Source organism: Magnolia sinica, chromosome 3, assembly GCF_029962835.1.
Source record: "Magnolia sinica isolate HGM2019 chromosome 3, MsV1, whole genome shotgun sequence".
In the NCBI taxonomy this organism is placed as follows: Eukaryota; Viridiplantae; Streptophyta; class Magnoliopsida; order Magnoliales; family Magnoliaceae; genus Magnolia; species Magnolia sinica.
In genome coordinates, this window is record NC_080575.1 from 89,726,714 (window position 1) to 89,795,690 (window position 68,977).

General features: G+C 40.1%; 2 protein-coding genes and 1 non-coding gene across 3 annotated transcripts; 1 reads left to right on the forward strand and 2 right to left on the reverse strand.

Annotated features, from left to right (window-relative positions):
* Positions 1–7,961: 7,961 nt before the first annotated feature.
* On the forward strand, positions 7,962–24,293 carry LOC131240191 (stearoyl-[acyl-carrier-protein] 9-desaturase, chloroplastic). The gene is made up of 3 exons (XM_058238303.1): positions 7,962–8,187; positions 22,252–22,756; positions 23,551–24,293. Exons 1-3 carry the CDS (start codon positions 8,039–8,041, stop codon positions 24,109–24,111), a joined length of 1,215 nt encoding a protein of 404 aa, XP_058094286.1. The 5' UTR covers positions 7,962–8,038; the 3' UTR covers positions 24,112–24,293.
* A 21,013-nt stretch (positions 24,294–45,306) lies between these two features.
* On the reverse strand, positions 45,307–45,432 carry LOC131241894 (small nucleolar RNA snoR86). The gene has a single exon (XR_009169459.1). It is a non-coding gene; the product is annotated as a small nucleolar RNA snoR86 (small nucleolar RNA).
* A 13,824-nt stretch (positions 45,433–59,256) lies between these two features.
* On the reverse strand, positions 59,257–60,636 carry LOC131240192 (shewanella-like protein phosphatase 2). The gene has a single exon (XM_058238304.1). The coding sequence runs from the start codon at positions 60,559–60,561 to the stop codon at positions 59,374–59,376; it is 1,188 nt and encodes a 395-aa protein (XP_058094287.1). The 5' UTR covers positions 60,562–60,636; the 3' UTR covers positions 59,257–59,373.
* Positions 60,637–68,977: the final 8,341 nt, after the last annotated feature.

Consider the following 68,977-nt stretch of genomic DNA (forward strand, 5'->3'; position numbering starts at 1 on the left):
GATCGTGAAGTGAAGGGAATTGACCATGAAATGCATGGAAATGACTGTGAATCAACACGGAATCGACGGGAATGACCGTGAAATGCATGAAAATAACCGTGAAGTGAAGCGAATTGACTGTGAAGTGAAGGGAATTGACCGTGAAATGTATGGAATTGGCCGTGAAGTGAAGGGAATTGAACGTGAAATGAATGGAATTGATCGTGAAGTGAAGCGAATTGACCGTGAAAGTGAAGGGAATTGACTGTGAAATGCATGGAATTGAACATGAAATGAAATAAATGAAATTGACCACAAACTAATTGAAATTGGCCACGAAGTGAATGAAATGAATTTTTAACCATCGACCTGATAGAATCTTGGAAAATAAGTAGGCTGGTTAGCTAAAGTAGCATCTCCTACTCCCAAATCCTATATGGTACGTCCAGTCACTCATTCTAGTTTAAGAGATATGTTCATTAAATGAATAAAGAATGAAATGAATAAAAAGAGAGAAATTTTTTTTTATATGCTTATATATACGGATTTATATAAATATGTATTAGAGAAAAATGTAGGAGAGAAAAAGTTCTCCTTGTAAAAATAAATTTTTTTTTTAAAAAAAAGAGGTACAAAGGTGGAATAACGAGTTAGGGTTAACTTGGGGCCGACTGGGTCAATGGGACAGCGAGTCGGGTCGACTGGGTTAAGGTCAGGCTGGTTTTTTTTTTTTTTTTCCTCCGTTGTAATGCTATCGCTGTTTATGAGTCCCATTATGCTTTATGTGTTATATCCAAACTGTCCATCTATTTGGCAAACTAGTATTAAGGCTTGAGACGAAAACAAGTCAGATCTAGCTATCAAGTGGACCACACCGTAAAAGGCAGTGGAGGATTGAACCTCTACCATTGAAATCCTTTCATGGGTCACATAAGTTTTTGATCATTATGAAATTTGTTTTTCCTCTTCATCGAGGTCTTTGTGACCTTATGAATAGATGGGATGGAAAATATATGTTATGATAGGCCGTACAAAAATTTTAACGGTAAAAATCAAATTTCCCGCTGCTCGTTGTGGTGTGGTCCAGTTGATCTTTGGGTATGATTTTTTTTTTTTTTTTTTTGATAATGCTCCGAAATGATCTCGAAATATGGATGAACGCTGTGGATATAATAAATACATAACTGTGGGTCCAAGGTAACTTTGATATCTTTTGAACCGTTCGTACAACTCGGAGTTCGAGGAGCGTAAGCGCTCGTCTTCGAGCACCAGGCGATCCGCCTTAGGAAGGAAAGCAGGGGCATTTTCGACCTGAGAAATGGGGCCGTAAAGCTGGGGATTATTCTTGGAAGGTAAAAAGCAAGTGGGCTTAAAAAGGTTGCGGGCCATATATTGTTTGTATAGTTGGAAATTTCTCCATTTGCTAGGACGGTAGAGCCGGTACAACCGGACGCGACTTTCCGGTAATCCCAGCTACAAGGGAAGTTCCGTGGGGCCCACTACGATGTCCGTCCATCACTTAATCCCAGCTACAAGGGAAGTGCCGTGGGTCCCACTACCAGGACACGGTGGGCATTCATCGCCCACCATTGAAACCTTCGTGTGGGGTGACTGTAATTTCCATCCCCCAATCCAGACCGTTTCATGATGTTATTTCCACCGGGATGAATAAAGAACAAAAATATCATCCTGATATGGCCCATCTTAATTTGGATCTACCCCATTTTTAGGCTCATATCCTAACGTGGGCTGAAAAAACTGATGGACGGATTGGATGTCACCCACATCACGGTGGGCCCCACAGTTTCCGCTACAGGAAGCTCGCGCGTCCAGTAGAACCCGAACATGGTCGATCCATCTGCCGTCCATTTAGCAGAAGCTAACATATTGAGAAATCCTATCCGTTTAATCAGTGACCTTTAAGTAGAAAAAAATCAATGAAAATGATATCTCCTATCATCTAACTGGTGAATTTTTAAAAACAGGAAATCTATGAGAGGACCGACTAGATTCACAGTCCAGATCACTTCATAACCCTTCGTTTATGTACCGAAATGAGATGGTGGTCCACCACATTCCAATTCTACCGGTTGTACGAAACGAAGGACCAAACGAAGTTTCGCTGAAGGGTGGCGTCCATGCAAGATGGAACTGCCAGGTGGAATATCCGCCTCGGCAGCTTTCAACCGCACGATTGCAAAATGACAGAAATACCACGTCGAGATGTATTGAAATAAGATACGTTGGGAATCTAGCCGTTGGATTTGAATCGATTTCAATAATCCAAGCCGTTTATTTGATATGGTGCTACTTGTATGGGGATGTCCAAAAAAATTCACGTATTGGAATTTAACCTTTTGATTATATAAAATTTACGGTGATCATTCACGTTCAAATCACAAGAGCCCAATTATCAAATCGTTGAAATAATTTAATTAAGGGCTTGTATTTCTTGAGTTTCGACCATATAACGTGAGGATCGTCATTTAACGGTTTGGATGGTTGGAAATGACTCACAGTACGTCGGGATGTATTTGAGCAAGCATCCACAGATGACACGACGTCTGCAATCTCACATCACCTTTGTTTTCAGAGATCTTGCCGTCTCCAATAACCCGCATGTTGGACAATACAACTTCCGATTTTGCCCAACTTTGCAGTGGAAATTACACAGAGACGAAAAAAATGAGGTTTGTCTTTATTTCTCCCGAAATATCGTCTGAATGAACAGCGTCAAGTGATCCGGTGGGTTCATGTGGATGTAACCCTTTCCATGCACCTACTTGTACTGACTCCACAGAATCTGCATTACCTATCTGGACCGTCCGTTAGGTTCATTTCACTTTTCATCTACTACTATGTGAAAATCACAGCAATCTGATGGTTATAAACATCTGCAATGGAAACCATCTCAACTCTATTGGAAAGGAAATGATCACACAATATCGACTCTGCTGTAAGTTATGTTACAGATGGCCATCGTTGGCCCCACCATGATAGTGCACGCTACGTGGCATGAGATGTATCATGTTATGCATTATATTGTGTATGCTAAATTTTTTTTTACATATGCACACACACCCCCACACACCTCGCCAAAGTGGGATTTCATCACCTACGGGTACTTAAACCCTTGACCGGTGTTGACACTCCCAAGAGTCTACCACCAAAGCAAGAGTAAGTGTCACGCTCCGAAATTCGAGTACAGAGTGTGCGCCCTCAAACCTGAGTTTCGGCCCATGATACGTACATTGAGTGTACTAATTTCATTCAATTATATAATTATTTATCTACTTAGTAGCTTTACCATAGATATACATTCCATTCATAGTCAACAACATCTCAAAAAAAAATAAAAAATGATAATTTATTCTAATAATCAATCATAAACATAGCTAAGAACCGTCCCTTTCGAGTTCTTATGAGTGAAATAAGTATGTCCAACAATTTAAAAGAATTGATTAACAATTTAAGAAAAACGAATATAATTAAAGTAAAAATATCATGATTAGTCTAAAGCAGCAACTTCTTCCTCTGTTAAGTAGAGTCACGTGTCCTTTAAGTCATTTTCGGCTCAAGCATATATTCCTATTCTCGAGCCACCGGCTCACCCTCATTTACATCTGTACGGTTTTTCCATCAATAAAAAGGATAAGCTGCCTAGGCCTAATGAGAATTCCCGATATGGTTCTTTATATCAAATTATAATAGAATGTTCAATAATCATACACAAAAAAATACAAATGTAATACAATAATGCATCAAGTGGGAATCCGTCCACTTGTTTGAGTTGGAAACCGTCAACCCGCATCTGCCCCTTGGCAAGCTTCTACCATCTGGTAGGCATAGGCAAGACCCACATTAACTCCTTAAGTAGGCTTCCACTAGTATAATGGGCTTTTGGTAACGATTCTACCAAGATATACCATCCAGGGAGGTCCCCTAGAATCCAGCACGTGTTGTGCATATAATTGATAGATGCACCAAGTAATCATGAATCATGTATTGCATAAACTATTTATTACATTTGAATCAACATAGTTTAACATCTTAATCAAATCATATCATTAATAATACAAAAATCATAGTCCTTTAAATTAACTAAGAGTATATGACAATTAAATCATGACAATTAAATTATGTCAATTAAATCATGACAATTAGATCAGGATAATAATACAACTTATCAAACAATCTATCTATTTTAACTTGATGGATGAGAAACACATCGGGATCACTCACCTTGATGTGGTGGAGATGATTCCGTGAATCAACGGTTTGAATTAAATTAGGACTTCCTAAAATCACATAAATAAGAATTTTCTTTAATCTTACAATTACACATAATGAACAAAATGTATGATTTATTATTTATCATTTATTCAGATCGATGTTGCCCATCCAATAGTCTGATCAATCGAGAATCTGAGGCCTTGATATATCTTAGCCTTAGAAATCATATGGTAAACATGGATCTAATCTAATTAAACTAGGCGATCCCACGCTAATTTTTATAGGAAGAGATTTCGCTTAAGATTTATTATTTTCATCATATGTATCAATAGGCCGATGCGATGAACATGTGGTCAATCCAACTCATTCATTGCATGAATCTTAAAGAATAATTTTAAATTACGAGAAAATAAAATTAAATATCCATCATTAACCTGTATCAAAGGCGACTTAAAGTTTCCTCATTTCTCTCGTCTTTCCGTTAAGAAGCATTTTGAAAAAGGGTGGTTTTTTATAAATCTTCAGATCCAATTCTGGAAGTTTCATTAACAACCAAAGATATGGCATGGATTTGATGATATCGAGTGGTTATGATTCAACTCTTCCAAGTTCTCGCTCGTAACAACCCACCAACTAAAAAAAACATACGTAAAGACTACCTAAGAATGTATTTTGATTTAATTAGGGTCCAGAGATAATGGAAAACATTTCATATGTACGGTTGAGATTTAATGGATGAGTTTAACCAAATAGACAGTAATGATTAACTAATGAATGACTCAAATTAAACAACAGGAATATCTCCCAAAGATAAAGGAGAGTTTATCTTGAATAGGGAGGGAAAATAGGCAGATTCCGTTTCAAACTTTGTTTGTATTGGATAAAACTAAATTTTAGGGAATTGTTTCAAATGAATTCTTTCATGCATACATGTGCCTTTCAATTGATGACATTCACTAACATGTTATGAGAAATCCATTTCGCCTGTTCACTTTGCCTTTTCATGTTAGTATACGGGTCCAAAAATAAAGGATAAGTAATACTCGAGTGGCCCGCTTGATTATAAACCATGAGTAAGAAGAACTATTATTGAAACTTCTCTCCTTATTATTATTATTATTCTTATTTTATTTTAGTATATATTATATTTATTTATATTTTATTTTTTTTACCATTGTACTTTGCACATGTGTGTGCACATGTGTGGAGGATGGAAACATTAGGTGACGTATGTGTATGAAATAGTGGAGCCCTCTCCTATTACGAACGTTCTCCTCATTTTTCTTTCTCTGTTTTTTTAGATGTGGGGCCTACACCGATGTGGACCAAAATCCACTTAATTCATCAGTTTTGTTATATTATGTTGGGCCATTGGCCCGAATATAAGATAGATTTGAATTTTAAGTAAGCCACATACCATATGGTGTGGATGCACGTAGAGAGTGGTTTTCATTTTTTTTTTTAAACAAAAGTCTCTCTATACTTGGAGAGCCGAGAGAATGACCCCCTCACATCCTCATTTTTCATATAAAACTTTGGTCTTGCATATCTTTTAATTGTACCGTCCAAATAAGGTGAAATTTTAGTATGATCCTTCATTTTGTGTGATCTATAAACAGACTAAATTTGGAACTTGATCTCTTAAGGATGACCGAGATGCCTATTTAATGGCTCAGGCCTATTTGTAACTCAAAACAATGTTTAACGACATCCTATGTAAAAATTAACCGATAGTTTTGATGTATACGCTATGATCTCCTTAATGAATGGTTTATTTAGACATTTGGATGACCCAGTTGGCAGATCGGACTATGATGGATGACCAATTGATGGTCTAAATTTTAAATAAGTAGATGGTTAAAATGTTAATCATATTTATGGGTTATTGTATGATCATTTTTATAAATGGATACGCATAAAGTAGTTTTTGGATGCGAACTATGTTAGAAACGTATAATGTTAGATTTAAGCTATTGGGTTCACAGGTGTAAAATGTGTAGATCATGATTTTAATGGTAAATTAAGCATATTTATAATTGACAAATAAGATGAACGAATCAAATTGTTAATTTGATGTGTATACGAGTAGATACGAAAATCTAGTAGTTACTTTACTTTGATCAAGTGCACTAAATTCAAAGCGGTCGGTTAAATATCCTCATCTAGTGATAAATAATTGATTTAACGGTCGGTTTAATGAACGGGTGAGAATTCTAAGGTATTCAGGGGTTTATCCTATTAATCAATCGTTGAAAAATGCTCTTTATGGTTAGATTCAGGTTAAACCACATAAATATTAATGAATCTACAAGTATAGAGTTAAACATGTGTAATCATATATCTTTATGTATAAGTAAACTCGCACCTAAAATTTTGGGTTGTTACAATAAAGATCTAATGTATATGCTATTTAATTTATTCATTAGATGTATAACTCAACAATAGACAATTGCAATATGATTAAATCACATCATCACACACTGCTTTTAATGCAGCATTGTTCTCAACATCAGTAATGATGTGGAGCCATCCGACTAAGATTAGCTCCTGAAAGCGAAAGTAGCTAGACTCCCTACTAAGTGAGGTCATCATAGTTTGTGGGCCCTACTATGATGTATGTATTGTATCTATATTATTAATTTAGAGAGATTATTTTAAGGCATAAGACAAAGAATAAGTTGGATCCAAATCTTAAGTAGACCCAACTACCTTTAAAAACTTTCTGAAGGCTACAAAAGCTTTTCGTGGTAAGTTGATATTTGTCATTTCCCTTGTTCTATTTTTGTGTTAATTTATAAATAGGTTTGACCTTAAATAAACATCATAAAAGGCCCTCTATAGGTTTCAACAATTGGTATCACGGTCACATTGTTTTTTATGCTAGGGTTCACTTGAGCTTTGAATATAACTCATTCTTTTGCCCATGCCCTAAAATGATATCCCCAAATAGATGAAAGACATGGATATAACACATATATTATAGTGGGGCTTACATAACTCGGTGACATCACTTTGAGAGTGAATTTGCTATTGTTTAATCTATTACCTAAAGTAATCTAATGTAATAAAATATGGAATTTATATTTGTGACAAGCAAATAATATTGAATTAATTCTTACTCTTTCCTTTGAATACAGCCAAAGAGTAAATTTTTGGGCTACAGGGTGAGAAGGTGAACCTAACAGTAGATGAAATCGGTGCCATTCAATGGTTACAGTGGGCCCGCGGAGGTCATCTCTACCGTAACTCGTGTGGAGGAGAGAATGTCTCGACGGAACGTGATATGTACATGTCGCCAATGTATCGACGATAAATTCACAAGAGGTCTCAAGTACAACCGCCTGTATAGTAAGCTACATTCCACCCATAAGCTAACTTGTAATTTTCATTTATATACAAAATCCAATTCGTCCAATAGGTTTAAAACATCATCATGATCCTATTTTATAAAAAATAGAGCATATCCACTGATTCATTGGTCCACAGTTATTATTAATATCATCAATGGATATAAAATGGTTTCTATACTGTGGCCCCCAAAACGTGTATATAAGATAATTTTTTTCATTACGTGATATTATCTACGGGACCAACCTATTGAAAGGTTGGATTTAATATAAATTAATAGATTGTAATATATCCACTGAGTGGACTACATCTTTTTGGTTCAACTGGTTGGACTGAGACCTTCACGGTTGATCACAGGGAGGGTATTTTAGTATTTATAAGAAAAGCGAGGAGTTATTTCCCTGGCGTGAGTTCTTATTAGTTCAGACTCTCTTCTCCTCTCGCCCACTCTCTCCCTCTCTCTGAAAATCAAAGTGAAATGGCTCTGAAGCTGAGCCCTCTCCCGCTTCAATCTCAGAAGGTGCCATGTTTTGGTTTTCCTTCGACATCCAATCTCAGAACTTCTTCTTCTTCTTCTTCTCCTGCTTCCAGGGTTTTCATGGCTTCTACCCTTCGCTACAATTCCAAGTGAGCTCTCTCTCTGTATCGTCGTCCCTTTTCAAGATTATCTTAAATAGATCTCGATCCATTTTTCTCCCTACTGTAGTTTCCTGATTTGGGTTGTTTTCTTTTAGATTGATTGATGGTTGGTTGGATTTTGTGGGGTTTTCATGTTCTAGAGCTGTTTACTGATCTGGGTTTTTCTTTGAATTTTTAAAATTTTGCTTCAATGTGTTGGGATTTGGGTTTGATTTTTTGGGCTTATTCGTTGTTTGATGTGGTTCATTTCAGTAATCTTATTTTAATTTTAAGTTTTTTATTCTTAAGTTCATCTACACAGTTGGAATAGTTCTGATCAATACATGTGCCTGAACTTCAGCGGGGCGTAAGCAATTACTTCTCTCTCTCTCTCTCTGTTTTGATTTTTAGGGGGTGATTCAATTTACATGCGGGTGATTATATTTCAATATAAATGTATTGGGGTTTCTTTTCACGGAGGACGATGAGTGGTAGATGTTGGTTCTATTTGAATTTGTTGGAATTTTTGGGTTTTCTGGACTTGATTTTGGGTTGATTCAACCAGCAATTCTTTAATCGGGCATAGTCGATGTATGCGTAGATTTTCTGCTTTTCCTTTTTTTTTTTTTAATTATTTTTTTTAATTAAAAAAAAAATGTGTGTGGAATGCATCATGTGGGTTCTTTCTGTTTGCCAGGACGAGTGCTGCATGTACGGTGGCTTTTGTTATTTCTTTTTTAAATCTCAACTAACTGATAATTGTTTTGTATATCGTGGGTTCATGTTCTTGATCTTGGGTTGATTCAGTTGGTAATTCTCAACTATCTGAGAATTGGTTTGTATAGTGTGGGTCTATGTTTTTTTATTTTGGGATGATTTGGTTGGATTTTCTTTGAGTGATCTAATTATTGTAGTGCTCCTTCCGTATATGCATGTGGTTTTCATCCATTTGGAGGATGATTAGATTTTTGGTTGGTGACTTTCGTTTCTTGGAGTTAACTATCCAAGGTTGAAGGCCTTGATGTGTTATTTAGAGCAATTTATTTGTAAATTTTCTGCCTAATTTTGAATATTTTTGTAATGAATGTTGAGCCACTGTTATTCGCCAACTTGTTCTCTATAATTATCTTTTATAGGAAAATCAGTTGGGCGTTTTTATTTTCCATTTTCTGCATTTGAGTTAGCATTAGTCACAGCTGGTTTGATGTGATCCTCTATCAGTCAGCTGGTTTTGATGTGGCCCAAATTCAGGTTGATTTATTATTCATTATTTTTGTAGATGCTAATATCTTTGGTACTATTTTGTCTCTGTCTTTTCTTGTTTCTTCATTCAGTCTCCATATCCTATTTCAGTTTGTTTGGTGGCCAACCTTCAAGATTTATTTCATGTTTTCATTTTGATCAACTTATGTTTGGAGTCACTCGTTTGATCATATCTAACTTGGAAATGGATACTTTTGATTCTGAGATGGACATGAGGTGACCGAGATGAAGGGTGAGAAATCTGACATGTTTGCAATATATAATAAAAATATTGAAATATTTATTGGTAGAAGAAAATTTTCAAGGGAGGAGATCCTGTTCAAGTGGGCTTGCCTCTTAGGTTCCATACCATAGATGCGGGATGTGTGTATGATAATCAGAATGTTCACAGTGGCTGGATCTCCTAGACATGGATTGTTATGGGACAATTATTGATCGAATTGTAGTGAATTTTGTTGCCATTTTAAAAACCATTCATGGCTGTCCTTGATGAGTGGATGACTTGGTTTGGATCATCAAGCATCATACACATGCAGTGTGTTCAGTATGGTACTTGGATTTTGTCCTCCCAGGAGGGTTTGTCTCCCCCCTTCATATATTAAAAAGTTAAAATGTGTGGAAAGATGTATCCATGCAACTAGAAGTACACAAAATGCAAGAGGAAGAGGACAGGAGACATGTAGAATATCAGACAAAGATTTGGCTAGCTACAATTGAGTTCCACTAAAAAATCTTTAGGGCTAAAAGTTGGAAGCATGTGATGTTGTACAAACTATTCTTTGACTAAATTTACCCTTCCAAAGATAAATTCTTTGACTGAATTTCAAGCAAACTATTCTTTGACCAAATTTCCAACAAGCTTTCTTTGACTGAATTTCCAATGCGGAAGCGGAGTGGTTGGAGAGGCCTACTGAAGAAGAGGAGGTAAGGCCAAAGGAAGCAATTTTGACTTTGGAAGAGAGAGCTCCATGACCTTATCAAATTTGTAGGAGGATGCCCCATGCCTTGCTGGTTTCCCTTTGAGTTCTTCTATAAACTTTTTTGGGAAGAAACTAAAGGAGACTTAATGGGTTTTATTGCCTATTTTTATAACATGGAGTGGATTATGGATAATGTGGGGTCTCCTTGGAACCTGTCATCCCTAACAAGGATGGAGCTATTAGCCCAAGAGAATACTACTTTATTAGCCTTGAAAGTGGACCTTATAGAATTTGGCCAATGTGTTGTGCTTGTCTGTGTAGTCTGCTATCCTCCCTATTCTAGTCTCTAGGGGCTTTTATCAGCCTTAGACATCATCCTTCAGCGAACATGCTCCTACAACATTTTTTCCAAATCTTTCTTGTCGTTCTCAAAAGGATAACTCCTACTAATGTTTGGTTGCATAGAGTGCAAATAAACAAGATATTACCATTGATCTTAGCTTCCCAATTGTTAGAGGATGGGTCCGTGAAGGCAGTTTCAGCAATTTTACCTGTAATGTACCCCAACTCCATTCACCACTGATGCATACTCTTGTCGATTCAAGATTGTCTTGTTCAGTTTTACCAATCTTGTTGGTTGAGATCACTCAAGACAGTTGGCCTCATTCAGTTTTACCATCGTGATTTGCAACCTCGGATTCCCCATGCGAGGGATCCTGAACTTGTTCGATCATGCGTACCAGTTATGGGACTCAAGGATGATGAGTCCATGGTCATTTCAAAAAGTCAGATGTGCTTAGTAATCACACAGATCACTGAAGATGGACAATGCCACATCTGGGATGAGAATGCTCTTGGATTCAGGTCTGCTTGCATGCAGACAATAATCTTGTTATGCTAATATCAGAATCTGGCCAGAGATGCAGTCGGAGAACAGACAAAAAAGATAATCTTCCTTGAAGAAGTTGCAAGGGTGACGCAACTTGTTGTTGGTCCAGCAGGTCTGACAGATCCAACATAATGTTACTGTTCCTTCAGAGTGGGACAACTATGTCTGCAGACTGTGGGATCTCTGCAGAATGCAGATCCAGAGATGGTGGTGTTGGTGGGTTCAAATAACCCACCAGAGATGATGATGGCGGTGGCATGTCCTGAACATAGATGGGTGTTTGATGAATGACCAATTTGTATAATGCTAAAATGAATCCATCACGCGGAAACAATCTAATAGATTCGCGATTACAGCGAATGTAGATGGCAAAATCGATGGGTTTGCATGTAGTTGGCAGATATGTCTTCTAGTGAAAGTCATAGCTCCATGCAAAATAGGATTGGTGTAGGGTGAGGTCGAGCAGAAGCTGAATTGAATGGTCCGAAGAAGTACAGGCCAATCAGTGGTGGGGGTTACTGGGTTCTGATCTTGTCAAGCAGAATGGCAGTGACTAGTTAGCCACCGGTGGGTTCAGATGTCAAAAATGGTGGTGCAGTATGCACAGTTTAAAAATTGGTTTTGGTGTATTGTATTGTTCACCACCGTTTCCTTTTGTATTGCCTCATTTCGTGCCGATACGCACATATAGTCTGTGACCAATACTAGTACGTATCCGACAATAGTTACTGGTTTCAGATGATACTGTAAACCCTGGCAGCAATCCAATGATGGGTCAGCAGTGTCTACAATAAAGTTATGTAGTCAAGGAGAAGACTGACCCATCGATATCAATGCCCGATACTGTGTTATTTATGAGAAAGTTGGGAAAACCAGCCTTCTCTTCCATGTTGTACATTCTCTACCCTTTATTAGTAGGTAAAAACACAAGAATGCCCCTAATTATAGTAAACAAAAAGATGTGCATCCCAATAGGTGTCAAGAAGGTTCTCGGTTTGTCGCTAGCAAAGGCGAAAAGATTCAATTTTGGGAGGATGTGTGGCTCGATGCAGCTTCTTTCCCTCATGGTGTGATAATAAAGGAATGCTATTAGATTGTTGGGATGTGGGAGTATATAGTTGGTACATGCCTATTCGGAGGAACCTTTACAATGATGAAGCAGGGGCCTACCCTATGCTCTAGGCAAGCTTACAAGGTTGCACCAATGAGGATTAAAGGGTTTGGAACTGGTTTTCTAGTAGAGATTTCACTTCTAATTCCTTTGTGAATGCGTTCGCGGCGCGAACAGGGCCTCACCTCCACTACTTTCTTTTCTGTTGGTGCAGTTAGGGTATGATTAGAATAAGATGAGATATTGTATACAATTTGGAGTTGCCATTAGTCAAATAAAGTTTAGAATCTACGACCATCTAAAAATCATAGAATCACTTAAGGGTCGGAGAAGCGTGAGATTCCTCAACTCAAGTGATTCTTGCATCTGCGACTGTAAATTCGAAGTAAGGTCCTCAATGACAAAAAAGGAAGGGTTGGGCACTTTTTTGCCTGCACAATGTGTAGCCTCTACTTTAAGCCTTTAAGGGATTCTGTGGGTTTTGGTAAATTTTCAACATTACTACATCTGTCCGTGCTTCGCGGAACCCATAAGGGTTAGGGCAGGCAAAAATAAAAAAGGTACATAGTAATGCAGGGGCATTTTCACACTGGGCTTGAGTGGGGTTGCCTGTGGAATGCAGGGGAACACTCGGGGTGGGCGGACTGTGTGAGGCGGGCCCCACCCGTGTGAGGCGGTACCCATGTGATGTGGGCCCCACGAGGGGGGTTTAGGCGAGGTCCTAACCCATGCAATGTGGGGCCTGGGTTATAAGATAAAAGGATTAATTCGCCATGCTCTATCAGTTCGAGCTTTTAGAGCAAGCGGTTAATTCTCCTACATGACATAGCCTTGCTTAATAGATTTTAGGCAAATAAAGCAAAGAAAAAAAGTAGATAAGAGAGAATACTGCAAAATAAATTCGAAGAATATGTGAGAAAGTGTTGCAGATGTACTTGGAATGCATGATGCAAAATGCAACATGAATCGAGATGTGAGAAGAAAAAGGAGAAACCAGACAACTTTTTTTTTAATAAAATAGAGGGTCGAATATCTTCGATTTCAACTCCACTCTTGGCTTAAATGGCTTCTTTAACAAGCTATTTTCTTTATATGTTCTCCTAGGAAAGTGTTGCAGGTAACATTTCAGCATTGTCAGGAATTTTTCAAACAGTTCGGAACCTTAGATTGACCTTGCACATATACTGCCTCTCTTGAACTCTCCAAGTCTGCCTCTTAGTACTCCCCCTTTGTAGACGCCCCTTATTTGGCAGCAGATGTGCTGCTTATATAGATTCTCATGCTGGGGGTATTGTCCGAAGTATTTTATATTAAGATATTATATAACAAGGCTAGTGGTATTGTCGGATTTCTATGTGCAACCACAATATTTTATATTAAAATATTATGTAATGATGATGTAGGTATATGGTTTATATAAAAAAGGTCCTATGACACCATCGACCATCCATGGGCTGGTGGTGGCTTTGATACCTCTTTCTTATATTAAAATAATATTTTATATTAAAATCCATTCCGTCCTTTTCTGTATTGCGTCCTTTTTGAGAAAATGCTTGTCTCTCTTTCATTACATGTGGGAGATCATCTGCATCTCCATGGCCTTGCTCTTTTTTGGGACCTTGTCACCTTCGATCCTCATTTGGAGTTGGCTGATATCCTAGTTCTATTGTGCCTAGATTTTCTCGAACATCAATACTCTTGTCAAATCTTGGTATTCGAGTTGATAATAGGAAATTTGATGCTTGACAGGAGGGAGGATATAGTTTGATCCGATAGGATACGAGGCTGGAATGTAGTTGACAATTTCAGTTATGGAATGTCCTCTTCAGACTGTTGTATGTCTATGACTGGGATGTCAGGCTCGCCAAGGTTGGTTGCTTCCACAGGGAAGATTTGTTCAGGATAAGCTAGAATGGTTTGCACTTTGTCTTTGAAAACATATTTGACCCTTTTATGAAGAGTTGAAGGTATGGCCTTGATTTTGTAAAGCCGAGGCTAACTGAGGAGGAGATTGAACGATGTTGGGGGTGTCCAAGACTTGAAACATTATGGTCGATGTTTCTGGACCAATCCAAATTTCGATGCCAATCTCTCCGTCGACCAACCTTTGGGAGTGGTCAAATGTTTCCGCATTCATGTCGCTTGTCCTAAACATTAATGGTTTCATCCCTACTACTTAACAGTCCGCAGTGGGCAAACATTCAAGCTCGAACTGTTCTCAATGAGCATGAGTGGGATCTCGCAATCTTTCTGACGAACAATTATGGTTAATGAAAGCCCGTGGTCGCGACCTTCGGGCGGGAACTCCTAGTATGAAAAGGTAATAGCTCATGGTGGTAGGGGTTGCCCGATCATGTACACGACTATTTTGGGTGGTGCCTCTTGAGAGATTGCATCATTTAAAGTCTTGACGAATATTTCGCGGAGCGTCTGTCATGTGCAAAGTAATTTAACAAAAATTTGGCTAGGAATTGCTTTAAGCTAGGTCACTGCGTCATATGCAACTTCAACTTTGGAGGCAAGTCCTACCAAAGGTCGTTTGGGATCACCCTTAGGGATATCTTCTCGGACGCAACGACCGTTGGGTTCATGTTGCCCACCTCAGCACATTTTGGATAATGCCAAGGAACTGCTTTGTTATTGTAGGGGGAATTGTCCACCCCAGGAGAACCAGCGATGGTTGTGAAATTGGAGACTGAGGACCATAGGAGGTGGATGCCAATGAAGTGGAGTAACTAACCGGGCTCCTTCACCAAGGGTTCACTGCATGGTGGGGGACTCGAGGAGGGATCTGGACTTCGAGCTTGGAAGAAAACTCAGTGGATGATGGGGTATCTGGACTTGGCCATTGTATGTGGGTGGCAATTCAGTTTGGGTGCCCTTCCTTGGAGGAAGAGGGGCTGACTAGACTGCTGTAGATTATAATTGGGAGCCAGACTAAATGTTGGTTGGGGGGTCTTCCCTAGGGGATCATGGGTGGATTGGTCCATAACTTGTTGGAGACTGGAGCTGGATTGCAAATTGGTTCAAGGACCTTCCCCTAGAGGATCAATGGTTGATAGGCCCAAGACTGGCTGTATGCTGGCTCTAGGGGCCCTCCCTTTGAGGACCAATGGTGCATCGGACCATGATTGATTGGTGATTAGAGTGTATGCGGATTCTGAGGCCTTCCTTCGAAGATCAAGGGTGCATTGGTCCGTGATTGACTGAATGTTGAAGTTGGAGCATATGCTAGCTTAGAGGCCTTTTCCCGGAGGACTAATGGCTGATTGGCCCATGAATGGGTAATGATTGGAGTGTATGTTGGTTCTGGGGCTCTCCCTTGGAGGACCAAAACTAAAGGGGGCACTGAGCAGGATGGTGCCCTTGTAAGACGAGCAGTGTGAACTTTGAGTGGGACTTGATGGCATGGATGGGGAAGAGATCTCCCTTGGATGGTGTTGATGGTGGTAGTGCTTGATGCGTTGGGACTTGCTTGATATTGTGATAGAGGATTCTGGAGTATACGAGGGAAATACGAGTATTTTGGCAAAAAGGACGCAATACAGAAAAAGACGAAAGGAATTTTAATATAAGAAACAATACGTGTACAGGGTCAGTCCAAGGTTTCAGACTACTTTGAAAATATCCTGACAATGTCGAGGTGTTGCTTAACCTAAGAGATAGAATAAAGAGAAAAATAGCTTGCTAAAGAAGCCACTTAAGCCAAGAGTATGGTTGAAATTGGGGATATCCAATCATCTATTTTGCAGAAAAGGGTGTTAGATCTCACATTTTTCTTCCGACATCTCGATTCAGACTGCATTTTGCTCCACACATTCCAAGCTCATTTGGGACACTTGCTCATGTTTTCTTCTATTTTATTCTGCAATATTCTCCCTTATCCACTTTCTTTTTTCCCCATCATTTGTCTGCCTAGAATCTTAAACTCTGTGAAGCAAGGCTAGATGCCTTTCTATTTTTGCTTGCCTCGACCCTTATGGGTTTTATGCAGTACAACTAGATGTAGTAATGTTGAAATTATGTTGAATCCCCCCAAAATTGCAAAATCCTGTAAAGTAAAGACCGTATATTGTGCAGGCAGAAAAGGATGCCTAATCCTTTATTATTATCATTATCATTATTTTTTGTCATTGAGGCCCTTATTTGGAATCTATGGTCGTATACTAAATGCAGGGGTCACCTGAGTGAGAGAATCTCATGGTTTTCGACCATTAAGCGTTTCTACAATTTCTAGCTGTTTGTAGATTCTAAGCTTCATTTAGCTAGTGGTGACTCCAAATTGTATGCATTTTCTCATATGACTCAAATCATATTGCAATTGAACCAACAGAGAAGAAAACCGAAGAGATGAGGGCCTCGTTTGCACCACAGATGCTTTCACAGAATTGGCGATTCCACTGGGGATTTTACTTGCTAGCCACTAGCCAAGGCCTAACTTGAAACGTAGGATTTTACGGTTTTATGGGGATTCCATAAATTTGATGCACTTACTTTTTTGCACTCCCATGAATACTTATCCTATTTACTTTCCTGCACTCTAGTGAATATTGGTCCTATTTACTTTCTTGCCTTCCACCTTTGTCCATCACGTGATCCTAATAATGTTCATTGTACAATGTGATCTAAAACTGAACAATGTAAAATAATGCCTAAAACTTATTAAGTTCAGGTAGTGTGGTGGACTTTAGATTTGAATCAAGCTGATTTTTGTATTGCCCCTTAATTCAAGTGCGACAACCTAATGAACTGCTGGGGTGGAAGATACATACCATGGTGGGCCCCACACGTCTTTGGTCAGCGTTCCCTCCCCATAGTTTCATTGGGGTCCAAGGCCCCCCCTCCCGAAGGATCTTACATTTAGACGTGTACATGATGAATGGAGTAGATTTGACACAATATTGTAGGTGAATGGAATATATTTCATGTACATAGTACAGTCGAAGCATGGGGAGTAGGATATGGTAATTATTATTAGAGAAAGAGGTGGGGAAGATACAAGGGGTGTGGAGGTTTTTATTGAGAGAGAAAAGTCTATTGGGGTAAAAAATCCAAAAAAGTAAGAAAGAAAAAGAGGAAAAATTTAGAAAAATACAAAGGTTAGAGGAGAGGGCTCCATGTAGGCAGCCCATCTTTGGAAGGAAGATTCATTTAGTACTATAGATAAGACGACTAGGGGCGATGGTCCATTCGATGGATGTTTTTATTGAGAGAGAAAAGTCTATTGGGGTAAAAAATCCAAAAAAGTAAGAAAGAAAATGAGGAAAAATTTAGAAAAATAGAAAGGTGAGAGGAGAGGGCTCCATGTAGGCAGCCCATCTTTGGAAGGAAGATTCATTTAGTACTATAGATAAGACGACTAGGAGCGATGGTCCATTCGATGGATGTGACCTCCTTCAAGGGCGCTTAAGCTGTACTTTTATGGCAGTTTTTGTGGTACTGCCAGGCTGTTAGGATCGAGGACATCATCTAAAACCAGGACGGGACTATTACACGGGTGTTCTCGGCCTCTATATTGGTGTTGTTGCCTCCAATGAAATAAGATAAGCCCCACTTTGGACCCATCTAAAGTAACTTTTGTGCATGTTTTTCTTGTGTTATGGAGAGAGACTATCTAAATGCACTTCATTTGGGTGATGGTCTAAGGGATCTATCCTTAGAAATGGGGGATTCGTTGAATGATGTTACCATCCAATATCCTTCTCTCCACCCACTTGTTTTTGGGGACATGTGCCCCCCCTAAAAACTAGGGGTAGTGCACGTACGGCGTATGTGGAGAGAGATTTGGAGGGAATAGAGAGCAAAAATGGAGAGAGAGAGAGAGAGAGAGAGAGAGAGAGAGAGAGAGAGAGAGAGAGAGAGAGAGAGAGAGAGAGCAGTCCTCTACAACACTTGTTTACGCACCACTCCCAAGGATGCAGTGCCCACATTGTTTAAATGTAAATCCACTCCCTTGATCTACTTCTATACTCAATGTTAGGTCCTGAGGTGGAAATCAGCTACATCCACAACTCAGATGACCCAAACCACACGGAACAATGGGAATGGGATGTCGACCATTGAATTGTGTGTGGACCACCATGTGCTGCATCTTTCATCAATGCTGTATTTTTCATAAATGTTGTATCTTTCATCAAACGTGTTAATCAGGTCTAGTCACCAATATGAAGAGGAGATACAAAAACCACCCTGATATATAAATTAAAAAAAAAAAAAAACCTCAGGTAGAGAATAGCAATTTTACATTGTTCCCGTTGATGTGACCCATGTGATTTTTTAATCTGGCTTATATTTTGTATGGTTCAAAAAATGTTTTACCCTTACAAAAAAGAAAAATGATTTTAACTTGATGGATGGAGTGGATTTTACCGTGGTGGGCCCCACTGCATTGTACAGTCCTCTTTGTGTGGGCTACATGTAGGGAATAGAAGACAAGTTGTGTGCATGTTGGCCATGTGCATTAAAAGGAAGCATGTTGAATCCAAGGCATCCCTTGTGCGGTAAAATCTCAACCCTTCCTTGCCAAGAAGCTACATTTTTATGACCAATTTACCCTCAACCAATTTTGTGAAGCACAAAAATGTCCACGGCTATAGGCGTTATGTATGGTAGAGATTCTTCTCTTTGAAAGGCTGTACTGTAGTAGAGATTCTTCGCTTTTAACAATATATTGACTGCTTTATCTTTCAGTAAATAGAGTTATATGATACTCGGGCTGGGTATGACGCATGACAACGTGTGATATGCAGGCACCCAAAACTATACAAATGGAATGTATTAACTAAAATAAAACTGACTAGATTGTGTATCCCACTGTTGCGAAGTCGGAATCACAAGATTTGATTGTGCATCCCACTGTCACAAAGTCACAACCACAATATTTGATTGGTTGAACAATCTTAACCTCTGATTTGTGGACATTCGTTCGTGGAAATGGGACTCCTGGATATTTTTCATTTTTTAGCTGTCTAATAATTGTCTGCCAATCTGATATTCAGAGAATCAAAATAAGCTTTTATATATATATATATATATATAAAATGAGGACAGGGTGTCCCTGCCCCTTTAAGGCGAGATTATTCCTTGTGGATGCATGCAATCACCGGCCAACCACGTGCTCGGGTAATCCATGGGGAGGGGACTCGAACTCATGTTTGTGGGGAGAAAACCCATGGCCGAAGCTGTTTGCCCAAACCGTGACAGGTCTGGTATGATAGTTTTGACGGTTTAGTTTGACTAGTATGCCATGTGTGCAATTTCTGAGTAGTTTCTGACTGACTGCGTACCATCCATCACATTCTGCCAGAATATCAAAGATTTTCTCCAATAAATATATAAATAAATAAAGGCAATAAGAGTCCATTTGACCCAATAGTTGGCCTTGAGAACTGTTCATTCAGAGAACAGTCCCTTTGTTACATAAGTTTATCAATGTTGATTCTTTTGCTTTTTGGATATAATTTTTTTAAAAAGTTATCTGCGAATTTTCTGTTCTACTATATGGTTTTTTTTTTTTTTTAAAATATTATCTTTATTTTCTTTTATTCCATCTTTCCTGTTTGTGATATTATATGTTTTAAATTGGTTGAAGATAATGCAATCAGGTTCATGACTTGTGTGCCGTGTGCCGTATAAGAGTATCTATGTTGGTTCAAAGGTCTTGAATTTGTCCTTTAAATGTGATATTCTCGACTAGCAGATGGCTATGTGCTTTGAATACTTTCATTGGGTTGAAGGGTGTTGCCAATATCATAGTAGGCGAAGCTGGGGGTGGGGTTATATCTCACATAATGACATTGGCAAACCTGGCACAAAACAAAAATTTGAAATATAATATCACATTAATATTAGTTCAGATGAGCTAAGATATCTTTCTATTGCAACTATTTGGGGTTGGCTTTATGGATCATGTTTCGCTAATCATTCTTATATATTTGTTTGAACAGTCGCAATCATCCTATTAAAGGTTCTATTGTCATTGATTGAACATGCCTTCATGTCCCTTCTGACCACCTCAATCCAAGTTCTTTTAGGCCTTCCTCTTCATCATCTTTTCAGGCCCTTTAGCCCCAAGCAATTTCCCCTTCCTTACTGGAGCCATTAACAAATTTTTATTTTTATTTTTTCTGGGGGGGACTACTGAGATGACCTCATTCTGTAACAGCCCACACCTACACCGTATGATATTGTCCGCTCTGGGCTCACGCCCGCACGGTTTTGTTCTCAGGGTTCTCCCCCAAAAGGCCTCATACATTATAGGGTGAATCTCCACATATAACCACCACAATTTCGGACAGCGCTTTCGATGTGGGACACCGTTCCACCCCACTGTATACACAGTAGCTTGCCAACCACTGGTAGCTAGCCCAGGTCCTTAGACCCCGCCCACACAGCGTTTGCCCACATGTGCAACAGTATTGTGTCACATTATCCCCCCACCGAGGGTAGAGCCATCCTCGGCTCTGATACCATTTGTAACAGCCTAGTCCCAATAGTATAATATTGTCCGCTTTGCCCATGGGGCTTACGGCTTTATTCTCGGGGTTGCCCCCAAAACGCGTTATACTATTGAAGACTTCACCCCACATATAACCATCACAAATTCAGACAACGCTTCCGATGCGGGACAAGGTTTCACCCTTCACTTGTGTGCACAGTAGCCTGCCAGCACAGTAGCTCGCCAGCCATACAGTAGCCTGCCAACCACCTTTAGGGGTCCGCCCACATGCGCGCCTGCCCACATGTGACCACAGTGACGGGGTGTCACACATTCTCTTTCTACAATTCCTAGTCTTTGTTGTACCCACCTCAAGATTTTCATCTATGCAACAATCAATATTATCATCTTGATTTTCAATTGCCTGACACTTCACCCCATATAGCATAGCAGGTCCAATAGTTGTTTGATAAAAGTTCCTTGCAACCTTGTACATGTGTGCCCATACCAATGGAGATCGGGTGTTGGCTAACTAGCTTAGATATAGGTAATGACATTGGATCCTTTATCTCTGACAAATAAATTACTTCGAAATTAGCACCCCTATCAGGGATGCAACTTGGGTGGGTCAGTTTGGGGCAAGGGTTAACCTAAGCCCAACCCAACCTCAAGAGGAGTCAGATCAAGGCCCAAAGCAACCCTAGACCCAACCCACACTGCCCGACCAACCCCAACCCCAGGTATTAAATACTCAACCCTAATACAATTTGGGTTGCGTTAACACTCGGAACTGGTAAACTAACATATAAAATCGAACTTCTAACCATCAAATAATATCACGAATGTACCCTTAACTAGCAAAATAAAGTCTACAACCACCACCAATGATTTTTTTTTTTGAGAAGTCACTAATAAATAAATAAAATTAAAGAAATAGCTAAGAAACTCACTAATGTTTAGAGAGACTATTCAAAAGACATCGAATCACTTAGCATGTGGGCCCTAGATCAGTTCCAATAAAAAACTGTATATAGCATAGAGTCCACAACATGTATGGTTCCGATCATGAATTCTATTTTCTTTGTAGGCCATGATTTTACATTTATATCATGCATGTTAGTCATAAGTCATATATATATGTATTGCATATAAGGTCAGGATTGGGTTGGGTCAAGTTGACCAAGGTCTCAACCCAAGCCAAACCAACCTGGGGCTGGGATAGGGTCAAGGATTTTCAGCCCAAGCCCAACCCAACATCATCCCAGACCATGAAGTTATAATTGAAGTGGACATTTTTGTTTCTCTTGTCTTAATCTTTTGACTAACTTGTTAAGTTAACCATTTTCACAATTTTCTTTGAATTGTCACAATCCGACCCAAAATATGTCGGTTCTTGGTCCATGCATTTAAAACATATTAAGCATCTGAGAATGGTTCATTCTGTTTCATTTAGTGTGGTTGAGAATGTCAAGAAGCCCTTCAGCCCCCCTCGCGAGGTACATGTCCAGGTCACCCACTCCATGCCGCCACAGAAAATCGAGATCTTCAAGTCCTTGGAAGATTGGGCAGAGCAGAACATCTTGGTACACTTGAAGCCCGTTGAGAAGTGCTGGCAACCACAGGATTTCCTGCCCGACCCCGCCTCGGAGGGGTTTCATGAGGAGGTTGAGGAACTGAGAAAGCGGTCCAAGGAGATACCTGATGATTATTTTGTCTGCTTAGTCGGAGATATGATCACGGAGGAAGCTCTCCCTACTTACCAGACAATGCTTAACACCCTTGATGGTGTCCGGGATGAGACCGGTGCAAGCCTCACATCTTGGGCTATCTGGACAAGAGCCTGGACTGCAGAAGAAAACAGGCACGGGGATCTGCTCAACAAATATCTGTACCTGTCTGGAAGAGTTGACATGAGACAAATTGAGAAGACGATTCAGTATCTCATCGGATCAGGAATGGTGAGATCCTCACTGAATGCTGTATTTGCTGTTTCCGATCCAGGATGTGAGATCGGATTTATTGGTTAGATTTTCGTTAGCTTTTCAGGCTACCACCAAGAAGCCATTCTTACTGCGACTTAGGAATTATATGTTCCTTGATCCCGGGATATGTGCCTAGTACCCTACCATGTTCAGTTTGTAGAAGTGGGGCCTGTGGCTAGGAACAAGACAGTGGTCATTCCCGGATTCTAAATCTTGGTTGGACTTCGCCCTAATGGTCATCTAGATTAGCAGATTCTAGCCATCCAATTTTGGCCCTATTCTGTTGAAATTGGAGCCTGGTGTACTAATCATCAATTAGCAGATCACTGTTGATGGGTTAGGATCATCCCAGAGGAGAGATGAAGATCGGGGAATGCATTGTCAAACCCATCAGATAAATGATCTGGATCACTAAACATTGGGCCTGAGATTACTGAATCATCCATTTCTTTTCTTGGAAAAGGGATTTCTCTACATATCATTGGGTCAAGGATATCATATGAATCCTCATTGTAATTTTTTTCTCATTCTTCAAACGCCATGGATAATGTTTTCTACGGGTGTGTTTGGTTGCAACAAATATCATGAATTAATGATCTTTAGTGAATATCATTAAATTTATATTTGGTGCACCAAAACACACCCTAAACATTGTATGGAGATGAATTTTACAAAATATGATAATTTTTGGTATATTTAATTTCTTGGTGGACACTTTTCTTCTATGTTCGTTTTTGGGGTCTGATGTTTTTCCTTGTCTGCTCCATCAGGATCCCCGGACGGAGAACAGCCCCTACCTTGGATTTGTCTACACATCCTTCCAGGAGAGGGCGACCTTCATTTCCCATGGAAACACCGCCAGGCTTGCCAAGGAACACGGCGACATCAAGCTGGCACAGATCTGTGGAATCATTGCTGCAGATGAGAAGCGCCATGAGACTGCCTACACTAAGATTGTGGAGAAACTGTTCGAGATTGACCCTGATGGCACGGTGCTGGCATTCTGCGACATGATGAAGAAGAAGATCTCGATGCCTGCCCATCTGATGTATGATGGCCGGGATGACAGCCTGTTTGAGCATTTCTCAGCTGTTGCGCAGCGGCTGGGGATTTACACAGCCAGGGATTATGCAGACATACTCGAGTTCCTTGTTGGGAGGTGGAATGTGGAGAAGCTAACAGGCCTCTCTGGCGACGGGCGGGCCGCCCAAGATTACATATGCAGCTTGGCGCCGAGAATCAGGAGGCTGGAAGAGAGGGCCCAAGGCAGGGCTAAGGAAGGACCCACCATCCCTTTCAGCTGGATTTTCGACAGAGAAGTGAAACTGTAAGAGTGAGGTCAGTTGCAAATGGCAGTTCTAAAAATCATAGTATGTTTCTCTCTGGTTGCATGAGAATTTAAGTTTCTATGGGTTTCTTTTTTCCGGTGACGAGTTTTGAGTGTCTAGATGTATGTAGATACTCTATTTCATGATATAGTCAGATAAAAGTTGGAATTTGGGATGTGTCTTCACTTGGGTTTGAATAATCCATTGCTTGATCGCTGCTTATTGCATAAAAAATATGTTCCGAAATGCAGCATGCACTCACTCCAGCTACATCATCTGGACCGCTCATCTTGCAGGCCCCATCTTGGATGCACCAGCGGAGGCCAAAAAAGATTCAAGTTGATGTCTTGCCAGGTCATGTCAACTCAAAAACTCGACCTAGTCAGACTCTTGACTCAATATTTTATATTTTAAGAAGCAATTAAATATTTTAAGGTAATTTAGTGTGGTGTTTTTTTTTTTTTTTAAAAGATTGATGAAAAAGAAGAAGAGAGAAATAACCAAACAAATGCATAGCTTTATGCCTGGTGCTAGGGTAGTAGGTTCTTAGCCTTCGTGGAATAGCTCACCTGCTGGATCGTCTCATGCCCATCAGTATTATTTTCTTTAGCAAAAACAGCAGTCGACTCCACTACTCACTCGGTCTAGTCATGCTGAATCGTACCATGTTGACCTTGTTTTGAGTTGATGATGTCTTGCTCCAACTGAGACTGGCTCCAAATCTCACTAAGTACCAAGTCTGTCACGGCCCGAATCCGGCACCTGGCACAAATGCTGCAGTCATGTGCCTCGGTCCCATATCTAAGCGCTTGATGGGGAGGATTTGTAATTTTTTCTTCAAGTATATCTGAGTGGTAAGGTTGAAGGAAAATACAAATTCCACTTTACCATGCATCATTTATAGTTTGCAATGAATGCACAAGTTTTATTACATGATACATTATGGAATTTCAAAAGAACAAAGTAATCTAAGTAGCTACTGAAGTTGATCCTCCATACCAGGATGCCAAGCTACTTCCCGTTGCTTGCGCTTGCTCGAAAAATACAACAATAGTAGGAATGGGTTTAAAAAAGCCCAATGACTATATCTCTCTCATGCGTGAAGTGTTCCTATGCCATATAATACAACAATATGCCATATATACAACAATACAACAATAGTAGGAATGAACTTTTAAGAAAGCCCAATGACTCTATCTCTCATGTGTGAAGTGTTCCTATACCTTACCATGATCTATGTCAAATTTTAAATTTTGATTGATGGGTCAGTGGTTATTGACGAATAAGATTTGTTCTAGTCACTACACTTATTTCTTCTTGTTTAAGTAGCCATTCATTTTTTGTGAAGTGTTCCTATACCTTACCATAACTTGCACCAAATTTTAATTTTGATTGGTGGGTCTGTAGTTATTGACCAACAAGATTTGTTGAGTCACTTCATTTTTATTTTTTTTTGTTTTTGTTTTGTTTTTTTTGGTGTGTGCGTGTGTGTAAGTAAATTCTTTCTTAAGTAATTGAATTTCTCCATTCATAGGTTTGAGAGCCACATTTGTGAATTGAAAAGCTTCAAATGATCAAATTCAAAATGATTCATTTGAATAAATTAAAACCCTTGGTATTGGATGATCATATGATGCTTTCCAAAAAGTTGCACTAGTTGGATCTCGGGAAGATGTACGGTTCACATTTCATATGAAAGTCTACCATTCTAGCTGTTAGGATCATCTGATTGAGTGCCACTTTCGGGATATGATCCCCGATGTGATGGGTCTGACAGATGAGTGGTCTGGATGCTTTACACATGTGCCCCCGATGTGATGGGTCTGACAGATGAGTGGTCTGGGTGCTTTACACATGTGCCCCCAATGTGATGGGTCTGACAGATGAGTGGTCTGGATGCTTTACACCTGTGCCACGTCCTCTCAGTCCCAGGGGTGTCTCCTGTTGGCTGTGGAGTGAGGAGAAACCTTTGGCTTTCACCAACGACACTTATTATTATTATTATTATTATTATTTTTTTTTTTTTTTTTTAACACACGACACACATACCACCACACACTCACGCCATGGTGGGATTTCACCACCTATGGGTACTCAAACCCTCAACCAAGTGTTGAAACTCCTGAGAGTCTACCACCGGAGTAAGAGTGAGGACCCTTAAAAAGTAAGTTTCCCCCCATAAAACACGTCTAGTGGATCAAAATACGTTTGTGGAGAGAAGACTTCTCAAGAGTGATTGAATTTCTTGGCACATTTGGGAGTTTCTCCTTTGGTATATTATAGGGAAATATATAAATAAGGACATCTCCAGTCCACCCACAGGTTATCTTTCAACCTGTCATGTGCCTGAGTGAAACATCCAGACCGTCTAATAGGTTGGCCCCACCATGAGGATCACCTTGTGAAAATTTCGCACATTATCAACAGGTTGGATGACAAATAAACATTATGAAAACTTTACGATGGGCCCTTTGGAGTTTTTAATGGTGAGGCACTTAAACACTGCTGTTTCCTGTGGTGTGGGAATTTTTAATGGCGAGGCACTTAAACACAGCTGTTTCCTGTGGTGTGGTCCACCTGATATTTGGATCGTCCTAAAATGGGCTGGAGAAACAGATGGACGACTTGGAGTACCCACTTCCTTCTCGCATGTTATTAATTAAAATAGCTCTCAATTATGACATAGTATCCGATGCCATTGTATTTTAGACCCTTGGGCACTATTTAGCTTTTTTCAAGATGAAAATGTTTAGCTATCGTCTGCTTGTACGGTGTTAGCTTTTCATGGGTGCTAGCTTTTCACGGAAGTTGAAATGGCTTGGGACTTGTTAAATCAATGGTTGAGTCTACCCCTCAGCTAATCTAATCCATTCACTTTCATTGGACAACCAAGAACCCATGGTAGGGTCTTTTAAAAAAAAATAATTAGAGTTGTTTATAGCCTATAATTGCATTAATGTTATGTTAATTCCGAACTATTTCCTCCGACATGATTTATTCGTGATGAGTTTTTACCTCACACTTTGGTAGAGGGCATGAAATTAAAACCCCTTTATTGTGGATGGGTTGGATTTGCTCCAAAAAGATCGAATGGGCCCCGCATAGGGTCTTATGTGGGTTCAAAAGGTGGGGCCCTCACGTGGGAAGGCCTTTTGGCCTTTTCTTCTTTCTATTATATAATTTTATTTTTATTTTTTGAGAGGACCACATGAAGAGCTAAAGTCTATTCGATGGTTAGTGGTTGTACAGATAGACACTACACTCTCCAACGACGATGAAAAACTACAACCAACTTTCGGCGAAGCTTCGGTCAAGATCCAAGCACAAAAAAGAAGGTTTTTTTAAGTTCTTCGGCCACAATCTCCGACGTAAAAGATATGATAGCCAAATGTGGGTTCTTTTGTGTGTTGTATTGTTTTTGTTAGTGGGTATCAATGGTGGGAGTTTGTGACAGGGAGGGTGTGGTGGTTCCCTTTGTAGTTGTTTTTTTATTTGGTTAGGTATGAATGGTGAGAGTTCGTGAAAATGGAGTAGGTTGTGGAAGAATATTGTAATAGATGATTTTTTATAATTGAAGAGTGTTGTAATTAGTGTTTGAGTTGTTGGTATCGTTACAAGTTTCGCTGGCCAGGGATAAAGATATAATATCGTTATCGTCGATAATCGGAAATTCGGAGAAAAATATGATAACAGTGAAATTTTTTCATGAAACTTCAAGACATGCCTAAATACATATATTTGTATATTTAGAAATTAAAAATTTGTAAAAAAAAATGCATTAAATAATAAATTTTCATTTACTGGGGCCCAAAAAAGCATACATTTTCATAAGAAATTACTATAATAATAACCAAAATAAATTTATCTTGAGTTTCAAGTTGACCGCACTATATGAAACAGTGGTAATAATAATTTCCACCATTGAAATCTTCATAGGGCCCAGTGATGCTTATTTGTCATCCAGTTCATAAGATCACAGGGACATGGTTGAATAAAAAACGGAAATATCATGTTGATACAAAGCTTTTGTGGCCCCCGATAATTTTTCAATGGTAAACATTCAATTCACACAGTTTCATGTGGTGTGGTCCACCCAAGCTTTGGATATGCCTCATTTTTTGGCTTGTGCCTTAAAAAATCATCTAATGAAATGGATGGACTGAGTTGGATCAAATACACAATTACTATGGGCCCACATTTTACTCAGTGTGCAATTCACTTCGTTCTGGCGCAGTCCGGAAGCGAATTGGCAGGTGCACCTCATACCGGCTATTGACATCAGCAAGTGATATGGGTCTGATCATGAGGTGTGTGTTATATCCAAACCGTTAATCCATTTGAAGAGCTCGCCTTAAGCCTTTAGACGAAAAATAAGACAGATATAACTATCAAGTGGACCACACTGCAAAAACGAGTGGGGGATTGAACGTCTACCATTGAAACTCTTTTTGAGGTCACAAAAGTTTTAGATCAGTATGAAAATTTTTTTTCCACTTCATTCAGATATTTGCATTTTTACGAACAGATTGGATGCAAAATAAACGTTATGGTGGGCCCTACAAATTGTTTAACGGTGAAAATCATTATCTCTGCTGCTATCTATGGTGCGGTCCATATAATCTTTGGATATGATTCATTTTTTGGATAATGCTCAAAAATGAACCCTAAAAACAGATGAACGGTGTAGATATAATAAATACATCACTGTGGGGCCAACGTAACTTTGATCTCCTTTGAACCGTTCGTACAACTCGAAGCTCGAGGAGTGTCAGTGCTGGTCTTCGCACGACACGTACCTACAACAGCTATATAGCTGGTGTGAGGTACAGTAGCCCATTCGCTTCTGATGGATTCCTAACTGTGGGACCCATTATGAATTATGTACCTTACATCTGCATCGTCCATTATATATGAAGGCTTATTTTAGTGTGTGATATAAAAAATGAACCAGATTCAAATCTTCAATGGACCACACCACAGGAAACTTTGTGAATTGAACGCATATCATTAAAAACTTCTTGGTGGCCACAGAAATTTTGAATCAAGTTGATATTTATTTTAACCCTTCATCCATGCCTTTTTATATTTACAAAAAGGTTTGATGACAAATAAACATCACTGTGGGGCCTGAGAAGGTTTCAACGGTGAAAATCATTATTCTTATTGTTTCTTGTGGTGTGGTCCACTGGAGCTGTGGATATGCTTTAATTTTGGGATTTACCCCTAACATAAACTAGAAAAATGAAAGGACGGCGTGGATAAATCACATACATTCACGGTGGGCCCAGAAAGTTTACTCAGTACGCTGAAGCGCACCGTGCGCCTGTTTGAAAAAAAAAAAAAAAAAAAAAAAAAAACAAAAGAAAAAAATAAGGGTTTCGTCTGCGAAGAGGGTTTTCTAGCGAACAGGGGCGATTTTCGACGAGGGTTTCAAACAATCTCCCTAAATCTCTGATTTTTCGCCAAAATCTCTAATTTTTCGCCGAAATCATGTATCTGTGAGTCACACGAGACGAGCGCTGTCGATTGCTGCCCATGAGATTCTTTGCTTCCGAGTTCCGATCAACCATCAACCAGGTATTACCGAAATCAAAGGTTTATTTTTCCATTTTTACCTATTTTGTCGGAAAAAATCAAAGATTATCGAAGATATCGCCGATAATCTAGAGAGAAACGAAAAATGGGGGTTTCGGTGTCGCTAGACTAGCGACATCGATATTATTGGCGATATTATCGACATTTCGTCGACAATGCGAACACTGGTTGTAATGGATAAATTTTGTAATAGAAGAATGTTGTAATGGATGAATGTAACGAACACTAAAATAGATAAATATTGTAATAGAAAATAATGTTCAAATAAGATGATTTCAAAGTCATTTGAAAGTTTATCAAGTTATCTTTCCAATAAGCACAAGATGAAATTGGACATGTAACAAGGGAGTTCTAATTATTTTCATCGGATCAGTGATCCACGGTATGTATTGGCGATCCACATTCCTTGATGAACTTTGGGTCCAATTTTGGGTAATCGAATGATGTCGAAATGAGGTGATTCTAAAGTCATTTGAAAGTTCATCAAATTATCTTTACAACGAGTACAAAATCACCCAAATTGGACATGCTATGAGGGAGTTTGACTATTTTTGTGACAATCAATAGTGCGTACCGACAATCCATAGTCTTTGATGAATTTTAGGCATACTTTTAGGCAATCAAATGATGTCCAAATGAAGTGATTCTAAATCCATTTGAAAGTTATTAAATTACATTTCTAAAGAGTACAAGATCACCCAAATTGGACTGTTTTTGTTGGATTGACGATCCATAGTAAGTATCGACGAATCACAGATAGTATTAGCGATCCTTACTAGTGATCTATTGTTAATATCGGCGATTCTCATCGCTGTGGATTGCCGATATGCACTATGGATCTCCAATTTAACGAAAACGGTCATAACTCCCTTATTACATGTCCGATTTGAGTGATCTTGTATTTGTTGGAAAATTAATTTGACGAGATACCATTTAAGTATCAAAAGTGGTCCCAAATTTCATCAAGGACCATGGATCGCTGGTACGCATTACATGTCTAATTTGGGTGATCTTATACTTGTTGGAAATGTAATTCGATGAAAATTTAAATGTCTTTGGAATCACCTCATTTGGATATCAATTGATTTTCCAAAAATGGACCCAAAGTTATCATGGATCGTCGATACTTGTGGTGGATCGCCGGTACTCACTATGAATTGTCGGTCCCACGAAAACGGTCATAACTCCCTCATTATGTCTGATTTAGATGATCTTATACTTGTTGAAAATGTAATTTAATGAAATTTGAAAAGGATTTGGAATAACCTCATTTGGACACCATTTGATTACCCAAAAGTGGGCCTAAAGTTCAGCTATTTGGATATCTCATTCGATGATAAATGCCATGATGAACTTTATGTTGGGGGCCTTACACAAAACCTTAGGATCTAGCCTCCTAAAACAAACTAGAATTATGGGATAATAAAGCAATGAAATAAATCAAAGCACAAACCACACGACACAAGAGATTTTTACGTAGAAAACCCTCAAAGAGGTAAAAACCATGAGACTTCATCTAAATCAACAATCCACTATGAAGTAGAATGTTACAACCTTCTTTACTCACGCTAGAGTAGATAAACAATAAAAGAATAAAAGAAAAATGGAGAGATCTCACCGATTACCAGAACATAGAAGCGCTGAGATGTTGATTGCATAGTAGATCACCTCCACTAGCATAACCTCCCTTCTACAAGCTTTCTCTCTCGCTTTCTCTCTCTTTGACACCTTTGATAGCCCTAAACCCTTTAGCAAACCATTGTAAAGCTTTAGGAAACTCTCTTGCATTTCTTAGAAAAGCCCTAGGCACCCTTATTTATAGTTTAGGAAACTCCCTTTCTCACCCCTTACGAAAGGGCCTCGGATTTTCGTAGTCCGCACAAGATCCGGACTTAAATCTGCGTATGCTCGACTGATCGAGACGAGTCCTCGACCGGTCGAGCACCTCCCTCGACTGGTTGAGCACCTCGGAGAAAATACATCAATTGGTCGCTGGACTTTGAGTCGAGCCCCGCTCGACTGGTCGAGCGCCACCCACGACCGGTCGAGCAGTGTAGTGAATTACTCTGAATTTTCAACCAGCTGCATTGTCTCTCTCCTGAACTGAGGGGGAAAATCCCATCAAATCTCCCCCTTTCCGACTCAGGAGGGATTCACCTTCTTCAAGCCAGCCTGGTTTCTACAAACCTCAAACTTGCCCTTCACCAAAGCCTTGATCATCATGTCTGACCCATTATCATCCGTGTGGACCTTCTCAAGCTGTAACACCTTCTGTTCCAAAGTATCCCTGATCCATTGATACCGAATCTCTATGTGCTTCGACAGTACTGACTTGGATTCTAGCTCAAGTGTGTAATACTTTGACTATTGCAATAAACCACGTGCTGCTCCTGCTTCAGGCTAAGTTCCTGTAGGAACCTCTTCATCCAAAGCATCTTTTTACATGCTTCTGTGACTGTAATGTACTCGGCCTTTGTCGTCGATAATGTTATGACCTTCTATAGCTTACTATGCCAAGAAACCGCTCCCCCTGCAAACGTGAACATGAACCCCGATGTAGACTTCCTGGAGTCTATATCACCTGCCATATCTGCATCTGTGTAGCCCTCTAACACAGGTTTTCTGTCACCATAGCATAGGCTCAACCTGGATGAGCCTCTTAGATACCGCAGTATCCACTTCACCATATCATAGGTGTGGTTCTTATGTAAGGATCTCATCTCCTCTTGCATAGCTCTCAACCACTCTCCCTTATGCTCGTTGGCTAGGGTCTTAGAATAATCTTCTGGCTCTCCCTCATCAGTGAGCATAATGTACTCATGTGGCAAGTACCTCTTGGACGACTGTCTATCCATAGATGACCTCCTCACCTGTGGCTCAACAGGTGAATCAAGTAGGGGCTGCTCCCCTGGTCCATCTTCTGAAGGAACTCCCTTGTCCTCTGCACCTTATTGTACTCCCCCGTCATCAAGCACCACGAGAGGAATAATTGGATTCATGTCTTCTAGCTCACCTGAACTAGGCTGGTTCTTCTCTGGCTTACCATTGTCTTCTATATACTGATCTTCAAAGAAAACCACATCTCTACTCCTGACAAGCTTCCCCTCAGTCAGATCTCACAATCTGTAACCAAAATTTTCATCATTGTACACCAAGAACACACACTGCCTGATCTTCATATCGAGCTTGGACCTCTCGTCCCTTGGTACGTGAACGGATGCCCTGCATCCAAACACCCTGAGATGACTGTACGATGGATCATGTCCAGTCCACACCTTCTCAGGCACTTCTCCATTCAAATGGGGCTGATGGAGACCTGTTTATTAAATACACTGCCGTGTGTATTGCTTCTCCCCAGAACGTCTTGGGCAATTTCACATGGGATAACATGCATCTGATTCTCTCAACAATGGTGCGATTCATTCACTCAGCCACACCATTATGCTGGGGGTCTTAGGAACCGTCTGTTTATGCCGTATACCCAGTGACTTACAATACTTATGAAAGTTGCCAATGTATTCACCACCATTGTCAGTGCGGATGCACTTCAATGATCTACCTGTCTCTCTCTTGACCATAGCATGAAAAAATTTAAACACACTAAAGACCTCGTCCTTGGATTTCAAAGCATAAACCCAAACCCTCCTAGATACATCATTTATAAAAGTGACAAAATATAATGCCCCACCCAAGGTTTTTGTCCTCATAAGACTACAAACATCAGAATAAACCAAATCTAATGCATACACTTTATTAACATGAGAAGCAGATATAACAAATGAAACTCTATGCTGTTTCCCTGATAAACAATCAATACAGGTTTTGAGAGGTATACCTAACGTTTGGAAGGAGCCGCTTCCTCGCTAGTAGCTGAAGCCCCTTTTCACTCATGTGGTCTAGATGCTTGTGCCACATGTCAATAGCTAAATTTTTCACTGTGCTCAACCCACCCTTGCATACACTGACACTTTCCTTGTAAAGAGTGCAACACTTCTTTCCTTTGACTGCGATCAATGAATCCTTGATGAGCTTCCAGCGTGCACCAACAAACCAACTTTCATAACCATCATCATCCAGCCTTCCCCTCGACATCAAGTTGAGGCGAAGGTTTGGAATGTGCCTCACATCCCTGAGAACCAATGTGCGCCCACATCGGTCTTCACACAAATATCACCGACTCATACGATCTTCGATATGCCAGAATTTCTCATCTTCACGGTCCCATAGTCACCTGACTTGTAGCTTGTGAAGAAGTCCCTGGGTGGAGTCGCGTGAAAAGAAGCTCCCGAGTCTATTACCCAGTTGGTGTCCTGACTCGTAGCCGTGAGACATACATCGTGATCTTCTGAAAGAATAACTACAATGTCACCATCTTAAGCAACCGGCAACCGCAGTGGAATCTGATTCATCTTCTTTCTCCTTTCCTTTTCCTTTCTTGTCGTTCTTCTTACCACGACATTTATCCTTGTAGTGGCCCTTCTTGCAACAATTCCAGCATTCAACATCCTTCATGGTACTCACTCAACTTGCCTCTTGATTTATCTCGGGCCTTCCCGCCCTTCTTGTTCTTTCCTTTCCCCCGTTCCTGTGTCATAAGAGCCTCTTACTGAGTAAACCACTGAGACTTCCTCATTGTTTCCTAATTGAAGAGATAAACTGGTTACCTGTTCCATGGATATCTTTTCGTTTGGCACGGAGTTACTTAGAGACACCACCAATGTCTCCCAACTGTCAGGCAATGAACTAAGCAATAACAAAGCCTGTAATTCATCATCCAGGACCATCTTCATAGCGGAGAGCTGGTTCAATATATTGCTGACCTCATTCATGTGCTCAGTCACAGAACCACCATCTTTGAACTTGAGATTCACAAGTCATCTTATTAGAAAAATCTTATTATCGGCTGTCTTCCTTTCATACAGCCCTTGTAATTTCAGTCATAGGTTAGCGGCTGAGGTCTCCATAGACACATGGTGGAATACGGAATCGTCCAACCATTGTCTAATAAACCTCATCGCCTTTCGGTCCATCTTCTTCCAATCATCATTAGACATATCCCTGAATTTTGCTGATATGTCTAAAATTGAAAAATATAGGTCCTTACAATAAAGCAAGTCCCCCCTCTTAGCCTTCCATATGGTCCAGTTAGAACTATTGAGGCTGATCATCCTTAATGAGCCACCTTCCATAATTCAGAACCGATCCCACTCCGTTCAATGAACTTAGCTCTGATACCACTTTGTTAGGGGCCTTGCACAAAACCTTATGATCTAGTCTCCCAAAACAAACCAGAATTATGGGATAATAAAGCAATGAAATAAATCAAAGCACAAACCACACGACACAAGAGATTTTTACGTAGAAAACCCTCAAAGAGGTAAAAACCACGGGACCTCGTCCAGATCAACAATTCACTATGAAGTAGAACATTATAACATTCTTCACTCATGCAGGAGTGGATAAACAATAAGAGAATAAAAGAAAAATGGAGAGATCTCACTGATCACGAGGACATAGAAGCGTTGAGATGTTGATTGCGCAGTAGATCACCTTCACTAGCATAACATCCCTTCTACAAGCTTCTTCTCTCTCTTTCTCTTTCTCTCTCACACCTTTGATAGCCCTAAACCCTTTAGCAAACCCTTGTAAAGCTTTAGGAAACTCTCTTGCATTGCTTAGAAAAGTCCTAGGCACCCCTATTTATAGTTTAGGAAACTCCCTTTCGCACCCCTGAGAAAGGGCCTCGGATTTCCGTAGTCCACACAAGATCCGGACTCAAATCTGCGTAAGCTCGACTGGTCGAGCCGAGTCCTCGATCGAACGAGTGGCCTACTTGACCGGTCGAGCACCTTGGAGAAAATATATCAATTGGTCGTTGGACTTTGAGTCGAGCCCCACTCGACTGGTCGAGCGCCACCCACGACCTGTCGAGCAGCGCGGTGAATTACTCCAAATTTTCAACCCGCTGCACTGTCTCTCCCCTGAACTGAGGAGGAAAATCCCATCACTTTAGGCTCATATTTAGGCAACCAAATGTGTCCAAATGAGTTGATTCTAGAGTTATTTGAAAGTTTATCAAATTACCTTTTCAACAAGTACAAGATCACCAAAATTGGACATCTAACGAGAGATTTATGACTATTTTCATAGGACTAGTGAGCCATAGTGAGTATTGATGATCCACATTGATTATTAGTGACCCATAGTAACTTTGGGCCCACTTTTGGGCAATGAAATGGTGTCCAAATGATGTGATTCTAAAGTCATTTGAAATTTCATCAAATGACCTTTGCAACGAGTACATGCTCACCCAAATCAGACATGTGACGTGGGTTCCATCTCACATGCGCGGATTGGATACTACCCAACTCTGTCGTAAATGGGAGTCGATTAGGTGAGACATCGGATCTACTAAGGTGCATGGGACCTGTGGGGCCCACCTTGATATATGTGACTGCATCCATGTCATCCATCTGTATTGAAAACTCATTTTAGGGCATGATCTAAAGCATATCCAAATCTCAGATGAACCATATTAAAGGAAAGTAGTAATTGACCATTAAAAACTTCTTATGCGCCACAAAAGCTTTGGATCATTTTTGTGTGGTCCATCTAAGATTTGGGCACGCTTCATTTTTTGGATCATGCCCTAAAATGTGCTTTGAAAATAGTTGGACAGTGGCCCCAAAGATAAGCATATCCAAAGTTCATGTGGACCACGCCACAAGAAATAGTGTGACTGGAACAACGTTGAAAAATTCTTAGGGGCCACTGAAGTTTTGGATCAAGTTGATATTTGTGTTTTCTCTATGGATTACATTTCCACGCCGTCCATCTATTTTTAGAGATTAGTTTAAGGCATGGTCCAAAAAATGAAGCGGATACAAGTTTCAAGTGGACTACACTACAAGAGATAGTTGTCCACCAATGAGGTTTATTTGCACGTTGCCTTATATGGTCCAATGGTGCACCAATGAGGTTGTAAGTGGACCACACTATAAGAAACATGGTCCTAGTGGACCACACTATAAGAAACATGGTCCCAAACATTGAAAACAATTGTGTTTAAACACCTTATCGGCAAAAAGTTCTTGGGGCCCAACATGGTGTCTGTTTAACATCCAGTCGTTGATCAGATCCACTGGATGTGGACATGGGGTAGGGCACACTCGTGAAGTGGATTTGGAGTTCAAGTGGTCTCCCTACATCAGGATAGTGGGAATGAATAATTACCATTGAAAACCTTTTAAGGGATCACCTTATTGTTACTTGTTGTGTAACCTGGTGGGGAGGTCATCACGGCCTGGAGGTGGCCTAGGCCCCAAAACAAGTTGCATGTTATGAATGGTGCATATCTCATGTATTAGTGTACATTGTTGGTACATTGATTTGTGCATATTATTTTTCAATCACATGAGTCCATGAGTCATGTAGTTAGTTGAGCCCTTGGAAGCTGAAGACTGAAGACACAAGAAGACATGAGCATCATGGCGTGAAGAATATGTAAATAAGGTGCCTTGGTGACCTTAATCATTGACCTAAAACAACCCCTTCAACATTTAAATGATCCTTAGCCTTATAGGTAAACTATGTTGATCATCCCTTAGCCTAGAAGCTTAATTAGAACATGATAAGTAAGGTTATAAGAGGTACAAAGATGTTGTGAAATCGTATGCATAAAACAACAGACTTTCGCGTGGTACTCGATCTCATCGAGTAGACCTCAAGGGGTCTTCGATGACATTGAAGATCCACTCGATGGAATCGAGTAGGTAAGTCGGATATGTCTAGTTGAGTGATCTTTTATTTGAGTTGCTGGATGGCATCGAGGACCCATTGAAGAGTTCCCTCGATGCCATCAAAGACCACTCGATGACATCGGATAGCAGTGTGAAAACTATCCAGCAATAATTTGGCTAAAAATTTAATTTTCTCGATGTCATCGATAGATCCGTTATTTGCCCCTTTTTTTACCGTGGAGCTCAAACTTCTTATAAAGGGCATTCAGTTCTTAACTATTTTAATGATTTTTAGTGCAATATAAACTTAGGTGATTTTATAATTATATCACTCATCCCAAGTATTTTAGTTCATGAAATATAAGTTATTTTCCTTGTGATTTATCACTTGAAAGAGGATTTCATTCTCAATGATGAAGATAAACTTGTTTTCCACCCTGTTCTAAAGAGTAGACTTGAACCAATAGTTAAATCCCTGTCTAAACTCTCTAGAACACCATTCGAAATAAATCTTTTAGGCGTTACAACATTCTATTAGTTGTAGGAGATTCTACCCAACCTCCCACCACCTTGGTCACTTCAGAGGAGCATCACCTGCGGTTAATTTTGGAGTTGAAGCATTGGCGATGTATTGGCATCATGATCGAGCAAGCAAAGGAGAGCTGATTGAAACACGAGAGAACATTAATCAAACAACTCGAAATGACGCTACAAAATGAGCTCAATCCGATAAGTAAATTTTCATTTGTAAGAGTCTGTATACTCTCTTTCCTTGTATAGGATGTTGTTAAGAGTTCGTGACCCAAAATCGAATATGTTCTTGTATAGGACCTAAGTTCTTGTGTAGGGTTGAATTCATCAGACTTGGGTGTGTACGTGTTAGTCTCCGTGGGAGCCTCTAACGGAAGTAAACATAGGTCTTTGGATTAGGACCAATGTTGTTAATTAGCCTATAAAAAACTAGCTCAAGTCTCTCGCGGGAGCCTCCGGGGGGAGTATACGTCAGTAGGTTGTTGTGTAGGACCGATGTTCGTGGCGAGCTTATAGAAAACCATGTAGAGCCTCTTACGGCAGCCGATCCTTATGTAAAATTGTAAAGGTTAGAGGTGAATCTTGATAGTGAAATTCATTATACTCATGAGTCGAGTGCGTCCGCCAAAATTAGACTAGAAAATTTAAACCACTATACATACTTGTATTTAAGATTGCCTTTGAGCACTTGTCTAATTATGCTTATGCGATGAATTGATAAATATATGTATGCATGATTAAGTGAATGTTAGGATTTGATATGTAGAACATCCCACACACACATGTACAATATCGTGTTTATAGACTAGTTGCTTGATTGCTACATCTCTTATAATCTATGTAATTGGACCCACTGATGGCTTAGAAGCCTTAGTGTTAAATTGCTTTATTTAGTTTAATTTGCACATTAGTTTGAGTTAAGCAACTGTGTTTAAATAGTCATAATTTTTTTGTTATAATCACCCCCTCTACAACGTAGCCATCATTCCTTAGCACCTCTAAGTTTCCATGCATAGCTCTTGGGCCCACCACGTGCAATGTCATCCATTAGTGCAAATCAAACATATATTGATACAATTATAAATGTTATGCATTCTTATGTGCATTTCTTTTTTAAAATGTTATAATTTAGAAGTGTATTAAGGTCTTTTTTAACAATCCTGAAATTTCATTGAAAAATTTAACCATTTTTCTAATGTTTTCAAAAAAGTGTGATAAATTATCCATTACAAACTATACATCCCATACAATAACCAAACGTATCTATTTCTAAGGATGCAATAAATAGTATGGTACCAATAATTTGAACACTGATTCTCATCATTCTAATCACTCAAGACCAAATTGCTCACAATAGCCATACTTGCCCAACATTGGTAGGTATAGGTTTGGACATCATTGGAGACTTGTATATGATTGGAAGTTAAAGCTTTTAGAGCGAGTGGTGGGTCTAGCATAGTATCAGAGTGGAAAGTCCTGTGTTCAAATTAGAGTTGTACACGAACCAGGCCAGCCCAGTTAACTCGCTCGACTCGGCCCGACCCGGAACTGAGTTCGGGTCGGGAAGAGCCATTTTCTTTAGCTCGAAATTGAGTTCAGGCCGAGTTCGGATAGGTCCCAGTTCGGCCTGACTCGGTTCGAAACTCGACTCAACCTGGCTCGACTTGGTCGAGTGGTGTGTGTGTGTGTGTGTGTGTGTGTGTGTGTGTATCCTAAGTGTATATATTGCATATATAGGATATTGTATGTTACAAGAGATTTGAATTTACAAACAAAGAGAGAAATAACAACATAATAAAAACCCTAACAAACATTTGATTTGAAATTTAAAATACGAAAGAGAGGTTTGTTAAGGTTGTTGGAGAAGATCAAGGGATTTGACTGTCTTTATCAATGATCTCAGTCAAAGTTACGGATGTTTTCTGCTTAACAAACATCCGTAACTTTGACTGAGATCACTGATAAAGACAGTTAAATCCCTTGATCTTCTCCAACAACCTTAACAAACCTCTCTTTTGTATTTTAAATTTCAAATCAAATGTTTGTTAGGGTTGTTATTATGTTGTTATTTCCCTCGTTGTTTGTAAATTCAAATCTCTTGTAACTTACAATATCCTAAGTGTATATATATGTAATATACTTCTCGAATCTGGTCATCCCTTTCCCCTTTACCCTTCTAGGATAGTTCACCACCCATCTTTGAAGTAATAGTGACTCATCCACCTCACAGACGTATAACTTGAACGACCTAAATTCATCCAAATACAAAAATGAATTATAATGTCCTGACTAGTTAGATTTTTTGTGGAGTCTATAGTTCAATTATTTAAACTGTTGATCGAGGGCCTTATAATAGGACGCGGATTACCTGCCAAAGGTCCGAAACTGGCTCGAACTCGCCCGATTGCTGACCAGGCCGAGTTTGGGCTAGACATGTTGGCCTGGTGACCGGGCCAGGCTGGGTTCGGGCTGGGTTTGGCTGGTGACCGGGCCGGGTTCAGGCTGGGTTTAGCATAGTATTAGAGTGGAAAGTCCTGTGTTCAAATTAGGGTTGGTTGTACACAAACCGGGTTAGCCCAGTTAACTCGCTCGACTCGGCCCGACCCGGAACTGAGTTCGGGTCGGGATGGGCCATTTTCTTTAGCTCGAAACTGAGTTGGGGCCGAGTTTGGATAGGTCCCAGTTTGGCCCGACTCTGTCCGAAACCCGACTCGACCTGGCCTGACTTGGTTGAGTGGGGTGTGTGTGTGTGTGTGTCTATATATATATATATTGCATATATATACACTTAGGATATTGTAGGTTACAAGAGATTTGAATTTACAAACAAAGAGGGAAATAACAACATAATAAAAACCCTAACAAACATTTGATTTAAAATTTAAAATACAAAAGAGAGGTTTGTTAAGGTTGTTGGAGAAGATCAAGGGATTTGACTGTCTTTATCAATGATCTCAGTCAAAGTTACGGATGTTTTCTACTTAACAAACATCCGTAACTTTGACTGAGATCATTGATAAAGATAGTCAAATTCCTTGATCTTTTTCAACAATCTTAACAAACCTCTCTTTTGTATTTTAAATTTCAAATCAAATGTTTCTTAGGATTTTGTATTTTAAATTTCAAACAAATGTTTGTTAGGGTTGTTATTATGTTGTTATTTTCCTTTGTTTGTAAATTCAAATCTCTTGTAACCTACAATATCCTAAGTGTATATATATACAATATACCTCTCAGATCTGGTCAGGAAGCCAGAATTCCTTTACCCTTTGGGATAGTTCACCGCCCATCTTTGAAGTGACAGTGACTCATCCACCTCACAGACGTATAACTTGAACGGCTTATATTCATCCAAATACAAAAATGAATTATAATGTCCTGACTAGTTAGATTTTTTGTGGAGTCTATAGTTCAACTATTTAAACCGTTGATCGAGGGCCTTATAATAGGACGCGGATTACCTGCCAAAGGTCCAAAACTGGCTCGAACTCACCCGATTGCTGACCGGGCCAAGTTCGGGCTGGACATGTTGGCCCGGTGACTGGGCCAGGCCCGGTTCGAGCTGGGTTTGGCCGGTGACTGGGCTGGGCCGGGTTCAGGCTGGGTTTGGCTGGTGACCGGGCCGGGTCGGGTTGAGCCCAGTTCGACTCGGATTGACTCATGTTTATAGACTAGTTGCTTGATTGCTACATCTCTTATAATATATATGATTGGATCCACTGATGACTTAGAAGCCTTAATGTTAAATTGCTTTATTTAGTTTAATTTGCACATTAGTTTGAGTTAAGCAACTGCATTTAAATAGTCATAAATTATTTTGTTGTAACCAACCCCCTCTACAACAGTCATCATTCCTTAGCTTCTCTAAGCTTCCCTGCATTGCTCATGGGCCCACCACGTGCAATGTCATCCATTAGTGCAAATCAAATACAATTATAAATGTTATGCATTCTTATGTGCATTTCTTTTTTAAAATGTTATAATTTAGAAGTGTGTATTAAGGTCTTTTTTACAAAATTTCATTGAAAAATTCAACCATTTTTCTAATGTTTTTGTATGTTTTCAAAAAAGTGAGAAAAATTATCCGATACAAACTATACATCCCGTACGATAACGTATCTATTTCTAAGGATGCAATAAATAGTACGATACCGATATTTGATTCTCATCATTCTAATCACTCAAGACCAAATTGCTCACAATAGCCATACTTGCCCAACATTGGTAGGTATAGGTTTAAACATCATTGGAGACTTCTATATGATTAGAAGTTATAGCTTTTAGAGCAAGTGGTGGGTCTGGCATAGTTTCAGAGTGGAGAGTCTTGTGTTCAAATTATGAGAGCAGAGCAGCAAATATGCCTTAGTTAATATATTCTCGCACCTGGACCCGAAAATCAAACGTTGCTTGTTTATGATGTGCACAATTCCAATTAATATCATGTACAATCATCTAAAGAAAGAGAAATGTTCTAGTTCTCTTAGGCCACAGTAAATTGTACTCCTAGTTACATCAGTTCACTTGGACAGTCTAATTGATCAATTTGAACTGTCCATAATTAGTTCAAAACACAAAACACATTTCATGGGCTACAATACAAAAGTTCCAATCCATCATTGCCTCTGACAAATAAATGGATCAAATTGCTGCTTAGACCTATTTTTGTGTGAATGATCTTGACCATCCATATTTAAGGCCATTGATCAGATGGTTAATATTTGTCAAATTAGTGTTATATTTTCATGGTAGTCCATGGATTGTAAGTTTGGAATCTAATGAAGAGTAAGATCAATCAAGACTGTCCAAGTGTCTGAATGCAACTAGGAACACTAGAGCATGTCTCCTTGAGAAATTAAAGAACCCCACACAAGAATAACAAAGCTTCTGCCTTTTTGTTATCATGAAAAATGGAGTAAAATCAAGAGAGTAAGAGGAAATCCTCATGACTAAGAATGGGGGAAGCTTGAGGCAATCCTCCGTGAATTGGTGGGGTTGCTATCTTGCATTCGCAGATAGTATTTGAAAAATGGGGGAAGCTGAGATAAAAGCGCCTGCAGTTATGTTTGCTATACCATTGTTTTGAGGTGTAGGATACAAATGGTCAGGTGGGGCTGATGTAGTTTGCCATTCAGCATTCTGAAGATGGGCCAGCCATGGTAGTTCAAACTTGTAATGGGTGTAAGATGAGCTTTAGTTAGGTTTGGTATTGGGACCAGGTGTGTTTGGATGATCAATTGAACTGGATCGCACTAGTCTAATTCAGTATAGAATAAATAACCAAAGTGGAGGTGTCACCATTTCAAATCAGTTAAGGAAGATAGCCTCCAAATACCAAACCCAACCTTTAGACTGATGCAACCCATGTCTAACCCAAAATGGTATTTTTGGGCCTAAAACTCAGGCCTGGATGCAACCTACAGGTCTTTGAGGCTAAGCCCATTTGTGCCACTTGCCTTGTGCTTGGGTTTGCTAATAGGGTCAGTATATTGTAATCTTTACTACTAAGTTGCATGTTAAACTGTATTTTGAGCTGATATTTTGCGTTCAATCCTAATTATATATATAGGCTTTATTTCATGAACTAAGGGCCTGTTTGGTTGCCACTCTTCTTCCTCTTTAATGTCTGGGAATTATATCTAATTTTATCAAAAGATACTTGTTTGGATGACTCTTCTACTCCATTTGAATCAATAGAGAACCTTTTCTTCCATATGAATCGATATTATTACATTCTAATTCCTATATTATTACACTCTAATTCCTTCCTGATACCTCCCAAGGAAAATAAAATCCCAAATTACGCTCTCTTCGATATTTGCATTGAAAGTTGGTGTGATCTTATCCATGCAGTCACGCACTCTTTGATTAGAGTATCTATTTTTGGTTGGTTGGTTGAATGTATTTATCAAAATAACTCAAAATTCCTTTTTTGGTAAAACCCGCGTAGAAATATGCCATTGACACGGGTAAGGGTAAAGCTAAAGCAACAGTAGTATGTGCAGCTAACTCCCAAAGAAAAAACACCTCAACGAGAGAAAAGGGGATTGATCAAATTCTTTCTTTTCTTGTAATGTTTTTCCGTTTGCAAAAATAATTCCATGGAAATAAACAATGATGCATTAGTAACTTAAATAACCACTCCAAAATTCTCCCCTCTTTAACCTCTTAAAAGTGAACCCACATGCTGGCTGACCCAAATCAATAATACTTGGACCTTCATTGTAATCAATGTGGATTGTTCATTTTTCCTTGCAATTGGTTGGATGGCTATGATCATTATACCAGAGGTGGGCCCCACGTGTCGAAATTGTTATACTATCAAAAAATGTAAGTGGTTCATTTTTATAGCCATTTACCAGATGTCTAGGATCATATGGACAATTCAGATTAGTAATTAGATTTAATTATTAGGGTCATAATCTTAGGGATTTTGCACAGGGATTGGTTATCAAAGGTGCCCCCTCAGGATGGACAATCCATACTACCTGGAAATAAATACATCTTTAACTCATAACCCGTTTATAGGTAAATAGATTTAAGTCCTCGGCTAACTTATGTATAAAGAGATATTCACACCACACGCAGCAAATCCTGGCATTTTTTCTTTTTTCGGCCTGATGGATTGGATGCCCATGACAATTGAGATTGAACACGCACCATTAAAAACATTTTGAGGTCCACAGAAGTTTTGGATCAATCAGATATCTGTTGTTTTCAGATCACGGTGGGCCCTTAGAAGGTTTCAAGGGGGAGCATCATTTCCTGTGCTGTGATCTACTTGAGCCTGGAATCTGAATCACATGGATACAAACCAGAGATCAGGATGGGTCCAACAGAACCAATACCTGGAACAACTTCAGTCCAGGCAGGGGCTGGACGCAATACACTTTCCTCATTCAAAACCCTCAAACTCTAGATTGGCCATTTATCATACCATAGTGTGATGCTGGAATCTTAAATATTGGGGGAGAACATTTGATAATTGAGCAGTTGTCGTTTTGAATCTAGACCGTTGATTAATAATACTTGTTGGGTATATATGATCTTGCAACCCTATGAACATCTCATCCATCTAAAAGCACATTGATCAGACAGCCCTAACCATCAAATAACTAGGGTATCAAAATGCCCATATACATTTTTATCCCTTTTCTGAAGAATCCCAACAAATGAGATCGGCTTAGACCTATCATTCGTCCATCGCTCGGACAGGTACGACGGAAACGGATAAAAAACCCGTAGTCTGTGGTACAATAGCCACCAGTGTATTATAGCAAAGGCAATATTTATAGGAAATAATAATAAAATGAAATGATAAATAAAAAAGAGAAAAAATGTAGCAATTTGTTCGAGGCCGTCATCAAAATGGGAAGTAGTGAGAGGCACGGAGAATTGCTTTTTCGATTTAGCCAACCTTCAATGCAAATATCGCGCCATCTTTTCTTAGACGCCTTTGCTCTGCTAATTGGCTTTTCTTCAATTTTAATAATAATAATAATAATAATAATAATAAAATAGAATTAAGGAATAGATGCGCAACACGCACCCGACGCAAGAGATCAAACCAGAAAAGAACAATCTCTCCCGCACGGTATGCGCAACAAACACCCGGAGTAAGAGATCGAAGCACAAAATAAAAATCTTTCACCGTACGTAAGGGATCAAAGCTTATAAAGAAATCTCTCTCTCGGGCAAAACCGTAATCCCTTTCTCTCTCTCGGCAAAAACCCTAATCCCTTTCTCTCCCGTGCGGCCGAAACCCTGATACCTTTCTCGTGGGTCTTTTAGAAAGCAGCAATTGGGTATATATAGCCAAACCTCTTAAACCCTAATCCAATTTACTAAAATGCCCTTGAGAGTCCGATAATTTTGCGGTGGCGATGTGGATTGCGTAACTCATTACGCTGTAAAACTATGTGGGGCCCACTGTTATCTAAGTGTCTTATCCACACCATCCATCCGTTTTAAAAAGTAATTTTAGGATACAATCCAAAAATTGAAACATATCCAAAAATCAGGTGGACCACACCACAGGAATCAGTGGCTATAATGGCGTATACCGTTGAAACTTTCTTAGGGCCCAGAGTAATGATTATTTGTCATCAACCTCCTCATAAGGTCAGATAATTTCGGGTTCGTGCCCTAAAATGAGCTGATAAAGTGGATGGACGGTGTGGATAAGACACATAAATCAAGGTGGACCCCACAGTTTTATAGCGTGCTGAGTTACTCCTCTTCAAATTTTCTCCAACGGTGGATGTACGGTGGGGAAAATATCTTCGGTGGGATAATTTAAACGGTCCATTTTTGGCCTGAAAAATAGACGGTTAGGAAAAGAAGTACCGCCACGGTGCACACTGCATATTCAACCGGAAAAGCCGAAGATCGGATGGCTGCAATTGCATGGTGTCGCTGGCTCCAGTGGGGCCCATGGTTTCGTGACCCAAACCATTTTGCATCTGATGGGCCACGCTGTGGATGGACGATGATTCAAAAATTATGAGCTTTGGACGATCCTAGCCATCCAATATTTTGCCTTTTTTTTTTTCGAGTAATATGGACCGTTGGTGTGCCCGTTCTTTTCTCTCTGCTCAACTTGCAGGCCACACACCTTTCCAGATATTTTGGAGGCCATGAGATCAACGGTTAGGGCCAAAAACCATGGACCCCACTTGCATGAAAGGAGGATATGATTCACATCCATGGGCGGAGGATCATAGAATTCTACGGTCCGTGAAGTGGGAAAGGATTAGGTGCGCCCCAGCCTCGCCCAACAAGGTACGGCCCTGACCGTTGGGCGCACCTTAATGTATGTAATATCCACGCCGTCCATCCGTTTTTGCATCTCATGTTAGGGTATGAGCACAAAAAGGAAACAGATCCAAATCTTGGAGCTGCACACCCACCATTGAAAACTTCTTGGAGGTTGCACCAACCTAATTGAAGGAAAAACAAATATCATCTAGATATTAAATTTTTATAGTGCAGGGAAGTTTTTAATAGCCAATCGATTGTTTCTTGTGGTATGGTGTGCTTGAGATTTAGATCTGCTCCAATTTTGGGCTCATGCCCTAAAATGGGATGGAGACACGTATAGACAGCATGGATATACAATGCATACATCAAGGTCATGATCTGGGCAGCATTATTAGATGGTAAATAAACATCACGGTGGACCCTAGCAAGTTTTTGAGGGTGAGTTTTCAATGACCACTGTTTCTAATGGTGTGGTTCACCTGAGATTTGAGATTTGGATCTACTTCATTTTGTCGTCCATTCACTAAAATGAGCTTTTGTAATGAGCTTACAAAACGGATGGTTGGCGTAGATATACAACGCATGCATCAAGGTAGGCCCACAGTCACAGTCAGGGTCCCACCAATTATGGCTGGTCCCCGGGTCGCATCTAAGCAGCATCCCCGCGAACCCAGCCATGGGGGCACGACACTGACATTGGGGCCGTGTTGTATATTTATGCATTTTATGGCATGGGCCAAAAATGAAGTAGATCCAAATCTAAGCTGGACCAAAAAAAAGAAAAAATAAGTGATAAATGGCCATTAAAATTTGTTTGGTAGCCCACATCAGAATCCCACACTTCATTACTATACAAAGAATCTATTCCTTGAGTAGGCTTGCACTAAACCTAAGCATTTGGTAACAATTTTAGGAAGAATCAACCTTTTGACCTTGTCAGCCTTTTAAGGAGATAACTTCTACCAACTTGTTAAGTGTTTCGTGTTGTTATAAATCACAAAAATTAATTTCTTAATTTGATTAATTGGGGTCCTACTCTTATGTAGCTAAAAGATTTAGGGTCGTTACATCGGTAATCGACGCACATTCACATTTGTCATAATCTGTTGGACTTGCGCACCAATAAAACTAGGGAAATGAAAGAGCTTCGTGCTAAGGAATCCAATAGTCATGAGTACATTCCGATTGTAAGGAAGAAAGGTGCGGCGAGCACGTTGGCGTATGTCTAACAATTTTTGCAGTGCATGAGGCTTACCATGGAAGGTGATTATATTGTTGACCACAGAGTAAGCGGAATTGATAAATCATACGAAATCAGAGAAATACGAAAACATACTGATAGGCCAATAAATACCATCAGTCTTATCGCACGCAGAAATATAATAAAACAATATCATATACTGATGAAGCAATGTAGATCAGCTATGCAATGCGGAGACAACAAGCCAAATATCAGATGCCGCTGATGCAATACAATATACAAATCTTGATGAGTCCACGAATACCGTCAGTTGTATCTAGGTCATATAAATGCATAAGCATAGTAACCTGAAATGTCATATGCGGCGGATGTAATGCGATATGTGGTGCGAATGGAATGACCATGCTGGAGTGTGAAGTCGGGATGATAGTACGTAGTATCGCAGGTCACAGGGTCCATCACAAGGAACTTCTTTCCAAACCAGTCACATACCTAAATTTGGATAGTCAGACTCAATGTGGTAAACCCCTGATCTCAGGTTAGTCGCGCGCCCAACCGAAATCTTAGTCATGCGAATGTACACGTAACAAATAGTTGCACACCACCAGCCCGAGTGGATAGTGAGTGAATGAATGAATGAGTATGCAATGCCTGCTCAATAAGTCCACATATCAGTACAGTTCCTCTCTGGAAAATCACCGGAGTCTATTACACTCCAAACCAGATTGCCGCCCCATCGCGCGCAACAAGGTGAGTGGAAGAGACTTCACTATCCGCTTGCCAATATCGGGCCCGGCTCGTCGATAGCGGACCCATTTATCGAGCTGGTCAGACTCAGCCTAGCATTGCCCCCTCCTCTCGGACAGGTAAGGCCGTACCCCCTTCCAACCGACCACGACACAGTGGGAGACGCGGCCTAATGGTATGCGGCCCTCATGCGCTCATGCATCCACTCGGTCTAGACGTTGGAGCAACCTCTGGAACCAAGAGGGTTTAGGGACTTTCACCCAGGGATATCTATAGCACCCCATGTAGAACAGATTTCCGGTGTCTCATCTGCCCATCCATGAAATACCTGTGGAGGCTGCAACCCTGATGTCGCTAGGGCGTACAATAATCACAATACATGATGCAAGATGCATGAGTCATACAATCCAATCATGCATCAATCCTGCATATACCGTGTACTCATGTAAAATAATCTCCACCTATCAGGGAGTCTCATAACAACATGCCCAATGACATATGCAATGGTCAATCACATCTCATGACAACATGCAGATGATGCGATGAGCATGTATCATGATGCTATGCTGCCACATACTCATAATCGGTATCAATAACCTTCATCAACGATCGACCTCAACAATGAAGACATCTAACCAACATTGCCCTCAAGGAATGACCCATATAAAGCCTAACATATAGTAGACCCATGGCCTCACAAAGGGCCAGATATACAATACCATGGGCCTCACTCAAGAGCCTAATACACATCACGATGGGCCTTTTACATGGTCCTAACATACATCACAATGGGCTCCATTGCTTGGCACTCAAATGCATCACAATGGGCCTTATCACATAGGCCTCGACAATAGGAATCGATACTCGGAATCGATCGATAATCGGAATCGACAAATTGGTCACGACAACCGGAATTAGCAATTGATCATGACAATCGGGATCGATCGATAATCAAAGTCGGTAAATCGGTCACGACAATCGAATCGATCGATAATCAAAATCGGTAAATCGGTTACGACAATCGGGATTGATCGATAATCAAAATCAGTCACGATAATCAGCCTCGATCGCTAATCAAAATCGACAAATCGGTCACGACAATCGGATCGATCGATAATCAGAGTCGGTAAATCGGTCACGACAATCGAATCGATCGATAATCAAAATCGGTAAATCGGTCACGATAATCGGGATTTATCGATAATCAGAATCGGTAAATCAGTCACGACAATCGGATCGATCGATAATCAGAATCGGCAAATCCGTCACGACAATCGGATCGATCAATAATCAAAATCAGTCACGATAATCAGCCTCGATCGCTAATCAAAATCGACAAATCGGTCACGACAATCGGATCGATCGATAATCAGAGTCGGTAAATCGGTCACGACAATCGAATCGATCGATAATCAAAATCGGTAAATCGGTTACGACAATCGGGATTGATCGATAATGAAAATCAGTCACGATAATCAACCTCGATCGCTAATCAAAATCGACAAATCGGTCACGACAATCGGATCGATCGATAATCAGAGTCGGTAAATCGGTCATGACAATTCAATCGATAATCGATGCCGACAACCAACATATAAATAAGACGGGGTCCATATATGAACAGCCGATCAACCAGAATATAAAGATCGGCCCTCGGCCGCGGTTATATCAAATCCAATAGCATGGAGCCATCCATCTATAGTGAATGGGGCCCACTAATTTGAGTTAACCCATGGAAAGAGTCGCCTAACAAGGCCTAAGGGAAGGTCACAATGAGGACATCTAACCATCATTGCTCATCAATGTGGACATCTAACCGACATTGCTCCCAAGGAGTGGCCTACATAGGGCCAAACATATGATGGGCCCACGGCCTCACATACAACAAGTGGATCGCATCACAAGGACCACATATACATCATATCGAGCCGGAAATACGTCACAGTGGGCCTTACCAAATGGGCCGGAAATACATCGTGAAGGGCCTCGTCAATTGGACTGGAAATATATCACAAAGGGCCTCGTATACATCAAGTGGGCCGCACAAATGGGCCTTATAAACATCAAGTGGGCCACATCAATGGATGGTATAGATAAATAATACATGCATCAATGGTAGGCCCTTGGACGGTGCGAATATAAAATACGTATACCAAGGTGGGCCTCATCACATGAGCCTTAAATACAAGGCAAGTGGGCCCTATGGCACGGGTCTCAAATATACATCATGATAGGCCTCATGGATGGGCCGCACCAATGGATCTCAAGTGGGCTTGGACCACAAAATCATTTCAATAATTGTAGGTGTAACATGAGTATGTACACTGTCATTCCATGGGGCACATGGCCCACTAATGATGATCGGCCCTGTCCAAACATTATCCAGGTAAATCAGCACCATTCAAACACTTCCCATGTAAATCATCACCATCTAAACATTTCCAGCACCGTCTAGCACTATCCAAATGGCGTGGAGGAAATAAATACATTATGTAGGCCCTATGTCGATGGGCAATTGGGATCCAACAGGATATATATATATATATACACACACACACACACACACACACACGCTTGTGGTGTCAGACCCCCTGATCAGCTGACATGGGACCACTAGCGAATGGTCACATGATGGACAGTCACCCTTCGCTCGTCTAGCTGATGAACGGTGTCTATACAACACATGATGCTGGTGGGGGGTCCACGTGCACGTGCTGGACACAGTACACGTTAGGTGGAATCCATAGATGGTGCAGATGAAGCACATCCATCACGGTGGTTCTCACCGTCCTAACTGGACGATGTGTACATTCAACGCATACCATAAGGTGGGCCCCACCCCTCACACATGTTGTACGTATGGGTGGGTCCCACATCCTACAAGAGGATGGGCAGCATGAGAAAACAATATATACGTACAATAATGTAGGGCCATGGATGTAAGCACATACATGAAAAGTGGGGTTCACACCCTATCTGGATGGCGTGGATGCCACACGTGCATGATGTGGGCCTTGTAGATGGAGGGCGTGGATGAAATACAAACATCATGTGGACCACATCCACGAAACTTGCTGTCGTAGTACAGCATCTTTGCTACTGGGATCCACCGTCCTTCCAACGGACAGCGTGGATACAGAATGCATACATTGATGTGGGCCCCACCTTCACATGTGCAACATGTGCGGAGTGGGTCCCACGGCTGCCAAAAATGGACGGATGGTATAGATATAACATATGCATCATGGTGGGGTCCACACACGTGGCCCACCAAATATATAATATTATATGTATATAAAGTTTGGATAGACGGCAGGAAAAGAGAAAAAAAACACATGAGAAAGGGTGGGTCCCACGTAGGGCCCACCATAATGTTTATTCACCATCCAATCCGTTGATAAGGTCCCACAGACCCAAAATAATAGGACGAACAAATCTCAGCTGGATCCAAAATTTCTATGGCCCAGAAAAGGGGTCCAAGGGCAGACGTTTATTCCCACTGTTTTCTATGATGTGGGCCACCTGAGCGCTGGATTAAGCTAATTTTTGGAATGGGCCCACTTCATGGAGTGGCCCACCTCGTGAACGGTGTGGATGTAAAATATACATCATGGTGGGGCCCACGGCTGGGGCCGTGGGTCGCTGCCTGGTCCGTCCGTCCGCTGCCACGAAGCAGCGACTGCTGCCTTCTGACACAGCTGCAACCCTTTCGTTTATTATTTTATTATTATTATTATTATTTTTATTGTTTTCATATATGGGACCCACATCAGGGCAATCCAATCCGTCCACTGGGTTCACCTGCTCGTGATGGTTCTAATAAGCCCGATATTTAATATATTTGATGTTTAGAAACATCACAGTGGCTCTAACAGATTTTAGCCATTCTCAACAACATGGCCCGCTAAAGATTTGGATTGGTTCCATTTTTCGGGTCAACGCCTGAATTGAGCAGGAAAATAGGGTGGACGGTGTGGATTAAACACATGCATCATGTATGGGGCCCGTTGTGGGCCCACTCTCCTCTCTTCTTAAAACAAACCGGACGCTGCTTGCAGCGGCGTCCTCCATGCCCCATCACACTCACGCTGTTGTGGGATTTCGCCCAATATGTGGGCTCACCTGGTGCATGGTCCGAATAAAATACATACATTATGGTGGGGTCCATCAAGGTGGGCCACAAGGCCTGATCGTCATCATAAAGTGAAGGAGAGAGAGAGAGAAAAAGAAAAGAGATCGATGAGGAGGGGAGGGACCCGCCACCATGGGCCCTCCCTATACAATGCATATATCAAGATGAGTCCCACCATAAGTGAGCCCTTAAATCACAAATTAAAGCATAAGATCACCCATCTATGATCTTCTCCTCCTCCTTCCGCCAACGCAGGCTAGAGCTCAAATGGGTGAACTTCAACGGTTGAGATCGGACTTGGATGGTGGAGATGAAAGGTAGGAAGGTGGGCCACACTAATTTGTCTCCCATGGAAGCCATGGACGGTTGCTTGGAGAGAACGAGGGAGAGAGAGATGAGAGAGAGAGGTTGAAAGAGAGAGATGGGTGAGTGATGTGGTGGGTGTACTTTGTGTAAGAGAGAGTTTGACTTTGGAGGTTACTTGGGGATGGGGTTGTACTTTGACATGTGAGGTGATGTGCAATTGATTGATGAGATTGATGAGATTTGATGTGATGTTTCTCTTGGGTTTTGTAAAGCGCGGTGTTTCCTCGAACTGAACGCAGGCCCACATCTTCTGGCCTAGGTATCACCTCGGGGCGCGAGACACGACATCGGAACCGCAGCGACGACGCGGTCGCTAGGGTACAAGTCTCGGGTCGAACTGACTCTAAAATACGGGATACAACTCAGGATCGCGTGCCACTGCTATTTACACGTCGAGGGTCGCTGAAATTTGATCGGGAGGACTGCGAAAGAACGGTACGTACTAGGATACAGGTCTTACAATAGGGGCCACCCGACGAACAATTTGGATCATTGGAAGGTTAGTCTCGCATAACAAAATGATAGAAAATTCTAGAATAACTTCATTGAGACAGGGCCCTTTTGGGAGCTTGGATTTGGAATGCATTGGAATCTAAATCACAAATCAAGGTGATTCCAGTTCCTCAATTGTGTTTGGCAGCTTGCACTGGAATCTAAAAATAGAAATGAATTAAAATCCCTTATTATATTTACAGGAATTGGACTTTGAATTTGATTACTAAATCAACTTTAATATCCCAAATTAGTGTAATAAAGTTATATTTTACAGTACGATTATAATAAGCTGATTGAAATATATATTTTCCCAAATATGACAAAATTTTGAGCCTTGGGTGGGCCATAAGCATAAGATCACAAAAGAGCGACTTATCAACAATTTTCAATTGTCAATTTGCATGACTAATGTTTGGACTCTTAAGATCATTCTATTGATGTAATTTTAGTGATGCAATTGATAATTTGACTGTTTTGGGTATCATCCGTGTGTCATATATATAATGGATTAGTAGCCCAGTAACACCTTTACTAAATATGCAATTCTCATCTTTAAAATAGAGAGACAAAAAAAAAAAAAAAAAGACATTTGATTCAGAATCACAGCAAAATGGAGAGATCAAAACATAACAAAATTATGGATTTCAAATAACTACAATTCCAAAAACCTCCCCCTCCAAACACCTTTGAATCCATGTTGCCAAACAACTTTTGGATTCCAAATGCACTCAAATCCACAATGCCAACTGGCATCCAGCTATTGTGATTATATGTTAGTTTTGCAGAATTTATTAATGGCCGTGACTAATCAATGGTATGCATGGCCTAGTCATACGCACAATTTCAACTATCTGACCCAATAGTTGATGAGTATAACCCGAATAAATAATGACCATCTGATTTTTCTCTTCCAATTTGGACAACTTACCATGTTACTTTTGACCATCCATTCAATAGTGCCATTACTTGGATGGTTAGGATTGCATGATTAATGTTATTTCAGAGGTATGTTCTACCCTATCTTACTTGTATGAATCTAATATCTACATTAGTTCAGAGGATTGGCATGTTTAGTAATTTATTGAACTCCAGTGCGACTCATGATAAAACTTTTGGCAAAAGGCTTGGATGACCAAGTTTCGATGGGGATTTGTTGCAAGTTTGATGGTAAAAAGTCGTTTGGATGAGATGATTGCAGATTGCCGCTGCCCCTATGAGGTCCATCATGATATATGTGTTATATACACTGTCCATCCATTTTGCCAGATCTTTTATTATTATTATTATTTTTATTTTTAAAATGAGCCCAAAAAGAGGCAGATCCAAGCTTAACTGACCATGCCAATGGAAACAGTGGAGATAAAGACACCCACCATTGAAACCTTCCTAGCGCCCACCATGATAATTATATGCCATCCACGCCGTTCATAAGGAGACTCTGACCTGGATGAAGGGAAAAACGCAAATATCAGCTTGATCCAAAACTGTTGTGGGCCCCCTAAAATTCAAGAAGACAACCCCTAAAAATCCATTGGACGGTCTGCCAAATACTCACCTACATGGCAGTTGAGTGCACAGGAAATTGCACCAATGGTCGATTTTGCACTTCAAAAATGACGCCTTTTAAGCCCAACTACTCACAAAACTTGTAGCAGTTCAAGACTCAGGATAAGTTTCTGTAGCCAGCATTTTTTTTTTCCCTACTAAGACCCGGGAAATAAACACCTCAAATCCAGTACTTGAAGAAACTGATAAAGAAAATGAAAAACAGGAAATAACAATTAAAGATCATAAAGAAAAGAAGCAATCTTTCTCCCTGGCGCAGGGTGTGGGCCCCCTCTGTGTTTTTTGGGCTGCATGGCCTTTTGGAGGAAATAAGAGTTGTGTAATCTTCAAAAAACTAAAAAAAAAAAAAAACCAACTGTTCAAGAAGAGATTGAAAACAGAGTTTGGTCATACCCAAAAAATCATCTAGTGCTGTCATTGTGACAAACATCGCCAATAGTTTGGAAATCTCACAATAATTTTGCAGAAAATTCACCAAATTAAAATCTCACAAGAACTTTCAAAATCTTGACAGTTCTATTTTTCTGCAATTTGATTGTAAAATTAGACCAATTTTAGCATATAAATATTTAAAAGTTTAAATTAATTCATGTTTACCAATATTTAAAATTTTAAAAGTTATTTATCTGCTACAATAAATATTTTTAGCATTTTATGTTTAGAGAGATTTTCCCAATAATAAAACAAGAAAAACATCAAAATCTGAAATTCCAATACTGATAAATTGCCAAGAATAAGATTTGTCACAATCAACACAATTGGTGGCATGCAAGAAAAATGTACTAACCGGCCCCTCAAGAAGTGCACTCTGTATTATCCAACCAGCTCAAAAAGGGAAGTGAACAAAACGCCAACTCCCATCCAAACTTCCATTCCCATTGCATTAGATGTGCCATTCAGATGCCAAAACAAACCATAAAGCAGTCGCTATCTTGACTCCGATATTCTTCGTATGACTGTTTGACATCAGATGACAACCCACCAACCATTACAACTCTGAAATTTCTATGAACTGACATTGAGACACGAACCACATATTCTTCTTGCAACATTGACTATCAAAAAACACAGTCCCTAGTCCCTACTGTCTGATGTATTGAACATTTGTATTGGTGCATGAATCTTTTCTACCTACCTCATGTTTGCTGTTCTAAAGTGCAACTTTCAACCCTGTTGAACATTTGTATTGGTGCATGAATCTTCTCTACCTAACCAGTGTTCGAATTATCTCTGATATTATCGAAATATCTCCGATATTATCTTTATCTCTAGGTCAACGATACTGATAACACTGGTAGCGATATAGATAACGCAGTTAGTATCAGAAATTCTAGGTATTAACAATGTATCGCTAAGTATCGCCAACGTATCAATATCTCTAATGTAATCACCAATATTTTCAACTATATAAATTCTAAGTAACACTTGTATTGCCAATGCATCAATATGGCTAATGTATCGCCAATATTTTCAACTATATAAATTCTAGGTAATGCTTATATCATAAGTATATCAATGATATTTTAACAATATTGTCAACGTATTGATATCATCAAAATTTTGTTTATTAGAAAAAAATTGATTTCAAAATTTTTTTTTTATTATTTTTTTGCATAGGCACATGGTTGTATGTAGTGTTCAATTTGTCATTGATAATATTGATAATATCTTGATATTATTGATATCGCAACATGCGCGGTATTGAGAATGCGATTTTTCGTTTCCTTTCCTATTGTTAATGATTTCTTGGTGAAATATCATGTGTTGTTGATATTTTGTAATATCGATGGATGTTTGAATGAAAAGTTGGATGGTTAAATAGGCCGGATGAGATGGTTGGATTGATTTCTTACAACAACACATGTTTTAAGGCCCTTTTTGCAATTTTTTTAAATTTCTAAATATGCAAGTTTGTCTCCTGAAGTTTCACTGAAAATTCCACCAATTTTCCCATGTTTCCCCCCATTTTCGCTTATCAGCGATATCGATATTGTTTCCGTATCCCTTGCCAGTGAAACTTGTAGCGATACCGATACTTCGAACACTGTACCTAACTCATGTTTGCTGTTCTGAAGTGTAACTTTCAACCTGATTAATTATGACAATGACACAACGAATTGCACCAGTAAGCCCAGCGAACAGCACATGCGAAAGTGGTTTGCTAGCCAAAACACACACCTTTACATGCATCCACATGTGAGCCCCTGCACAAACCTCACAAGCTTGTGGGACGTGTTACTGGTCCATGATGCATTAGGTTTCATCCACTGTGAAGATGATCATGTGCAAATACCAGGCACGTCAACTCATCATGCCGATAACAGTGCAAGTTGAATGTGGACTGTTGGCATTTTTTATTTTCCCTTCTTTTCTTTTCCTTTCTTTTTTTAACAGCTAATTCCCTTTGTATATGGATGCCCAGTATGGTCATCTTTATAGTGAGGGCCACCTCATGCAACAATCAGATGTCCTAAATACTTGCCAGTTTGGCATGCATGCTGCATGTAAAGGTGTATCAAGAGGGTGTGTTTTAGGAATAGCAAAGTTACATCAGTTCCAAAAAATGAATTAGAGCTAAGTAGATGAAGTAGAGATGTGCCTTTGGCATTTTATGCGATCGGTGCGTATCAAACATATCAAAGGAGAGACTTTATAGGATAGCTACAAGACCAGCCATGCTTTCTGGGCCAGGATATTGGTAATCAAATAACCAATGAGGATGATGAGATTGATGATTGACAAGATGAGGAAGGATAGAATCAAAAATGACGGGCAAGGGAATTTAAAGAGTAGGGCCAATATGGCCAAACCCCACCAATAAGCAATAAGATGAGGGAAAGTAGCTTTAGATGGTTTTGCCAATTGCAATAGAGACCAAGCATTCCACCGGTTAGGAGGGAGTTGGTCTAAAATGTTTGGATTAATGACTAAGAATCCAACTGGGGACTTTGAAAGAACTGCCGAGTGAGTCCCCTCAACCGGGACTCCAACTGAGTTGAAGGACGTGACATAATCTTGTATAAAAATCCAAGTTGATCAGTATACGAAACACTCATTCAATCAAGAACTTGAAAAACTTGAAACAAGTGAGAAAGACTCGCCAAGAATTCTTCAAAAAGAATATGAACTCGCTGGTTCACATCGATTCAAGATCAATCTGAGTGGAGTCACAAACAATTAACTTTAGTATAAGTCATATAGGCAAAAACAAAGAAATTGAGTGGCAAGGGAAGCCAAAGATATAATATAAAAGATAGTACGGGCAGCGTATTGTATTCATCCAAACAAAACTACAGAAAAAATCATATTCATCCAAATAAACTGCAGACGAACCAACACCCCTGAATTTCATCAACCTAAAATGAACCACAAACATACCCTAAAAACTACAATTATCACTAGCATCTAGGAGAAGAAGTGGTAAAGATATACCCGACTTTCAAGCTAACATCAGATTTCCTTGATCAAACACTAGGGAGCAACAATAAGACTGCTCTTTCTGATGATGGTTGTTGCCTGTAGACCAGAAGAGAGACGAGAGACTCGGTAATGAATTGAAAACCAGTCCTAGAGCAGACAATGCCCAGGCAATGTCGACAAATAGGATGGTAAATTCACTCCATATGTAGCCACGAGATATTTCATGGAAGAGATTTCTCTCCATAAGCTATGGCTTCCGATTGTAAATCATTGAATCTCAAGTCACGTCCCAATCCCCCGACTCAAGTTTCAAGAACTCCCAGGCCCAAATTCTCAAAGTTGGAAACCTTCACTTCTTCTTGCCTTGTATTGTGAGATAGTATACTACAAATCTTTGAAATCCATTATAATCCATTCTTCAATTGATTGAAATCAGAATTTAATGGCCAAAATCACACTCACAGCCTCTCCAATTTTCGAGTACATTTTGATTTGCATTCTCTCTCAAATGACCATAACTACAACATACTAATTTCAATCAACAAATTCCACTGACAGAAAACCACAATACAGAAAGTTTGCAAGGTTAAAGGAAAAGATTTCAGAAACCCAAGTTCCAGATACCACAATTCAAATCATTTCAATGGATTATACAGACAATCGCTCTTAGAATGAACGAAAGAATCGATATACAACAGATCTACATTCTAAAAACCCTAAGCATTGACCTCTACTTGTTTACTCCCTTGCTCTGGAACCAGCATCGCCAGCCCTTCCTTACCCCCAATTTCCAACCCCGATTCAAATCGGTTCCTCCGATACAGTGGATTTGACGTCAACACCCGTATCTCCCCCGAATTCCCATCAATCTCCAAGACCTCCGGCAAGCCGTCTCCACACCCCCTCGACATCCCCACATCAATCCGAATCGCCTGATTCTGACAAACCCCATTAATCCCTGTCTCTTGAATTGTATGCCCCATGATCATCCTCTTCACGCCCGGGATTCTTGTGAGGACATGCTCCAGCATCGAGCAGTCACAATTCTTCTCCGAACTGTTTGAAAACTGCCTCGCCCAAACAACAGAATTCCTCCCACGGACAATACCTGGTGAAATCCTCCCCCTCAACCCATTAATCCAATCCCTCACATCCATATTAATCCGCTCCAAACCGTACATCACGTGATCTTCCAAAAGGCCCCCGTGCACGAAGACTGAATTCCCCACGACGAGGACTGTCGGATTGTCAGAGAAGAACCTCCTCGCAATCGGGCCGTTGGGCCGCAACGCGGCGAGCCGGGCATGGAATCCATCATGGAATTCTTCACGGATCCCATTGAACTTCTTCGGAATTCCTTGGAAGACGTCGTCTGGCGGGGCGAGGCCTTCACAGAGGGATTTCATCGAATTACCGATCCGATACCAGTGAGCCCACAACCGGAAGTCTTCAAGGCCGGAGGGGGTCACGAAGCGGAAATCGCCATCGATGTTCATAACCTCATGGTTGCCGATCATCGTGAGGAAGGCTCCGCCCTGGCGGGCGGCGTCACGCTTCAGGGTCTCGAGGAAGTAGAGGAGTTTGATTTCATCGGAGCCGCGGTCGAGGACATCGCCGACCTGGACAGCGACGGTGGAGCCAGCGATCCAACGGTGGGAGATGGGATCGATGAGGCCGGCGACGGACAGAGCTTGGCGGGTCTTCTTGAGGTCGCCATGGAGGTCTCCGATCGCGACGAGGCGGGAAGGGGAAGGAAGGCGGGTTTGGAGAGGAGGGGTGATGCTATCGTGCGCTGTGGGTGCGTTTGATAGGAAGAGGCCGCTTACGGAGAAGTCGACGAAGGCGTCGACGAAGGAGGAGAAGTGGTGAGGGAGGGATTTGCAGAGGGAAGAAGATTCTTCCATTTTTGCCCTTCGATTCCTTCCCCTTCTCACCCTCTCTGTCTCTCTTTCATGAGAGGGTTTTAAGGGTTTTTCTGGGAAACCGCTGGGTGGTGACGGTATGAGCACGGCGTTGTGGGGCCCACCGAGATGGACGTGTTTTTATATCCACGCCGTCCATCGTTTTGCCAGATCTCGGGGACAGCTGTTTATATATGTATTTTATATCCACACTGTACATCCGTTTATTTAGCTCATTTTAAGGCATGATTCCAAAAATGAAGCAGATCCGATACTCAAATGGACCACGCCACTGTAAACATACCCCCCACCGTTGAAACCTTCCTATGGCTCACCTGAATGTTTATTTTCCATCTTTTCCATCTCACCTGTTGATAAAGTCACACACACTTAAATTAAGGGAAAACAAAGCTAGATCCAAAACATTCGTTGCCCTCTGGAAACTTTTACTGTTGAGCGGTTAATCTCCCCTCTTTGCTATGGTTTGGTCCACTTAACCTTTGGATCTGCTTCATTTTTAGGATCATTTTCTAAAATTATCTGAAAAAACGGATGAACCGTGTGGATAAAACACATACATCACGATGGGCCCCACAGGCCGTGTTTCACGAATGCATATGGACCGTTTAAAGTACGATGCATCGGGACTGTATGAGTTGGATCTGGGGTCAGTGTTCCGTGAGCTGAACCGTTTAATCTTAAGGTTGATGGAGGACATCTAATATATCTAGTTGCTTTTGTTGGTAATCTTTTCTGGTGAATATGGACCGTCAGCTTGGCCGTTGTTTTGTGGGTAATTGATGCGGACATCTATGATTTCCCTCGTGAACATATATCAAACAGCCACCTTCAGCTCTATATTTCCTTAAATCATTACACTGCAGAAGTTTTGGATTAGGCTAATATTTTCATCCCAGCCCAAAAATAAAAAAACCATATCAAAGGTTTGGATGGTTCCATCCTCCGTCGTGCAAAATAAAATCTATTAAATTGCATTATTTCAACCGTTGATAACTTGGGCTCAAAATAGACGGTCAGATTAACTTAGGCTGAATGGGAAAGCTTTTTCTGCGAAACCTCTTACTAGCGACCGGTCATAAGAGTCGCAGCCCATCTTGACCTACCACGGGAGCGGATTAGGTGAGACACGGGACTTACCTAATACGGTGCGGCCCTTACTGTGGGGCCCACCTTGATGTATGTATTTTGTATCCACCCCGTCCATCTGTTTTTCCAAATCATTTTACAACACCATGACAAAAATAAAGTAGATCCAATTATCACTTGGACCATACCATTGGAAACAGTGGTAATTAAACATCAATGGGCCACGAAAGTTTTGGATCAATTTTATATTTGTTTTTCGCCCTTTATCCAAGCTTATGTGACCTTATTAACAGATTGGATTGTAAATAAACTCTACGAAAACAAGAAGGTGAGTCCTAAGAAGTTTTTAATGGTAGGATGGTCAATCACTACCGTTTCCAATGGTATGGCCCACATGACAATTGGATCTACTTAATTTTTGGCATAATTTCATAAGGTGATCTGGAGAAACGGATGAACGGCTTGGATATAAAATACATCCATCAAGATGGCCCTCACAATAAGGACCACACTCTCTTACATGCAGTAGACTTCGGATTGCTTGTTCAACACCGACTTCGGTGCCGTGTTGAAGTCACTAAGTTTTGTGGGCTCCACCATGGTGTATGTGTTATATCATTGCTCATCTACCCGGCTAAGATTATTTTAAGATATGATCTCAAAAATAGGCAAATCTAAAAATCATGTGCACCACACCACGTAAGGCAGTGGAGAGAATGATTTCCACCTAGGAAACCTTTCTGGCCTACCAATTTATTTGTCATCCAATTCATTCATGAGATCACATAAGCTTGGATAAAAGGAAAAAAGAAAACAAATATCAAATTGATCTAAAAATTTCTTGACCTTAGGAAATTTTCAATCGATGGACATTCAATCCCCACTACTTTATATGGTATGGTTTACTTGAGCTTTGGATCTATCTTAGTTTTGAACTCAATCCCTAAGACGATCTCATCAAATGGATGGACAATTTAGATATAACATACATCATTGGTGGGCCCCACAAAACTTGATAATGTCAACACACCACGTAGATGCTGCGTGGCACACCACCAAATCTGCTATTTTGTTTTGTTTTTTTTTTCCTTTACACATGGTGCCTCACACGCACCACAAACCATTAGTAGGGATCTAATTGATGGCATTGGGTAGACTTGAGCTCATGTGATATATCCACAATTTGTATGTAAGATCCACGCAGGTTAGGTGAGACCAGCCTCACCCAAGATGGCGTGGCCCTCATTAGGGCCCCACATTGATGTATGTATTTTATATTCACATTTTTCTATATATTTTTTGAAATTATTTTAAAGCATTATCCAAAAAATGAAACAAATCCAATTATTAGTATTTATTAGGCTACCCAATCTATTAATAAGGTCACATGAATGACGGAAACAAAAAACGAATATAAGCTTGATTCAAATCTATTGTGGCCCATTAAAGGTTAATCTCCACTATTTCTTATAGAATGGTACACCTCATAGTTGGATCTACTTCATTTTGGAATAATGTCTTCAAATGATTTATAAAAATTGATGAATGACATAGATACAAAATACATATATCAAGATGTAGGAACCATATAGCCCCATAGTGATGTATTGTTTTATGCGGGCCTTCATATTTTACTCAGTAAGCATAAAATGAAGTAATTTTAAAGCTCAAGTGGACTATACCATAAGGGTGAGTTTGGCTCACGACATTAGGAGGGATTAGGAGGGATATGATTGCAAAATCCCTCCTGTCCTCATTACTTGTCTGCTTAGGCGGCGATGGATTAGAGTTGTCTTGTGTCGAGTGACGGTTTCAGACGAGATGTGGAGGGATTGCGAAATCCCTCCTTGGATTCGTCCCCCTCTCTCCAATCCCTCATTGAGCCCATCCCTCTATTCTCCGTAGTTCATTGTACAGATTGCGGGATGAGATTTTTCAGCAGTCGCGCTGGCAGGAGAGATGGCGGGGATCAATTTCTTTGGCACGAAATCAGATGTTACTTAGAGTTGCATGTTGGTCGCGGAGCTGATTGGGTGAAGGGGTGTTGCCATCGCGAGCTGATGGATTTTTTGCCCTGAGGTAGGTCTTCTTCCTCATGTCCGGGCATAAAATGCTATGGTGTACATGTGTTTATGGTCATTTTTTCAGAAAATCTGGGTGTTTTCTGTTTTCTAAGAGGGGCAGATATAGATTTTTTAGCCTGATCATCTACCCCTGTTATTAACGGTGAAACAGGCCCTCTGAGATCATTGCCTCATGGTTGGCTGCCATAGATTCGGGATTTCCTCTTCATGCACAAATAGCCGCAAGTTGTAGGTGATTAGGATTCTAGGATTATAATCTTTTATGTGGCCCATCAGATTGTGAGGAGTTGTTATAACGACAGTAACCTATTGTCTTTGTGATTTGCATGGCAGAGCTATTTGAGTAGGGACCTCGAAGCTGTGGTGTGATCTTATTTTGCGGACCAGGTACTGCCATTCTACCATCTTCTATAGTTGAATGTAAGACATTGATTGATTTTGTCAAATCCCTGTTGATATGTTTCTTGAGGTGCCTTATAAAATGTTTGGTATTACAACTATAGCTTCATATTCAACTGAATATAATGAGGTAGCCTTCAAATTTCCTTATGTACGTTAAGAAAATGATGTTGTGACCCATAAACTTTTATTTTCTAAAATTGAGGTGTTTAAGTTTCAGTGTCTGTTTTAGAAATAGATTCCTGGAATAGGCATTTTCAGACAATATTGGACAGGCGAGTTTGAATCTATATTCAAAACCAATGAGATGGAACATGCATTCTCAATCAAAAGATTATATGTTCAGTTCCAGATTTATTTTCAGATAAAAATTGATGGAGCATGTATCTTCCTTATGAATATAATTACAACTTGAATCTGGGTTTAGTTTCATTTGGATTCAGTTTTAAATTTAGACAAAATCTGAGGGCTAGCATGTTCAATAAAAATCTAGGTCTTTGCAACATGTTGTTTGGCTTATTTGCATACTAGTTTATAGGTAGCTTCTTCTTCATATAGATTAGCAAGAGTATTTGTTATTTGTTACTCCTAACAAATATATTTTTCTTAGTTTACTGTCAACACTATTCTCCACAATGTGTTTTATGGCTATTGTTCTATAACTTCTATATGTTTGTTCTGTATTCTTGTGCATCCACATATGCTTGTTCTAATGCATCTCTCCATGCAAGTGAATCTAGGGGTGCAACTCAGGCAAGTTAGGCTCAGGTTGAGGGTCAACATAAGCCCTACCCAACCTTAAGAGGACCAAACCTGAGGTTTCTAACCAAAAGTTTGAGAAGTAGCATGTTCAATAAGAATGAATATACATTTTGAAGAAAGGTTCAGTTTCTGTTGGATTTCCTGAAACAATGTCATTGGAAGGCTTGGATTTTCAGTAAATTTGGTGAACCTATGCCCAGCTCTTTGGATTTATGTTCATATTCAGTTCCAGTAACTAAAAGAATGGATGCATAGCTCGTGCATCTTAAATACATGTATAGTCTGAATCCAGGGTCAGTTACAGTTTATTTTTCAGAAACAATGTGATGCAAGACTTAGATACAACTTTAAACTGGTGAATTTGTGTTCTCTAATGATGTATGTTCTACATTCAGTTTCATTTGCTGACAGATTTTGATGGAGTTTGTATTTTAAATACATGTACAGTTTGAATGTAGTGTAAGTATCAATTGAGTAGGGACAAACAATGAGATGGAAACTATGGGATTTTCCTTTAATCTAGTGAATCTATGTTCTCTAATGATGTATCTTCAGATTCAGATTCACTTTCTGACAGATTTTGATAGAGCATACATTCTAAATACACGTACAGATTCATGTAAGTTCAATGTTAGTTGAGTAGAGACAGACAATGTGATGGAAACTGTTGGATTTCTCATTAAGCTGATGAATCTATAATCTCTAATTTTGTATGTTCAGATTCAGTTTCACTTTCTGACATTTTTGATTTTGTGCATGCATTTTGAATACAGTACGGTTTGAATCTATATTTAGTTTCAAATTTAGTTTCAGTCTCAGAATGTGATGGGCGACTTGGAATGTTAGTAAACTTGTTGAAAGATGGAAACTGAATAGATGTATGTTAATTTTCAATTTCAGTTTCTTTCAGATTCGGATGTAACATGCATTTTGAAAATGGTATGAATCTATGTTTTGTTTAGATCTATGTTCATTTTCAGTTTCACTTTCTTTCAAAATCGGTTGTTGCATGCATTTTGAATACATTTTCAAATTCGGTTTCACTTTCTGACATATTTTGATTTTGTGCATGCATTCAATCTGTACATACCGAATTAGTTTTAGATTTCCTCTCAGAATATGATGGAGGTCTTGGATTTTCTGTAAATCTGGCCTTGAATGATGTTCTATTTGGATCCATGTTCATTTTTAGTTTATGTGGAAAAAAAAAAAACTCTGATGTAGCATGCAGATTGAATATATGTACGGTTTCAATTTATGTTTAACTTCAATATTAGATTCAGTCAGATAATGTGATGGACGTCTTGGATAATCTGGTAAATTTGGCCGTAGATGATGTTTTGTATGGATCTATGTTCATTTTAAGTTTCAGTTTCTTTAAAATTCGCAAGTATCATGTAATTTGAATACATGTATAGTTTCAATCTATGTTCAGTTTCAATGTTAGATTCAGTCTCATAATGTGATGGGCGTCTTAAATAACTTGGTAAAGCCTGACCCTCCCAATATATGTACGTCTTGGATGTCTTGGAATATTAATATAGTGTAAACCAGTGATTTAGGATATATATTTAAAACACATTTGTACCTATAAGTGTAGGTTATCAATTGGCAATGGAAAATGAAGAGGAGGAAGAGATGGAGAGGTCTATTGTTGTTCAAGCGATGGCAGCTTGTGTAGCAGTTGTTGGGGAATACTTTCACGTATACATGTTCAAACAACCGGCTCATCGTGGGAATGATGAGTGAGCAAGGTTATCAACTCTATCATTCAGGCCAGTGACAGGGATTATGTTACGCAACTCAGGATGAATCGAGAGACATTCTTTGAACTATGTACCAAGCTACGCGAGAAGACACAATTGCGTGATACTCATAATGTGAGTCTTGAAGAACAACTAGTTATATTCCTACACACGTTGGGGCACAATGTTCGGAATCGGGTAATAGGTTACAAATTCATTCGATCGGGTGAAACCGTGAGTCGTCACTTTCACCGTATACTACATGCATTTGTATCAACAGATGAGCATTCTTCAACTTCGTCTATCCAATAGACGACCCAAACAACCCCGGACATGGTTTCCAGGGCCACGTCAACTGATGATCCTGCCTCATTAGTTGGAGAGAAATTCTGTACACTTCTGGTTGCCATCATGGTTCTTTTCTTTACCTTAATTATTATTTTAAAATTATAAAAATTATTGGTTCTATAATTGAATGAATATTACATATTTATTTCTGTCATTGTATGGTGCTTAACTTGGGATATGTTGGCCAAATGGGCCGTGGAAATCATTTATATCATCGACTGCTTCAGCTTGTCGATAATTTTGTCTCACACCACTGTCATTTGGTGTGGTCCATTGGATATGTGGACTTGATACACGTGAGAGTGTTTTTTATTGGGGGCCTAATCATTCGGTGTAGTCCATTGCATATTTGGACAACACCCATTATTTGCCTAACTTTTCATAAACGACCTGGGCAGTTACATTGGACGGTCCAGATTTGGCGTTCTTCACATTTTGCGCAATTCTTTGAACTACCTGCTACACGTGCATATGATTATAATGCCCCAAAATGAGAATGGTGTGGTCCACTGGATATGTGGACCACATTCTTTATCTTATAAGAAGCCAAGTCCTCTTTGCATTAGTGATATTGGACAGCTTGGATAACAATGTTTTAGATTGTGCGGTCCATTGCAGACACGTTTTAAACGAATGTGGATTGCGTCCTACCCTTGCCCGGACGGTAATCCGTCCGGGTAGGACTCTGTGAGGCCCACCATGTGGGTGTTTTATCCACACCATTAACCATTTCTCTCAGATAATTTCAAGGTATTATCCTCAGAATGAGTCGGGTACAGGTCTTAAGTGGCCCCCACTGCGGTGATTAGAGCTGGGCATCGGTCCGGGTTGGATCGGATTGAGTCCAACTCGATCCGATCCGTAATTTTAATGGCTTGATCCGAAATCGATTTGATCCGTGGCCAAGTTTAGGTTACCTGACTCAGATCGATCCGACGCACGATTGGCCTGACCCGAACCGAGTCCGACTCGGTCAGGGAAACCGAGTCGGATCGGGTTAGGTACTATTCGGATTGTATGATTTAATCCAACTTTTTCATGTGGTGTGGTCCACTTCAGCCTTTAATATACTGTATTTTTGTGTTCAAGGCTTAGAATGATGTGTCAAAATGGATGAACGGCTTAGATAAAACATATACATCAAGGTGGGCCCCACGTGGCTCTGAAAGAACATTCCGTCCACCGTGATCATGTTTTTACCGAACCGTTGACGTGCATAGCACGATTCAAGCAAGCCACAGCTTGCATTGGGTGACATCTGCATCGACGTTAGAAGTTCTGTGGGTTTGATCATGGGGTATGTATTATATCTAAACCGTCCATTCATTTGGCGAGTTCGTTTTAATTCTTGAGATGAAAAATAAGACAGATCTAATCATCAAGTGGACCACACGAATTGCTTAATGGTGAAAATCATTCTCTGCTGCTATTTGTGGTGTGGTCCAAATGATCTTTGGATATTATTTATTTTTTTGAAGATGCTCTATAATGATCTCTAAAAATATATGTACGGTGTATATATAATAAATACATCACTGTGGGGCCCATATAACTTTGATCTTCTTTGAACCGTTCGTACAACTCGGAGCTCGAGGAGCGCCATACGCCTGGAAACTGGCTACTCCCCCTGCCACCAGCCAATGGCTGCTCCGTGGGCCCCACCATGATGTATGTGTTTCATCCATGCCCTCCATCTATTTTTATAGATCATTTTATGTTATGAAAAAAAAAAAAAAAAGAGGTATATCAAAATCTCAGGTAGACCACGTTATAGGAAATAGTGTTTAATGTACGTTGATCATTAAAAACGTTTTGGAGGCCATAAAAGTTTTTGATCAAGCTGATATTTATTGTTTCCCTTAATCTGGGTCCTTATGACCTAATCAACAGATTAGATGTCAAATGAACAGTACATTGGGCCTTAGGAGGATTATAATGGTGGATATCCAATCATTATTGTTTTCATGTGGTGTG

Excerpts from the sequence above, each read along its gene's own strand:
- LOC131240192 (XM_058238304.1), bottom strand. The coding sequence starts at position 60,561 with ATGGAAGAATCTTCTTCCCTCTGCAAATCCCTCCCTCACCACTTCTCC.
- LOC131240191 (XM_058238303.1), top strand. The coding sequence starts at position 8,039 with ATGGCTCTGAAGCTGAGCCCTCTCCCGCTTCAATCTCAGAAGGTGCCA. Across the intron at positions 8,188-22,251 it reads ACCCTTCGCTACAATTCCAA|TGTGGTTGAGAATGTCAAGA; the intron begins GTGAGCTCTCTC and ends TGTTTCATTTAG. Across the intron at positions 22,757-23,550 it reads ATCTCATCGGATCAGGAATG|GATCCCCGGACGGAGAACAG; the intron begins GTGAGATCCTCA and ends CTGCTCCATCAG.